General features: G+C 37.6%; 3 protein-coding genes across 3 annotated transcripts; 2 read left to right on the forward strand and 1 right to left on the reverse strand.

The window, feature by feature from the left end:
- The first annotated feature begins 6,242 nt into the window (after nucleotides 1-6,242).
- On the forward strand, nucleotides 6,243-8,393 carry LOC114319043 (NEP1-interacting protein-like 1). Its single transcript, XM_028266018.2, has 5 exons — nucleotides 6,243-6,801; nucleotides 7,231-7,409; nucleotides 7,547-7,630; nucleotides 7,735-7,902; nucleotides 8,027-8,393. Exons 1-5 carry the CDS (start codon nucleotides 6,633-6,635, stop codon nucleotides 8,147-8,149), a joined length of 723 nt encoding a protein of 240 aa, XP_028121819.1. The 5' UTR covers nucleotides 6,243-6,632; the 3' UTR covers nucleotides 8,150-8,393.
- An 18,803-nt stretch (nucleotides 8,394-27,196) lies between these two features.
- LOC114319044 (putative serine/threonine-protein kinase PBL11) lies at nucleotides 27,197-36,381 on the forward strand. The gene is made up of 7 exons (XM_028266019.2): nucleotides 27,197-27,737; nucleotides 28,999-29,202; nucleotides 29,561-29,629; nucleotides 29,943-30,011; nucleotides 31,287-31,349; nucleotides 34,603-34,925; nucleotides 35,678-36,381. The coding sequence occupies exons 1-7, from the start codon at nucleotides 27,488-27,490 to the stop codon at nucleotides 36,173-36,175; spliced, it is 1,476 nt and encodes a 491-aa protein (XP_028121820.2). The 5' UTR covers nucleotides 27,197-27,487; the 3' UTR covers nucleotides 36,176-36,381.
- Nucleotides 36,382-36,444: 63 nt separating this feature from the next.
- LOC114318996 (protein ALTERED PHOSPHATE STARVATION RESPONSE 1) lies at nucleotides 36,445-55,462 on the reverse strand. Its single transcript, XM_082918642.1, has 7 exons — nucleotides 55,180-55,462; nucleotides 52,317-52,634; nucleotides 50,295-50,512; nucleotides 49,847-50,064; nucleotides 49,635-49,761; nucleotides 38,516-38,562; nucleotides 36,445-37,825 (listed from the first exon to the last, which is right to left on the reverse strand). Exons 1-7 carry the CDS (start codon nucleotides 55,460-55,462, stop codon nucleotides 37,006-37,008), a joined length of 2,031 nt encoding a protein of 676 aa, XP_082774768.1. The 3' UTR covers nucleotides 36,445-37,005.
- Nucleotides 55,463-72,089: the final 16,627 nt, after the last annotated feature.

Below are 72,089 nucleotides of genomic sequence, written 5' to 3' on the forward strand. Positions count from 1 at the left end.
CAACCGATTAGCTCGGTCACAGGGGTAAACCCAATCACGATAGCTCGGATGGGTTTAAGGGGCAATTGAGAGGGGAGATTTGCACCTGACTGTACGGCCGAGCTGAGATAATGTCAGACGTGACGAACCGCGTAGCGCCGAGCTAATTTCTGTTGACATGGCCAGCGGCCTGCCTTGCACGGTCGGAAATATTAACCGGTCAGGCACCAACTGGCATAGCTGAACTGCGTCTTGAACGTGTTGGACAGAGCTTGGGTTAGCGGATGCTGACCGGGCTAAAAGGTAGCCCGAGCTAGTCCGTGGGCGCGATCAAGGCCAGTGCACCTTGGATCGGTCAGTCGATATAAAGTGGCTTCGTGTGGCCAAGATTGAAGGTAGACTGGTTGGAGGCCGGCATGCCTCGCAACCGGATGGTCATGATGAACCGACCAATGATAGTTCGGCTGAGGTGGGCAGGCTTTCGCCTGATTCCAAGTTATAGGTCGGCGACACATAGCTCGGTTATGAGCATGTAATAGCGACTCTCCACAAGTGACAGGCCGGTTCTGGTACTCCGGTTAAGTATGCCACCTGGGCCAATGGCGTGAAGGAGAGGACATCTGCTCTACGCACGCCTCAATACCGTTGGGCAGTCCTGTGTGTACTGGAGGGAGGACTAAGCCTTTATACGCGTAAGGTGGTGAGAGGCGAGCACTGCCACCTGTCCAGGGAAGGACAGCAGTGGTAGTGCGCGCACAATCTTGAGGCTACATGGCCAGCCTAGAAATATGCAGGAAGAGGGACGTCGGAGGTAAGCGAATTCATTCTATCAAAAACTTTCTCTCTGATAGCCTTTTTCTTGATCTAGTGGTCTGACTTGATCGTCGGAGGGTCTTTCCGGCACACCACTGCCGAGCAGCTCACCGTTTTTGTGTTGCAGAGATAGACGCCGTCACAAGAAGCTTGACGACTAAGGAGTACAGAGTACAGAGGATATTTCGCCCCCGTACAACATCAAATTTAATTTCCACCACACACCCTACTCGCTTCCAAAAAAAAAAAAAATTGAGCCAGTATTTTTTCTGAATATAAAAAGGCTTAAAATCATGAATGCTCGCAAGTTGGTCTATTTGTCCCTGGTTTTGTTTTATTATCTTGGAAAAATTATAAATTAATTGTAATTTTAAAAAATAATTAAATACACATAAAAAAATTATGACCTTAATAATTAAAGTTTGTTCAATCTATAAAAATATATATATATATATATATAATTTATCATTGATTTTTTTTTTCCCCCTCAAAATATACGCTGATTTGTTATTCCATATTATCTTTGTTCCCATCACCACTACAATTTATCAAGACATGGACTTTGACGATGAAGAAGTGGATATATGCATATAGGGGTGGGCAACGGTTTATCCGAACCGCTCAAACCGCCCAATCCACCCAACCCGCATATAAATGGGCGGTTTCGCAAACATAATGCGGGCGGATGCGGTTTGAAATATGACAATTTTGCGGGTTGCGGGCGGGTCGCAGTTTAAACCCGCAACCCGCAAAAACCGCCCGCACTTTAATTATTATTATTATTTTTTTTTTTATATACCAACTTTGTAACTTTTACAGGAGCACCATTATATTCTCTATGACACTAGGATCCTTATTTTTAAGTATTTCTCAACTTTCTTAATGCCGTAGAATTATCAAGCCCTAAACTTGGTTTCTTATATGATTTTCATTGGTGATTCATCCACTTTTTCCTAATAAAATTTTCCTTTTAATGGTCGATAGAACTTATAGTTTGATTATCGATTACTGAACTGGCAATTCTAATTGAGTACAACCTTTAATGCATTGATATACATTTTTTTCATGGCAAAAATGTTAGTGTAGGGTCTCTTTGTTTTGGGTACTTTCATTTAATACATTGACATTCAATTTTTATTTGTAAACTCATCAAAAAATTGTTATCACAAATATATAAAATGAATCTGATGTCTAAATTCGCTGGGAAAAAAAAACTCGAAAATTAATTTTTAAAGAAAAAAGTGTAAACCGCAAACCGCCCGCAACCGCCCGCACATTTGCAAACCCTATCCGCACAAACCGCAAACCGCACTGCGGGCGGTTGCGGGTTGACTTTTTCCCAAACCGCATAGATGCGGGCGGGTCAAAACCGAACCGCAAACCGCATAAAACCGATCCGCGAACACCCCTATATGCATATGCTAGCATCTGGTTTTATGTAATAATAATGTAACGCGTGGACAAAATGTGCAATAGTTTTTGATTTGTTCATTTTATTTTTTTTAATTATTTAATGTTATATTTAGCTCTGAATGGGAATTTTTTTAAAAAAATATTAACTTTTATTTTGTTCACATTTTCATTTTTTTTTTCCTTCAAAATTCTTACTCAAAACTATTATTTTTAGAAAAATTTTGCAGTTATTTTTTTTTTATTTTTTGAGGAAGTGGGTTATAATCGACTTCCCAAATTATAACTCACTTATTCTCTCACAAAAAAGCTGCTTATAAGTAACTTTTTACTAAAAAATTGATTATAACTATCTTCCCAAAATAGCCCGTTATTGAAATTGCTTGATAAAACTTCAAAAGATATTTACATAAAATGAATTACGTGTTTTATATAAAATACATATTTTTACACTATTAATACGTGAAGGCTATATTGACATAAACATGTTTCATATTTTAAGTTTACCAAAATACTCCTATAATAATTTTTTAAAACCAAAAAAATATAAAATTATATAATGGAGTAAATGGGGTTGAACTCATGATGTTGGGCTTGAAAAATAATCCTTACCACTTTAACAACCCATAACATATAGGGTGTGTTTGATTGGACGGACTGGAAAATGGGGGATTAGAATCCATCGGACTTGAATTCTGGAACTGTGAATCCTCCGGACTATTTGGTCGGATTGGATATGTATCCTGTGTTTGTTTTTTCATGGGATTAGATGTCTGGATAGGATTATTTTCAGTGAATTCAACGTTTGGTTGGACGGACTGGATAGGATAAATGAACAAAAGACTATTTTACCCTTTTTCAATTGTTTACTATGTAATAGCAATATTAAACATATCTTTAATATTTTAATTATTTTTAGTAAACATTAAACATACTAATGGTTAAATTTTGTTTAAAGATATTTAAACATACTAATATTGATAAAAAAATTTGACTGGTATAGATTATTTTTATTTAAACAAATAAAAATTTATTGTTGAAATTAAACATACTAATGGTTAAATGTTTAAATTTTTATTTAAACAATTAACATTGAAATTATTTTGACGTACAGATTATGTTTAAACAATTAACAATTAACAATTAAATAAATGTTGATGTATAGATTATGTTTAAACAATTAACAAATGTTGATGTAATTAACAATTAACAAATGTAGATGTAATCAAATGTTGACGTATTAAAACATAATTTAATAGATGTTAAATAAATATACACGTTGATGTACAGATGTTGAAATAATTTAATAAACATGTTAATGTACAAATGTTTAAATGTTTAAATAAAGCATAATTTAAATAAATAAAATTATTTATTGTTGAAATTAAACATTTCATTGTTTAAATAAAACATCTATTAAATTTAAACAATGAAATTAAATAAAACATAAACAAAATTTTAAAATAAAACATCAATAAAATATCTATAAAAAATTATTTTAAAAAATTAAATAAATAAAACATTAATAAAAAGTTAAATAAAATTATTTTATTTTTAAACTGAGACATTTAAATTTTATTGAATTTTATTAAATATAATACATAATTAAATAGTAAAGGGTCAAAATGGTCATTTTCGCATATAATCCAAACAGTGATTAGTCCCCCACTTTCTGTCCCACCCCCCAGGACAGGATAGTCCCCCATATGGGGGACATGGAGTCCGGCCGGACATGGAGTCCGCCGGACTAAAAAAAAATCAAACGACGGATAAGGTGCACTATTTGGATTACAATCCAAATAGTGGATAGTCCCCCCCTCCTAATCCCCCAATCAAACACAGTTAAAATTAAAATTTATATTTTATAGGTTTAATAGCACACCCATCAAAACACCCACTTAGTGTAATCTGTATATATATATATATATATATATATCCTTACCAATTCTAACAACAATCTTCTCAATACAAGCATTTTATAGGCTGATAAATATATAAATTATCCCAATGTAGACAAGACTAAATTTGTCAATTGGCTTGGATTAGTTAAAATTGTAATTAAAAATACATAACTAAATTAAAATGTTACCGTGAAATAAAGTAACATATTACTGTTTACGTCAGTTTTGATGATATTTTTTTATTTTTTAAGAATTTTGTAGTTAATATAGATTTTATTTGATAGATATTAGTGAGAAGATTATAAAAATATTAATTTTATTAAAAATTGACATTTAAATTAAAAGTTATATTATTTTAAAATATTAAATTACTAAACTAAGTATATTTTGGTACTAGTGGCATGTGCTAGACTTAAATTTTTATCATGAGAGAGCTTGGACCAAATCCCCTTTGAAAAAATAAAAATAAAAATTTTGTTGCATAATTTAACTTAGGGTGACATTAACAATTTTTGATGAATCGAAAAAAGTAAAGAAAAGAAGACCTGATATATTTATGTTTAAATTTAAATTAATGGGTGTGTTTGGTTTGTGTTTGTAGAGGTGATGTTTGGCAAGTGATTTTGTGGCTAAAATAGCCACAAAAGACAAAATGGGTTATTTTAGCCACAACAAACAAAACATCATATTCAACTCATAATCATTACACTCTTTTCTCACAAAAAAAATCAAAAAAGTCAAAAAGTCTTTCCGAAACTAAGCTTTTTAGCACAGGCTAAACTAGCAAAAAAAAATCAAAAAACCAAAAAGCCAACCCACTTCCCAAACAGAGGCAGAGTAGTTTTTGAGATAAAAAGTACGAAAACTTGCTTTGTTTCTCTTTTTTCAGAAATGATTTTGAAAAATTGTTTTGGGAAGAGAGTTTTAAAAAAAGTGATTGATTTGATGTGTATGCGAGAGAAAGTGATTTTGGAAAGTAGGTAATCAAACAAAATTTTGAGATATTTTTTGAAAAAATTTGTTTGGTTTGATTACTCTTAAAAATTTATTTGTAAAAAATTTTTCCCAAAAGTTTTTTTTGAAAAACAACCAAACAAGCCCTAAATTTTTTATTCAATTTCTTACTCAAATTTAGGTTTGGATCAGGGATGGTTCCACCTGAGGAGATCTATCGATTCGCTCCTCCGCAGTCCACAGTAAGGTGATCTTTGAACCATTCGATCCAAACGGACGAGTTTAAAAAAGGAAGATCGATTTAGATTGTACGGCCGAGATCAAACGTATCTAATAATTAATTCGAATTGAGCCCACCAAATGAAAAATATCTCTGCCACCAAAAAAAAAAAAAAAAAACAAAAAGTAAAATTACAAACAAACAAGATGAAATTTACTTAAATTATAAATTACTTATTATGATTTTAGAAATTATATTATATTTTTTATAAATTTTAATTTCATAACAAATAAATCTTTTTATTAATCAAGTTAATTAATAATATTTAATAATGTTAAAATTTTATTTTAATTAATAATTTAGATAATTTTATTATTATATAGATAAATAGTTAGAAATTTGATTTTTTAAATTAATTTTGTTAAATAAAAATTTTTGATAGAGAAATATTTATAATTTTTTAAATCACAAAAAATAATTAATATTTTAAACAAATTTTGGGAGATGTATTTTTAATTTACTAAAAAAAAAAAAGTACACAGAGAGTTCAATATCCATCACTTTCCACATCTCTTTCCCTTTCTCTTTCTCTCTCTTTCTCTCAAAATTTTCCACGTCGAGAAAACGAGTGATAGAAAATTAAACTTCGCCTGTGATCAATTTGTGGACGACTAGCCCCTAATTCCCGATTCTACACGCTCAGGCTCCGTTTGGAAGAAAAAAGTCAGGTTTTTTTTGGCTAAAATAGTCATAAAAAACAAAATAGATTATTTTAGGCACAAAAAACAAAACATCGAATCTAATCCATAATCATTACAATCATCTTTCACAAAAAAAATCAAAAAAACTAAAAAGTCAAAAAATTCTCCTCACACAAACTAAAATAATCCAAATTAAAATAATCAAAAAATAAAAAAGTGAAACCACTTCCCAAACGGAGGCTCAATTTGTCAATTAGAATCTTCGTTTTCTCTCTCGTGTCCTTCATTTTGATTAGCGCTTATACCCAATTTTGTTTTCCTCAATCACAGAGAGAGAGAGAGAGAAAAAACAAAGCACTGTTCATGAAAGAAAAAAAAAGCAGAGCTATAAATGCGAGTCGGTTTATGTGGTTTCTTTTCACCTTCTCTTAACGACTAAGCATACACACAACAAAGTCTCGCTAACCTCTTCTTCTACCTCTTCTTCCTTTTTTTCTTATATATATATATATATATATATAATCGTGTGTGTGTGTGTGTGTGTGTGTGGGGTATGTGAATATTCACATATACACGCATAAATCTTCCTTGGTTTGCTTGAACTAGGCTCATCTTTGAATCAAACCCACGACCCATTTGTTTGATTTGTAATCGATGGAGGTTTATGGATACCCATCTCATTCTCTGCCTTCCTTGTCCTCTGCATCTCCTTCATTTTCGTTTGGGAATTTGGTCGAAAAGGTTAGAGACTTCTTCGGATTTGCGGTTTCTGCAATTATTGGGAATATATTCTCTGCCATCTTCACCTTCTTCTTCGCATTAGGTGCGTTTATCTTCTTTCATTCCTTCAATTTGTTCATAAATTCTGTGTTTTTGTTTATCAAATTGCAGTCAATTATTACAATGTCTCTGTTCCTTGACCTGGGTTTGCAAAAAATTGGACTTACGTTGTGTTCTTTGGGTCAATCATTAGCCTTACCATAATGTTTGTGGAAGTTGGGGTTTTATAATCCAAGCTTTGTTGACATAGTTCAAATTCTCTTACAAAAATAAAAATTTGGGTTTTAAAGATGAACTGTCATTGTGGAAGAGATTTGCATATGAAAAAATGCTTCGGGGTTTATTGTCACTTTTTATTATTCAAGTTTATGTATAGAATTACAGGAACCCAAGAATTGTTCTTTCAATGTTTAAAACTTGAAATTTATAGTGTGTTGTCTACTGATGAATGAATTGCCTTTTTTATATACAGTGGGTACTTTATTAGGAGCCATGACTGGAGCTTTGATAGGCCAAGAGACCGAGAGCGGGTTCGTACGCGGCGCTGCTGTTGGAGCCATCTCTGGAGCTGTTTTCTCCATTGAGGTTTTTGAATCTTCACTTCTTCTCTGGCAATCAGATGAATCTGGAATTGGCTGTCTGCTTTATCTGGTAATCTTTCTATGTTCTTGCAATTTTTGCCCCTTTCATTATATTGTTCCAATTTAGATTATAAGTTTGTTCTGAATTCCACATATTCAATTGCACTTCTCAACTTTACACCACCTGGAAACTTTTGAATTGTCCAGATTGATGTACTTGCAAGCCTTCTAAGCGGTAGACTTGTCCGAGAGCGAATTGGCCCGGCCATGCTAAGTGCAGTGCAAAGCCAGGTAGGTACCTTGCAACACAATTACAAGATTGTCAAAGCTTGAGTAGCAATGAGGACTCTTTTAACTTTCATTTGCTGACGATTTTGATGTGTTTGTTTAATCAGATGGGTGCTGTTGAACCGAGCTTCGATGACATCCCCAATTTCTTTGATATTGGGGGGTCTAAGGGTTTGCCCGGAGATTCAGTTGAAAAGATCCCAAAGATCAAAATCACTAGCAATAACAATGTCGATACCTCTGGGGAGAAAGTTTCATGTTCAGTATGCCTTCAGGTACTAGGATGATTTATTTATTAATTTTTTTTCATCTAATTGATTCTTGTAGACGTGTACAAATTAGATTACTTGTGAAGAACTTAGTCTAATCAAACAACGTGCATGCATTTTATATGTTCAGGACTTTCAGGTTGGAGAGACTGTTAGAAGTTTGCCTCATTGTCATCACATGTTTCACCTACCTTGCATTGATAAATGGCTGGTGAGACATGGTTCTTGCCCATTATGCAGAAGAGATCTTTAGGTTATTATTTTAATGTAAATTATGGAACAAGAAGAGTTCTTTTATTATTCCTTGTTAGTCCTAGGATTACTCTGTTTTGTTCTTAAAAAAAAAAAAACACTTGGGTATACCTTTTTTTCCTGACAACCTTGTGTAATTAGTTTGAGTGCGTGACATAACATGAGCTGGGTCATTGTATTTTATCATCAGTCTGTATAAAACTTTCCAAGTTTTGGATGAATTTTATTGCCCCTCTTTAATTATTGTTCTGTGTATTGTTTTTGGTTGAATTATTGCTTTTCTTGGAACCGAAATTCTTCTTTGTTCCCTTTGATGTTAGAAAAGAAGCTTTGCTCATTGTCCTTTCTTTCGTTTCTGGAGTCTTTATACCAAATCTATGTTTTGAAACAGACTTCTCAGATTTTCTTGAAGTCGTTTTTTTCAAAACGTGACTTTAAGCCTGAAGTCATTGGGTTTGGGAAATCAGTTCAAAACAACTCATATTTGGAAAATTAGTTTTGAAAAGACATTGGTTTGTTAAATAACTCTCATTTCTGCTTTGGTACTGATTTAGATCCCATTCTAGTTTAATCATATTTCTTGTGCAGCATCAATTTACTTCATGGTGGAGTTTTGAGTAACCATTTAAAACAGCCAAACCAACTGTTTCCTCTGTTACTTGATTAAATTTTTTATAGCACCAAATGCATCCTGTGTAATTTAGGAAATTGTGGAGCCTAAACAGCATCTTCCTTACACTGTCTGCTTTCTGTTTGTCTGCCTTATTTGGGATTCTCCATTATGTCATCTTCCCCATATTTATGAAAATTATTTTAACCCTGGAACAGTACTAGTCATACTTCCAATAATGGAGACTTGTTATTTGAAAGCTTTTAAAATACAACTCTTGAATCTCAATATTAAATCTCAGAGTCCTTTTCCCATCTGCTAGTTAATCCACCTTTTTAGCTTTTGAATCTCATCTCTAATTACTGAAATCCCTCTCCATCAATCTTTTGGTTATTTTTTTCCTCCCCATCCCATTGTTCAAGGGTCTAAAGAAGCATAGACACTTGGGAGCCATGTTTGTGTCAGATATGTGTCAGATACCTACAGTTAAGTGGATATAACAAACTATTCACCACCAGCGCTAGAACTGTATATTTGTCTCATTCTTGTTAAAGAATTGACTCTCATTGCCCTAATACCTTTTGCACAATTGCAAACAATATTCCTAGTTTTAAATTTTGTTTATTTCGTCCTCTTTTTCACTTGGTGGTCTCTGTTGAATGGAATTCTATGTTTGAATTGTAGCAAAATCTTTAAACTATTTACAATCTACTATTTGAAACCCTAAACCTTAATAGAGCTGGCTTTAAACTATATTTACAATCTACTATTTAGGAAATTGTGAAACCCTAAACTATTTTCAATCTTTAAACTATATTACTGCAAAGCTTTCACCCATATGTTACACAAACAGAATTATGAATTTCTAGGACCACATTGTGGATAATAGAGCTGGTTTGGATGTCTGAATTAACTGAAAGCGCAAGGACTACAAATGTCAGGATGAGGACGACCCATGCTTGATTAGTTGTTTTCCAATGAGACCCACATAGTGTTGTTGGACAGACCATATTTATTAGGAGTAGGATCCTCTATCTCTTTTGTCTTTTTGTATTTTTCTATCACATGATCAGATCTTACTGATAAAAAAACACATTTAAAAATAGGAACAATTCAAAATAATTATATTTTGGTAGATGTGCAAGTAAGTCTCTGGCATTGATCGCAGTTGTTGTTTGTTCTGATTTACACTTTCATGAAAATGCAATTACTTATAATTATTCTCATGTAAACGTAATGTTTCAAAGAAAATTTGAGATAAAGTGATAGGGATGTGTGGAGTATTTATTTGTATTTGGATCTTGAATTTATTGAGGGATTCATTCTTCCCTCCCCTTCCCTTTCCTTCCATTTTTTTAAATTCAAGATCCAAATACAATATTAAAATAAATTTTTTAAAAATGATTTGAATTTGACACCATAGCCTCGGGAGGAAAGGGAAATAAATTCAGGAATTTGTTTAAATTTCTTTTATTGTGTTTATAAATTACAGGGAAAAGAAAACGCACAATATAAAGAATTTTGCTAGGGTGAATTACATTATCCATCGTTATAGTTTGGGACGAGTTTGAGTTTGGTGCCTACATTTTCAATTAGGTAAAATTAGATCTTACAATTTTTTTAATTAATTTTGTTTAGGTTTTACTTGTCAATCCTCGCTAGGGATTTGGATAAAAAGAACATACATTAACATCGTGCCTACTTTTTCTACTATGTGAAGCTTACATAGACCTCACATAAATATTACATGGTTACTCATGAACATCATGGGAAGCTCACGTGTATGTTGATTATATTAAAAATCTTTTACAAAAAGTTGATAGTTAGATATAATGAGTTGCAATTGAAATTATAAAGACTTAAAATATGATTTTTCATATATGTTAAATGTAAATTGCCAATTCCCAGAGTTTGGCATGAGGCTTGAGAGCATAAACCTTGGTTCTATATATTAAGAAAAAATGTAAATTACCCATTTTCATAATTGAAAAAATACACAATGTTTTTGTTTCTGCTTCCTTCTTTTTTTAATCTTTTTTATGGTGGTGCAACGTAGGATTTTTTTTTTGTTGGTGTGTGTGTGTGAAAAAATCATAGCAAAAGTTGTGTCTCTTACCTTTTGGTAAATAATTTCCCTACGTCTCACTGCCTTGTAATTTCCTCCGTTACCAATTGCATAACATGATGAAAATTTCAAAATACAATAATGTGAATAAAAATGCATGGGAGATGAAGGAATAAAAAGATATGAATAAAAGATCTCTTACTTGGTAGTAAGAGGATCATGTTAAAGGGGTACAAAACATCAATTTTTTCTTTATCTTTTATGAACAAATTTTTTGTTTGTCTCAAACACTCTTTTCACCCTATGATGTTTCAATTTTCAATTAAAAGTTAAATACTTTAACACATACATAAAAATGGAGACAGAGAATCTGTTTAACTAGACAACAATCATTTTCTTCTCTTATAATAATATTATGAAGATTATTCATTATGTTTGCTTCCAGTTTTTTGAAAATATTTTTCAGAAAATTTTACTTTTTTATTTTCCGTATTTTACTGTTTTTACTGAATTTTTTAAATATTTTAAGCAATTTTTAAAATTTTTAGACACACCTAACATAAATACACTTAAAAAGTATAATTTTCATGAAAAAAAAATATTTAAAAATTCACTAAATGTCAAAAATATTTTTGTGTATTTATTATTTTTTTTAAAAAAAATTCACAAATATTTTACTTTTTAGATACATCTAAGTAATGTGTATTTAAAAAAGTAAAAAAAAAATACTTAAAATTTTAAAAACATTCACTAAAAACAAAAAAATACGAAAAAGAAAAAAATTAATTTTAAAAAAAATTGAATTCAGAACACTGAAACCTAACACACTATTATTATTTTGATTATTGCTATTTAAGATTAAAAAAAAAATTAGATCCATTTTTAAGCCAAATGATGTGATAACCAATTAGGATATTGCAGGTAACTCCCTCTCGAAAAATATATTTTCTAATCATCAATCAATCATATTACTTCCACATCATTGAATTTAAAAAATTAATCTAAAAAGTGTACTTGTATATCATTTTCTTATTATTTTTTATCTCATATGTCACCATAACATTGATAACTGATATAAATGATAGAATTTATTAAACTAATACAATAATAACACAACAAATGATAAACAAAACATAATAATATTTTGAGAACATCACATTATGAAACCATTAAGGAAAAAAAAAAACTCTGTATTGTAAACGAAAATCCAACAAAACCATCAAACCCTATGTGGCTTTAGAGCCACCAAATTCAATTCAATAAATACAATACAATCGGGGGGGAGATAGAACTACCACATTGAATGGAAATTGCAATTTCGTGCTATATTTGGACCATGTGTATGAAAAGCACCCAAAATTGGGTGGCCACAACGCATCTACTGCTACTACTTTATTGATGAGATACATATCATACCATTTTAGTTTTTCTTTCAATGCTCTTCCTCAAAATAAATGCCATACATTGGACTGACCGTCCATTCAATGCCCAACATTTTGTGGTGACCTCTGCCAAGGGATTAGGACCTTTTATTTCTAGATTTTTATTTTTTTTATTTTAAAATATGAGTCAAATTATATATTTATTTTTTTATTTCATATACTTTTTATGCCAAATGTATAAAAAAAAAAATTAATTTCTTAATACGTGTATTAAGAAAAAACGTGAATAAAATTCTTAAATAATTTGTAAATATTGAATTATGTTTCGAGATTATCATATTTTGTCATTCACACAAATTATAACAATTGCAAGTGTTTTAAGACCCCAAAAAAAAAAAAAAAAAAAAAAAAGAAAAAGATGTAGGGACTGAATTCAAGTTGATGATTTCTATACAAAGAATTTTTCAATTTAACTAGTTAAACTAATCAAAATCTAAGTTGATGAACAATCAAATCCAATGGTTAAATTTTTTTTTTTTTTGGGCAAAAAAAATATTAATAAAATCAGCAAAGGTATAATAAGGTAGAATAAAACAATGAACCGAATTGCATCACAGCTATACAGATATATTCCAACTAAATTGGCACATGAACTTCAAATAAAATCATATGCAAACACCAAGCTAAACAGTTGAATCAAATTGATTCAAATGGTAAGCAATAATCAAGTGTGTGTGTTTTTTTCTTTTTTTTGACATGGCCCTTCAAAGTTTTCATTAAATTTTTAGTGTGGTTAAAAAATAAAAAATATAACCTATGAAATATCGAAATGCTATCAAAAGGGGCGATTACCAATCCGGGCTGGTTGAGGCCCAAAAGGCCTTGCATGTGGTAGGTTGGGCCAACCCTACAATTTCAGTCTCGGTGGCTGCAAACTCTTTTGGGCCTTCAAGAAATACAAATATTCGTTGTTGAATAATTTATTTGCACATTTAACTAGTGATCTTGTTGAAATAGATATATTCACCCGAATCAAACACAATTCTCTCGCATAGAATTAAACCACAAAACCTACTCCTATTGTGATCCGATTGTATACACTTAGAATTTTTAAGCCTCGTTTGGGAACATGTTAATTTAGTAACTTTTTAACTATTTAGTTAAAATATGAGCTAAAAAAAAATAGTATGTTTGGAATGACTTTTTGTGTTTTTACGAAAAGATGTGCAAAAAGTAGATAGAAAAAAGAATCTTTGACTTTTTGGTATGAATTGTTGATTTTTTGACTAATTTAATAACTTTTTAATTTTTTAACTAAAAATGAAAGTTCCTAAACGAGACCTTAGTTAACGTTTGAGTCATGTATTACATGACTCATTATCTTTGTTTATTTTAAAGGCTTCGTTTGGGAAGCCATGATTTGGGCTTTTTTGGTTATTTTAGCCACAAAAAAACAAAATAGGCTATTTTAGCCATAACAAACAAAACATCACATCTAACCCATAATCATTACATTCTTCTCTCACAAAAAAACTCAAAAAAGCCAAAATGCCAAAAAGCCCTTCCTAGACCAAGCTTTTAAGCCCAAACTAAAATAGCTAAAAAAGTCAAAAAGTCAAAAAACCAACTCACTTCAAAAATACTGCTAGAAAGGTCAAAGAACATTAATTTTTCTATGATGATTTTGTTGTACTTTTACCATAGCAAGACATGTGAACAAAATATTTATCCATCTTCAATTTAAAATTGAAATAAAATAACATTAAAATAAAGATAATTTTTTTTTTTTTGGGAAAAATTATAGTTAGTCCCTATACTTTGGCTTATGTCATTTTACTCCCTATAAGTTCAATTGGATCAATTTTGACCATGTACTTTTTGAATTTGTCTCAAATTGGTCTAATTGTTTTCAATTGTTAGCATTTTTTTTTATGATAAATGCGCACATAAGCGGCATGTGTCACATTTTTTGGAGCAAAATTATAAACTTGATCAATGTAGTGACTATTAACCAATTCTATCAAAAACTCTATCAACATCATCAATTGAACCAAATTAAAGCAAAATTTAAAATTAAGGGGCAAAATTGAGCCAATTGAAACTGTAAGGACTAAAATAACATGAAGTAACAAAATGTAGGGTCTACTAGTGTAATTTGTCCTTTTTTTTATATTTAAATTTCAACTTTAAATCTAGACCATTTAATTATTTGTAAAAAAAAAAAAAATTAATTAATTAGAAAGAGATCCATGATAGGATCGTAATTGCTTAATAGATTATAGCATGAATGTCTGAGAATCTTCCCATGTCATAACAATCCATAACTAATACATTCAAAATCAAGGTACAGATGTTAGTTGTCTTAATAGATAAATAATTATCATGTGATATGATTGAGACTAATTTACAATATACAATCAAAAACTAGCCAATGTAGAGCTTCACTGCTAATATGAAGAGTGGACTATTTCTTGTGACAAATGAAGAAATTAATCAATTATTTTAAGATTAATATTATTCTACAAGTAAAAAGGAGGGGAAACATTCAACTAGTGATCCTTAAACATGCAATATTTTAATTAATTGATTGTTGCACAACCGTTTTATATTTGTGCCCAGGAATTGCTCATGTATGGATAGGACATTGATATAATATGTGGAATTTTTGTTTCATATATATATATATATATTGATGATCGGATGTGTGGACTAGTTTACACAAATCTCAACCAATCTTGAAATTTATACAAAACACCCCATTCACGTGGATCAAGCAAATCTTAGGTAAAGTTCGTGAGCGTGCGTGGCCTCAAAAAATTGATAACACTTAATGAGAGTTGAACTTGAGACCTTGTAGGAGAGGGTTCGAGAAAGGAGTTGAAAAATTCGAAGATCTTCAAGATCCTTGAAGAACAACTTCGAATTCTCTAGAATATGATGAGAGGCTTAGATTCTTCAATAATCTCAACTTAGGAACACAAAAACAAAGGAGATGATGGAGATAAGAGATTGGGTGAAGAATAAGGCAAAATGGCTAGAGAGAGAATAATGGCAAGGCTCTCCCAGGGATCTCCCACTTTCACTCTCAAGGTTGATAATGGAGAAGGGAAATTAGTTCTTTCCCAAGAGTTAAAAATCTCCAAAATCCATCCCTTGTAAAGCTATGGGTGGGTGCTATTTATAGGCACCTCATGATGTAGGATGGAGCCCATGTGCAAGGCACATGGGGGATATTCTCTCTAACCACCTTGTCCGAGGAGGTGACCTCTCCGAGGAGGTGACTTCTCCGAGGATGAGAAAACCCCGAAGAGGAGATTACTCCCTCGGCGAACCCTTCTTCTTAGCCACACCTAACCAATGATCCCCAATCATCCCAAAGGGTCAGGGGTAGTCCCAGAGGACGTCCTGCCGCAAAATATTGCCGAGTCTCATGGACCCCCTGGGATCGTGCCACCTCGACCCGGGTATAGGCTAGTTTAACCGAAGAGTGAATTTGTCTCCACTCACCGTCCTCGGGATCGGGTCCTTTGTTCGAACTCCATTACGCCCATGGTTCTGGTGCGTAGATCCCGGAAAGCTCCGAGCCCGCAAGTATTCTGGGACTCATTAACGGAGCGACTTCTAGATTGCGTCTGAATCCGTTCGAAGCCAAGTATTTCGGAGCTCTAGGTTCGTGGATCCGAACCCTTTCGAGTCCGAGTGCCTCGGATCTCTAGGCTTGCCTAATACCCTTTCGAGTTCCGGGCCTGAGTAAGTCTCTAGGTTCGTGGACCCGAACCCTTTCGAGGCTTACAGCGATTCAATCCGTTTGATGGCGATAAATCTGGGCCCACCGATTCTTGGACTTGCGATAAATTCGGGCCCACTAATCTTGGGCTATTGGGCCTAAATAATTTAGTGGGCTCAAATTAGCCCCTCTTACATTTGCCCCTTGCGTGTATGAGAAATTTTAAATTTCTCAGACATGCATACTGTCATTTCTTCGACCCTGTTTCGCATCACGTTCCCCAAAAAAAAAAAAAAAAATGTTTTGTCACGACAGAGCCTATGGATAAAGTTGATGACGCACTTCAATTTACAGAAAAAATTGACAAGCAAATTTTTTTTTTTTTTTTTTTTTTTTTTTTAATCCAAGCAAATAATAACAAAGCAGCACCTTACCCACTCCACCGAAGTCAAAAGTGTGGTAAATTTTCTCCAAATAAATATCTAAACAATCTGGGTTTGGTGATTGTGCAGGTGTTAAGCCCTAGATGCACTGAATAATTGCTTATGCATTCTTGGGCCACGTCAACGCCTTCAACAAATGGCTGGTTTGTTTATTATAAATAATATACCAGTGCTCTGCTTTGTTTTCGGAGACCACCGCCGCCTCTTCTGTAAATCGAGAAAATTGAGACCACGACGAAACACATTTTTTTTTTTTTACAGTAGATCACAATCCAAGGACCCATTTCGGCACATGCTCTCTCTAAACTAAGATCACCCAGCTTTCTTCTTCTTCAAGCAGCTCTGCTTCTACAATATCGGAGGACTATCGCCATCTGCATACCGCCTGTTGTTGCAACTCTGGGTGCCGCCGCTGTCGGTATTTTACTTTGGTTTAACGACACAACATCTCAGAGATTCAGGCACACCCACTGAAGTCTACCGTCGCTTGCACACCGTATGCTGTCGTAGCTCCGTCGGAACACCAATCTTTCTAGTGTTTTCCAATACACCGTCGCCCAAAACATTTTCTGCAGATCTACCCATTCCATGCGAGAACCAGATGTGGATCTGTCTTGTGCGCGCGACCAGTCAACTCGTACGGCCTGTGTGCTTTTCATCCGTCACTTGCAGCCTCGCTACCGCTTCCAGTCGCTCCTGGCCAACGCCGACCACGCCGCCCACTCAACGCGGCGTTGGTTTGCCCAGCTGCTTCGCCAATTTGGAACCGCCGACTTCGACGTTTGCTCACTCCGGCGGCGCTTGTGTCGTTCTGCTCTTCCTCGGCTTGTCTTCATTCGATTGGCTTCATCTTCTTGATTGTCCAGATCTGTGAGCTCTTTATATATATATATATATGGGTTTTGATTTTCACTCAACTAATTCCATTCCCTTCACTGTTTCAGATTTATTGATCTTTGGATTTCAAGATCTAGTTGAATCTTTGCTCAAAACCTTCTTCCTCCGGCTTCGACGGTCCAATGCAAACCACACACGTTCGCCCTCTCAACGCAACGTGTGTGGTTGCTGACTCTTCTGTGGTACCAGCGTTGCTTCCGGCTTCAACTTATCTGACGCCGACCACGCACGTTCGCCCACTCAACGCAACGTGTGTGGTCTTGCCAAGCCTAGCCCGGTCTTGTTGATCTTGATCGACGCCGACTCCGCTACGTCTTCAACACTGCCTTCGTCCTCAACTGTCCAACACCGACCACGCACGTTCGTCCACTCAACGCAACGTGCGTGGTCTTGCCCAGCCTAGCTCAGTCCTGTTGATTACAATCTATAAAACCTTTCTGATTTCAACTTGTATTTCCAACATCGGCTTCGGACTTCACCCCTCTAACAGTCCCAAATTTGTGAGTATGAAATTCGGCTCCCTCTTCCTCTTGTTGAATATATAAATATATTTATCACTCCATGTTTGATAGTATTGAAAGGAGTAGAACAAACAAAAATTTGTTGTTGTTGTTGTTGTTGCTGTTGTTGATACTCGATGGAATGATTTCAGTAATGAAACTCGTAATGTTGAATATGAATTTTGTTATCGAATGATTGATTGTTGCAACCCCGAGAATATTAGATATCATGCTCGAACTCCTGATGTAGAATTCATCGTAGGACTTGTTGATATGATGAAATACCTAGTTGAATAATAAAGATAATATATTGTTGTTTAACTTGTGGATGCTTGAGAAATACATAGCTGATGCCAAAATTTTGTGTGACCGTTGTAGTTTTACGTCGGCTTGAGATGAACCAGCCCGGAGAGACAAAAACTTGATTGTTGCATTTTCATGAACTCGCTCAGAGTAATAAAATTGTTGTAGCTTAAATAGATAATTATTATTTGTTGATGTTGCCCCATTCTGATAATGCCTGAATCATGATCTGAAATTAATATTGTTTGTCTCAGTTGTCGGCTTTGCTATTTCAGGCAAATGAATTCTTGATTGAAATCCACGACCTCGGGGCCCTTGGAACCCGAACTAATGAGAGCAAGGGCTGTTCCTCGGAAGTCTGAACAGAAGCAAGACTGTCCCTCGGGAGTCCGAAGGTAGCACACACCCTACTTTGGCAAGAAAGATTCCTCTGGAAGATAACCGAGTCTACCAAGCTTGCACCAACAGAAATAAAGATTGTCTCCCAGAAGTCCGAGCAGAAGCAAGGCTGTCCCTCTGAAGTTCGAGCAGAAACAAGACTCTCCCTCAGAAGTCCGAGCAGAAACAAGGCTGTCCCTCGGAAGTCCGAGTGGATGTGCACTTCTACTTTGGCAGCTAATGGAAGCAAAGGCTATCTCTCGGGAGTTCGAGTAAGAGTCCACTCTACTTTGAAAAGAAAGATCCTCGGAGCTCGTATTGATGAAATCAAGGGCAGTTCTTCAGACCCGCACTAATGAGAGCAAGAGTTGTCCCTCGGAAGGCTCTCCCTTAGAAGTTCGAGCAGGAACAAGGCCGTCTCTCGGAGGTCCGAGTGGATGCGCACTTCTACTTCGGCAGCTAATAGAAGCGAAGGTTATCCCTCGAAGCTCGCACTGATGGAAGCAAGATCTGTTCCTCGAAAGTCCGAGGCGGAGAACACACTCTACTTCAACAAGAAAGAACTGACAGAAGTAAGGGCTATTCTTCGGAGGTCGAAATGGGAACACACACTCTACTTCAATAAGAAAGACCCTCGAAGCTTGCATTGATGGAAGTAAGGGCTATTCTTCGGAAGTCCGAGTGGGAGCACACACTCTACTTCAGCAAGAAAGACCCTCAAAGCTTGTATTGATGGAAGCCATGGCTGCTCTTCGGAGGTCCGAGTGGAAGTATACTTCTACTGTGTCAAGAAAACTCCCTTCAGGTTGGTAACTGAGTCTACCATTCCTTTTTCTTCTTTGAGGGGCAACAAAAATTGAAAACTGTTTCAAGCAACATAACACAATGAAAATATACAATGTAGAGAAAATAACTTTTAATGGAGATACATAATATAGAGGAAATAAATTTCTTCATAACATAAGAAAGATAAAACTTCATGCACAATGCAGTAAATGCAAACTGTAAATGTCATAGGTAGACTTCTTTCACGGAATGTTGAAATTTGCCCCTAGAGTTGCAAGATCATTTGGAAAGCTTTCACCAGCTGCTCGGGTTGTGGCCATCATGCACCATCATAGCTATGTCTTTGGATCTTTCTGTACAGACTGATATCCACATCCCCGCAAGACTTTTCATGGATCTGTTGTAGTCGGAAACTTGCTTGTTGTTGGCCAACACACCAGGCTAGGAATCCGGTACCTCCTCGGAAATAAAGTTCACCTTGAATAATTATGAATTGGGCAAGCTTGGCCATAGTCAATTTTCCAACTTTGCTTCTGAGTTGTTCGAGGACTTTTCCTCTCCAGTCCTTCGGAAGGCCTTTGTCTTCAGGTATTATCGAAGGCTCTATTCTCTTCTTGATAATAATTGTCGCCTCCTCCTCTGGGATATCAACTCCTGCCCTTAATGTAGCGAGGGCGTCTGAAAACTTGTTGTCGGAACAAGGCATATGCTCTATTTCGACCTTCTGAAATTTGTCAAGAAGCCTTCGGACTGTTGTTCGATATGTGGCCAAGGCAGGCTCCTTTAAGACGAACTGTCCTGAAATTTGCTTCACTATCAACTTTGAGTCCCCCCGAATCCGAATCTTCTTGATACTGTGCTTCTCAGTTGCTATCAAGCCTAACATAAGAGCCTCATACTCGGCTTCATTATTCGAACAATGGAAATCCAGTTTATAAGACAAATATAACTTTTCCCCATTTTTGCTTGTAAGGACTATCTCGGTTCCTCCTTTACCTCCGGCTGCTGCTCCGTCAAAGCTCAATGTCCAAAAGCTTTCCTCGAAAGCCATAGCTGCATGTACCTCTCCTCTTACTTCTTCATTCACTGGTTCATAGTCACCACTTGGAATTTGAGCAAGGAGGTCAGCTAAGGCTTGGCTTTTAATCGCCTTGGGGGCTACACATGTGATCTCGAATTTACCCAGTGCTAACAACCATCTTGCCACCTTCCCGGTTATAGCAGGCCTGCTGATGAGGTATCGGATTGGATCACTCCTAGTAACAATCTGAATCTGATGTGCTAAGAAGTAATGTCTGAGCTTTTGGGCGGTGAATACCAAAGCTAAACAGTGTCTCTCTATTGGAGTATATCGGACTTCTGCTCCTCGAATCTTCTGGCTGATGTAATACACCGGGCGTTCTGCTCCATCTACATCTTGGACCAATAATGCCCCTATGGACTTGGGGGTTGAAGTTAAGTACAACATTAGAGGCACCCCGGGCTGCGGGGCTATCATGGTCTGAGGCGAGGTCAAGGCCGCCTTGATTCTCTCAAAGGCCTTTTGGTGCTCCTGGTTCCACTCGAACTTGGCATCTCCTTTTAACAATGAGCCGAAAGGGGCAGAGATCTCTGCAAGTGATGGGATAAACCTCCGAATATAAGACATCTTCCTGAGGAACTTCTTTAACTCCTTCTGAGAATGCGAGAGAGGCATGGCTCTGATAGATTTGACCTTGTCTTCATCTGCCTCGATACCATGCCTATATACAAGAAACCCGAGGAACTTCCCGGCCGTCACCCCGAAAGCACATTTGAGAGGATTCATCCTCATTTTGAACTTCTGGCACCTCTTGAATACCTTCTCAAGGTCTCGGAGATGGTCTTCTTCTTTCTTGGATTTCACCACTAGATCATCAACATAATCTTCCATCTCATGATGGATCATGTCATGAAAGATTGCAGTCATAGCCCTTTGGTAAGTTGCACCGGCATTTTTGAGTCCGAAAGGCATGACTGTATAGAAGAAGTTTCCGAGAGGTGTTCTAAAAGCGGTCTTTTCTGCGTCCTCTTCAGCCATCTTAATCTGATTGTATCCACTGAATCCATCCATGAATGAGAACATCTGGTGTCCCGAGGTAGTATCCACGAGGGTGTCGATGTGAGGAAGAGGGAATTCATCCTTCGGGCAAGATTTGTTCAAATCTCGAAAGTCTACACATACTCTGATTTGGCCATTCTTCTTCTTTACTGGCACGATGTTTGCTAACCACGTGGGGTACTGTATTGGCCGGATGAAACCAGCCTGTTGAAGTTTTTCAATCTCCTCCTTAATCTTCTCTTCGAGATCTGGATGATATTTTCGAGCAGCTTGCTTAATTGGCTTGGAGTTTGGGAACACATCAAGATAGTGAGAGACTAGGTCAGGATCTAGTCCGGGCATTTCCTTATATGACCAAGCAAACACATCTGAGTATCGGCTTATCAACTTTAACAACTGTTCTCGCTTTTCTGGGCTAAGGCTCGAACTTACGAATACCGGCCTCGGTGCATCTTGTCCATCACTCAGATCTATTTCGATAAGTTGTTCAGGCTGAGGCTTCGGCCCATCTTGCATACATTCTGGAGCCACTTCAGGCTTTATTACTATATCATTGTCAGGAGGCTCTTCTTTTGACTCGGAGTCGGTGACTGAAGAAACCGACTCCCCGCACCTTCATAAATAATACACCATCTTGCCTCCTTCTCGAACTTTCATCACCTTCCGAGGAATAGGCGGACTTTCTGGTCTAGACATCGCCCGCTTACTTGATTCTGTCATCGGCTCCTTGTCATCTTTGATATCCTCCCAACGAGGAATTTTGACCCCTCGAGGCTTAGAGGTGGTGGGAACTTCTTCGACAGCCAGTTCGGTGAAGTAGATGGCATCAGAATAATGAGCTTCATGGATCTCGAACGGCCTTTCTGTAGCCTGAATTGTCACCGTCTTCTTTCCCCATTTAGCTTTAACACACTGATGATAACTTGATGGTACAGCCCCATATCTATGCATCCAGGTCCTCCCTAGAATGATGTGATAATTTGCCTCAGAATCGATAATATGGAACTTGGTGGCCGAGCGAATCTCTCCAACGGCTAAATCAACTGTTACGCATCCGATAGTAATTCTCCTTTCTCCACCGAAGCCAGTGATGACTATCGGCTGCTTCACAATGCGTTCTTCAGAGATTCCGGCTTTTTCTAGAGTAGCGCGAGTCATAATGTTGATAGAGGCTCCACTATCTAGAAAGGCCCTTTTGAACTCAACCCCGTTAATAAAAACAGTAACATAAAGCGGGCGATTGTGAGAAAAAGGATACTTTCGATCAGCCTCGGAGAAAGTAATGGCACTAGATTGCTCTTTTGCCTTCCTCGGGATAGACCCCTCAGTCGACATGCATTCCTCATGGTGTGCCTCGGCTATATTAATGATAGACTTGGTGATTTCCGTTCTTGCCTCCCTGGAAAGTCCAAGCTGGTCAAAGAACTGCTTGAACTTTACACAGTCTTGCAGGGTTTTGGCATAGTGATCCGGATCTTTTTCCACTCTTGGAGGCTCGTAGTTAACCATCTCATCGGTCTCCTCAAAATAAGATGCCACATAAACATGGTGTCCTCCTCTTCCATAGTATTCTTCTCCTCCTTCTGGATCAAAGGGATCATCGCCATGAGTCATAAATGTTCTGCCCTCTGGATCGAGAGCACTTCCATAGTAAACTTGCTCACCCTCTGGCTCGAGGATGTCGTCCAGATAACAGTCATCGTCATCGAGATTAGCGATAGCCTCGATCATTGGGCCTTCATAAGCTATCATAGCAACATTCTTGCCCTTGTCTCGGTGTTGAGGATACGGTTGTTCTCGGATGTCTTGAGTCCCTCGCTTTTTGAACCTCAATTCGTCTGCCTCGACTTTATCTCTGAAGATTTTCCTGAGAGTCCAACACTTCTCTGTCGGATGTTTCAATGTACGATGGTAGACACAAAATTCAGGGCTCTCACGGTCCTTTTTTGATGGCATTTCTTCAACATAAGGAAATTTTAGCTCTCCGTCAGCCACCCATTCCTTAACTAGAGCTTTCACTTCCTCGATTCCACATGGATAAGAAACATTCCCCTTTTCACCATTATATTGCTTTCTTTTCTGGCCCCTATGACCTCCTCCTTGTGAATTTCGGGTATCCGGGGCAGAGGCAGCAGCAACGATAGGTCCACGAGATGACTTGAAACTAGTCTTGTAACTGGCTTTAAATCCGGACTCCTGAGCCTGAGGAATGCTAATGTTCCGAGCTGCTTCTATTAATGCCGAGAAGGTGGGTAGCTTGTGGTTAACTAGAAACATTTTGTACCTGCTCAATGCCCCTTCTAGACAAATTTGAACCAGATAACTCTCCTCAACTGCTTCATGACAATCCACGGCCTTGTCCTGAAACCTTTTGACGTAGTCAAGGATGTCTTCACTTTCTTGTTGCTTCTCTTTACACAATGTAAGTGTGGTCACCTTCTCCGCCACTTGAAAGAACTTGGAGTGGAATTTGTTAACCATTTCCTCCCAACTTCGGACAGAGTTTGGGGCCAAATTAACATACCAACTATATGCTCGGTCGGTGAGGGACTTAGAGAATTCTCTCAGTCGGAGGACGTGGTTTGAACCATGAATACCTAGAGTCTCGATGAATCGCACAACATGTTCTCGAGCATTTCCTTGTTTGTCGTCGAACTTGATGAACTTCGGCACTGTATACCCCTCAGGGTATGGATAGCTCAGCATCTCAATGGGGTAAGGCGGCTTGACGTCTGGATCAGGCAAAGAGGGTAAGGTCCTCTTGCCCCGTTCGAGATCGAACATGGCCTGCACATCGGCGAGAGTGAGAAACTGTTGAGGGAGAGAGTTTGATGGTGGTATTCCCGGGACTTGGCTTATGTACCCGAAGATTGAGCTAGGGGCGTCTTGGCCATTCTGGTGCTGCGAATTCATCATTGGTGAGGACATTTGACGATACTGGCCATCAGCGCCTATAGACAAGCCAGTTGGTGATGGGATATTGAATTGAGGCCCATAGAGTCCACCGCACGGCGCCGCTATACCGGGTTGTGCTTGCAGATTTGTTGTCGGCACCAAAGGAGGCCCGCTTGGTGCTTGGGTAACATTCACTGGTGGCGTAACAAGATTAGGTACGGGCATAGCTCCCTTTTGCGCCATCATGCTCCTTATGTTTTCCTGGACACCAGCAGTCGTTGGAGCGCCATTCATTACACCAGAAACTCCCCTAGTCACCATTGGATCTTGGCTCGGCACGCCATGGAGCCCGGGCATGGGCAAACTGCTGCCGCCTACTGTGGTTTGAGCATGTGTTACTGTGGCCGTGTTGCCATGAGCCATAGGCTGATTGGGGCCTACTTCTCCTTGGATTTGATTTTGCGCTCCGGCGGGAATAACTCCACCACCAGTTTGATTTCCGTTTGGCGCCGGTGCAAAGTTAGAACTCATCACCAACATGGTGTGAGTGAGATTCTGAAGAGTGGTAAGAATCTCTTGCTGAGTATTTTGAAGTCCTTGAATGGCTTTAAGCAAAAGTGGTTGATCTGGAGCCATGGTTCTGTCATCACCACCATTAGAGGATCCTTGTTGGAGTTGTGTGGATTCCAGATCTCGTTGAGACCATTAAACAATCCGCCTCCCCAGTGGAGTCGCCAAAATGTAGGAGAGGGTTCGAGAAAGGAGTTGAAAAATTCGAAGATCTTCAAGATCCTTGAAGAACAACTTCGAATTCTCTAGAATATGATGAGAGACTTAGATTCTTCAATAATCTCAACTTAGGAACACAAAAACAAAGGAGATGATGGAGATAAGAGATTGGGTGAAGAAGAAGGCAAAATAGCTAGAGAGAGAATAATGGCAAGGCTCTCCCAGGGATCTCCCACTTTCACTCTCAAGGTTGATAATGGAGAAGGGAAATTAGTTCTTTCCCAAGAGTTAAAAATCTCCAAAATCCATCCCTTGTAAAGCTATGGGTGGGTGCTATTTATAGGCACCTCATGATGTAGGATGGAGCCCATGTGCAAGGCACATGGGGGATATTCTCTCTAACCACCTTGTCCGAGGAGGTGACCTCTCCGAGGAGGTGACTTCTCCGAGGATGAGAAAACCCCGAAGAGGAGATTACTCCCTCGGCGAACCCTTCTTCTTAGCCACACCTAACCAATGATCCCCAATCATCCCAAAGGGTCAGGGGTAGTCCCAGAGGACGTCCTGCCGCAAAATATTGCCGAGTCTCATGGACCCCCCGGGATCGTGCCACCTCGACCCGGGTATAGGCTAGTTTAACCGAAGAGTGAATTTGTCTCCACTCACCGTCCTCGGGATCGGGTCCTTTGTTCGAACTCCATTACGCCCATGGTTCTGGTGCGTAGATCCCGGAAAGCTCCGAGCCCGCAAGTATTCTGGGACTCATTAACGGAGCGACTTCTAGATTGCGTCTGAATCCGTTCGAAGCCAAGTATTTCGGAGCTCTAGGTTCGTGGATCCGAACCCTTTCGAGTCCGAGTGCCTCGGATCTCTAGGCTTGCCTAATACCCTTTCGAGTTCCGGGCCTGAGTAAGTCTCTAGGTTCGTGGACCCGAACCCTTTCGAGGCTTACAGTGATTCAATTCGTTTGATGGCGATAAATCTGGGCCCACCGATTCTTGGACTTGCGATAAATTCGGGCCCACTAATCTTGGGCTATTGGGCCTAAATAATTTAGTGGGCTCAAATTAGCCCCTCTTACAGACCTGAATAAAACACACCCCAAGTCCCAAGTTACACCCATTGTGCCAATCCTTTAAGTTTTTTGTTTGATATATTATTATTCACTACACATAGTTGGAGCTGAGATCATTAGCAAAGACTTTACCCTGAGGTGAAACATTCGGATCCACAGACACGTTAGGAGTTGTGGAACATTTAATTGTGGGAGAACAATGAATAAAATTTATGTGTTTGCCTTAAAAATTAAGATTAGGTTTGTGATTTAATTATAATCTGAAAGAGGTATATAAAGATATTTGTCCCTAATTATAAATACATTGAATTAGGATGACAAGTTATAAATGCAGAAATATCAAATTACTTTTACTCAAGAATTGTAATATTAGAAATAGTTATAAGCGAGATATAGAGAAAGTTGTCCTCCAATTATCACTATATAGAATTATGACTATGTCTATGAGAAAAAAAAAAGAATTACAATATAGAGATAATTGTCCTCTAATTATAAATACATAGATTTAGAATTACAAGTTACAACGGCAAAAATTTTAAAATATCCTTACTTCTGTATTTACATAGTTGAGTAGTTAGTATATTGTACTTATCATTAAGAGAGTTACCAATTAATTGTTATACATGATTTGAAAATTATTGCATATAATTTTAATTTTTACAATATTTTTTCATCCGTAAATATAAGTGAGTGGGTCTCATTGCCTAGTGCCTAATAGGAGAATAAGATAATAAATTGAAGAAAAATACTACAAATAAATTTTACTTAGAAAATTATCTAGAAATATCAAAATATGATTGAGATTCAATTAACACATGGTCTCACAATATACACTCACACTTCAATTCTTGGCACAAATTTGAGAAAATTCCGTAGTCCTAGTCTTAGGCCTATTTTGGGAACCTTCAATTTTAGTAAAAAATTAATAAAATAACTACAAAAAAAATCAACTATTATCTCTATTTTTTTATGTCTTTTTTTTAAGAAGTTAAAAAATCACTAAAAAATCAATTATCAAAACAATCCTTAATCTAAATTGAATTACGTATAGAGCATTGCTCTTGCTATTTACTGTATATGTCATTTTTAAATGGAGCATGTTGCACATCACTTCTTGAGTATGGAGAGCAAAGTTTAAATGAAGAGACATTGATGCATATTCACCACCAAGACGTTTTTTTTTCCCCTCTCCCAAACAGTTTGTTTTAATTTATACGCAGAAACAACAACCCCATCATATTCCTTGGCCATATATGCCGCCCTAAAATTGTGAGACCAAGTCACAATATTCATTACATATCTAATACTCTCTCAATTGACTGCCGGCAACTTATCAGTCTTTTTGTGACTAATTCTCTCTCTCTTTCTCTGTCTCTTGATGGTAGTCAAGTCAAGCAACTTCATGCAAAGAAGAGAGAGGAAGAATTCAAACATGCCTTTGCTTGGTTGATTCTAAGTGATGAAATGCAATGAGAATGGCTAATACACACTACTCAGCAGCAGCAGCAGCAGCAGCAGCAGTAGCACCTTCACCGGCGTCGACACGTAGGCCAATAATACCACTTGAGCCACTACAGATTCGAAATTCAGTTCTAACCCATAACCATCTATGGTGGGGATTTGCTGTTGCCTTCGTTACTCTGTGTGTTGGTGCCCTTTTCTACTTTTGTCTCAAGAGCAACCTCATTTCCAGTTGCAAACAACGTTGGAAGCGACAAGGTAGTGTTGGTATTGTGCATTTTCAATTATTCACCCCAATTTAAAGAGGATTTTTATTTATTTATTTATTTATTTTTGTTACACACTTATAACCATTATCTTTTGTATTTGCTATAACATAGTTAATTTGAGCAGACATGGGCACAATCCTAATTTTGAAATAAAGCACTCAAGTTTTGTGTTATATGTGTGTGTGATTATGTAAATTTAATTAAAAGTACTCTCTCTCTCTCTCTCTCTTTCTCTCTCTTCATAAATCTTTTTAAAGAATTCCAAACTTATTGTAAAATTCTTTTTTAACCTTTTTTTTGGGTGAAATAAAACCCAACTCCAATCCATTTTTTCTAAATTATTAAATATAATAAAAAAAATATGATTATTGGGAATTTAGGAATGATTTAGAGGGTTTTTGGGATGATTTAAATAAGTATAATTTTAAAATTTTTACGAAAAAATATATAAAAAAGTAGAAAAGTAATGTGATTCAAAAAAGATAAAAAGATTTTTTTTTTTAAAAAAGTGTACTTTTATAAGAGATGCCAAATAGTGCCTTAGTTCATCTTCAATTTAGTGAAAATATTATCTCTTCTTTGATTCGATAGAGATTCTTAGAGGTAGTTTGGGATGATCTAAATATGTGCACTTTTTGACTTTTTATGAAATATGGATTAGGTTTAGGTTGGGTTTGAAGTAATGTGCTAGAGAGGTGATGTGACTTAAATAGAATAGTGACTTTTTGACTTTTTTCAAACATCCCAAACCAATTGAAGTACACTTTTAGTCAATTTTATTATACAAGTTTGAATTTGATGAAATAATTTTGATAAAGAATTGGTGTTATTAGGGCATCTCCAATCTTTTATTAAATTTGAGTAAAAATTTGGTAAAAAATTTGATCTAACATGATGTACTTCAATAATAAATTTAAAATTTTCATCAGATCTTTTTATAACTCCGGTTGTCTGGGCTTACGTGCGGAAGAATGTCCAAACGGTCATTTGGCAAGAGTGAAAATTGACGTTAAGATAAAAGAAAGTCCGGTTATTTAGGAGAATGTCCAAACATCTGACCTAACAGCCACTTACAAAATTTGATGAAAGAATAAAATATTTGATGAAAATTTAACTCTCCTTTCATTTGATATCGATTTAGTAAAATGGTTGGAGTACCGTTTTAATTAATTTTTGATCAAATTTAAATTTGATAAAGGATTGAAAATGGCTTTATTCCTTATATATTAGATTCAAAATAAAATGAACAGGAAAATTGGATGCGAAGAAAATGATGTTGAGGAGGTTCCAGTTGGAAGAGCTGGAGAAGGCGACCAACAATTTCAGCCAAGAATGTCTGGTGGGTTCTGGTGCATTCGGAAATGTCTACAGAGGCATGTTCGGTGTGGAGGGAACACTCGCAATCAAGAAAGCCCATGCCGATCCCTACATTAGCAAGGACGAATTCAGAAATGGTAATTATATACAACTGCTACAAAGAGTTCAATACTCCCTCCGTCCCAAAATAATAGTCCCTTTTGGGGAATCTAACTTTTTTTGGTAGTACAATTATTGCATTTGAAAAAAGTTGATTTTCCAAAATTATCCTTTTGATAGTACATTTTTTGAGAATATCAATGCATAATTGTACTTTTTATGTTGTTTATTAATTTAAAAGAAGGGTAAAATAGGAAATTTATATTATTTTTGTACCTGATTTTTGAAGAGGGACTAATATTTTGGGAGAATGAAAAATGGAATAAGGGACTAATATTTTGAAAGGGATGGAGTATTTAAGATTTGACTGATTTTGATGTAGTTTTCTTGAAACAGAGGTTAGATTACTCTCAAAAGTCAAGCACAGAAACCTGGTTGGTTTGGTGGGGTTCTGTGAAGAACCCGGTATGCAGATTCTTCTTCCCGCTTTTGAATTTTTTTATCTATTATAAAAAGACGTATAAAAAATTAGGGGATAATATAACCCAATAAGTTAATAATGTGGTTTATTTAGCTCTAGCGGTATATAAGACTTGTGTTGGGTACAGTTTATTTTTTTAATTTTTTATTTATTACAAAAAAAAAATGTAAAAATAAAGAAATGATGTGGTCAAAGTAAGCCAATAAATTACTTATTTTTGTATATTCAAAACAATTGATCACTAACACAACAATTTTGTTTTCTTAATCGGTTTGGTTGGGTTTTATCTTTGAACAGGGCCGAAAGGAGAGAAAATATTAATCTATGAATACGTACCGAACGGTTCTCTACTTGAGTACATTACTGGTAAAGTATTTTGTTTTTTTGTTTTTTGTTTTTAAATAATCGAGTGTTAGGGCCAACTTGTAATTAATGTTAACTTAGGTTTTGTTTGGCATGTGTTAAAATAGTACATGTTGTTTTAACATGTTATCATCACAATTATCTTATTTGAGTCGCATCACTTCTCTATTATATCATTTCAAATTTAACCCATATTTCACGTTTGTTTATAATAAAAAAAGTTACTAATCTAGTACTTTTCAAACAACCCCTTAGTTTGTTTGAACGAAAAATATTGTAAGGGTGAATTAAAGTAAATCTTTTTAAACTATGGTTTATTAATATTTTGTGTTTGTGAACTTCAAAACTTAGGGATTTAACCGGAATCAAAGCCGCAAGTGTGATGTGTTAAATGGGGCCTCGCAAGTGGGTTATGGGATTGATCTCCTGAGATTAATCGGGGTGCGTTTGAGCTAGTTCGGATACCCCAATTATCACAAAAAAAAAAAAAAAAAGGTGTGATATATGCTGATTTTGTATAAATTGTTCGCACAATCTTAATGTAAGGGCTAAGCTATAATAAAGTAATACTTTGATGGAATGGGTAAGCAGTAATCAAGTAATACTTTAATTGTTGAGTTTTGAAATTAAGAGAATAGCAAATAACTTGTATAGATGGTTTTCCAATACTAAGAGAATACCGGATTAGGAGTACAAATGAATCATAATTTAATGAGGTTTATTGTAGTTTATCCATATTCCACAAATAATTTTTAATGTGATGTGATTTTTTATCTATACTATTATTAAGTGAATGCCTAAATTGTTTTAGTAAAGTCTTCTTCTCCTCATGCCACGTAATAACTTTATATATGTTAAAATAAAAATATTATTATGCACATCATAAACAAGTTTTGAACTCAAGATCTTTGGTGTCTTTAAGAGTATACTTATCATTTAAGTAACATACATATTATGATGTTAAATTTTTTATTAATTATTTTTATTATTAATTATGTGAATTACACATGTATTACATGTGTCATCCGCTAGGATTAGCGATGCTATTAGTGGTGGTGATAGGTTGGTAGATTGGAAATACATTGTGCGGTTGGTAAAATTGTGATGGAGAAAAAAAAAATTCAAAAGTACAAAAGTTTTGCAGCTTGAACTTATGTTTCATTATTTTTGTTTTCTGTTAAATCAAATGTCAAAAATAAAAAATAAATTAAACAGTGCCCTAGTTAACATTTCTTAATCCATTATAGCTTGTCAATTCTTTTGATTATGGCTGCACAGGAAGGGGAGGGAGGACCTTAAGCTGGAGTGAAAGAGTAAACATTGCCATTGGAGCAGCAAAAGGTAGTTCACATTCACATACTTATTGTTAGTTGTAACTGGTGTTATGCAGGAACAAGAAATAGAAGGTGGTAAACAACATTAAATATGTTAAAGATTAATAACTAAATATTATGATATTAATTTACATAGATATTTAAATAATAGATTTGATTAATTTCATCTAAAAATGAAGGGTAAGAGTGAAATTCTACAAATATAAGATAAAAAATAAAAAATAAATGAAGTTTAAATTTGAAGATAAACTATAACATTATAGAAAGTGAAAATTAGATAAATCATAGAAAAAGAATAAATTTAATTGGAAATCAAAAGTGAGAGTAGATTTTGTAAATATACGATAAAGATTAAAAAAAAATCAAGTGTAAATTTGAAGATAAAATATAAGAATACAGAAAGAGAAACTTAGATAAATCCTAGAAAAATAAGGTAGAGAGAAATTTAGTAAATATCAAATGAAGATTAGAAAAGAAAAAAAAAATGAAATCTAAAAATTCAAATATAAGATAAGATAAACTTGAAAAACAAAATCTAATATAACTCTAATAATATAAAAACTAGAGAGAGTAGTTGTTTAAAAATTAGATAAGAGAAAATGCCACCTATAATTTTTTAAAATTTGTAAAAAAAAAAAAAAAAAAAAAGAAGAACTGTGTTAAGTTAAAAAAAATAAGAGTTAAATGTCATCTATAATTTTTAAAATTTTAAATTTTGTGTAATTAAAAAATAAGCATTTATGTTATCTTATTATATAAATTTTAACTCTATTTTGTGTCTACTACCAATAATTTTTAACATTTTTTGTATTCTAAAGCTATTTAATTACAAAACAAATTCGAGGATCACCTTTTATTTTTTTAAATTTGTTTTGTGTCTATAACGTATAAATTTCAACAACTTTTGTATTTTGAAACTACTAAATTAAAAAAAAAAATAGAATCATAACATCTTAGATAATTTTATTTTTACTTTATGTTATATGTAAATCTAAGGTAAACGCAGCGGATGAAAATTTAATTCTAGTCATACCTTTTCAGCGGAGTCTGAAGTGAAGGTCTTGTAGGTAAATCACGTACTTCTAGGGAGTGAACAACCAGCCCAGCAGTGGACTGATATTACAAAATGAATATCATCCATACAAATCACAGTGCCAAATTGCTTGATCGTTGTTTTTGAGAGAGAGATAATATATAGGAAAAACATAAAACATAGATGTATAGGATAATATCTCATATATCCATATCAGTTGATATGATAGACATGGATATCCTGAGTGGTTATCTAAATAAGTTTTGAATTCAAATTCAAACTTACATGGATAAGGTTCAAAAGGTTCAGGTTCAAAAAGTTCAAAGGGTCATGCCACATGGACGCTCAATTTCTAACAGATAATATAATCATTTATTTTAAATAATAAAGTCTTAGCCATAAAACGCACAAGACATGAATATTTCTCTAACAATGACACATGAATATAAAATTCAACAATCATAGAAAAAAATTTCTTACCTATGATTTTTTGTCTAAATACATAAAAACATATTTATTTAAATTAAAATTTAAAATTTTTATTATTAATATGTAATGTGTTTATAATTTCAACACAAATATAGTTGAATAATAATTTTATTTATAAGAAATTAACTAAACTTTTATTGAAATATTCACATATTGAATTCAGTCTGTTTAAAAATCACATGACATTCAATAATGTAATTTAAATTAACTATTAAATAATAATTAAATAAAAAAGCATGCATATTGAGTTTTGTTTTTCCAATGGATCCAAATGACCTTGTCTACAATTGGTTTTATTATATATATATATATATATAAAGAGTATTATGAGTTAAAAACAAAGTAAGTTATTTGTATATTTATTAAGGATTTTGAGATCCAATCTTGTGCTTCAAATGTTCCTTTTTGCAAAGGACTTTTTACTACAAAAACGAAACTTGTCAGTTAAAAACTTAATCCTACTTAATTAGTGTACTCACTGCATATATGCAAAGAAACAAATTTAAACTAATGAAGATCTCAAATAAAAAATAAAAATATAAGCAAAAATATTTTAGTGCTACTACATAATTAAATTTAGTTACATTTGGATTTAAATTGAGTGCCCCCTTATATATTACAACAAAATCGAACACATAAATTAATATAATTGAAAAACAAAATATAATAAAAAATAAATAAGATTGAATAAAAATTTCTTTCAAACTCGTGAGTGTGTTCCAAATACTCATCTCGATTAGTACAATTTTTCTTTAAAAAAAATGGGTGAACTCCTACTGCATCGCAAAACATCACTCTTTGTATTGGTCTTTCAGCCTTTTGTTACCATTGTTACTTTTTTTCCTATACGTTGTAGTTGTTAAATTTAAAAAAAAAAATGAATAATAAATTTTGTAGGTATAAGCACATCTACTACATTATTATAATTTCAACAACTAACTTAGAATATAAAGAAAAAAAATTAAATATACCAAATAAACTAAAACAAAACAAAAAATCTGCAAAAGAAAAAATAGAGCAAAAAAACATAATATGAGATTTCAAATATATGTTTCTTTTCACATAAGAAAAATCTTGCATAATTGGTTAAATCACCTGTGTAATTTCTTTGCAGGGTTTTTCTGTTTTCTAATATTTTTACCTAATTTCATATTGTCATAGAAGTAAGGTTTTGAGATTAATAGTTTATTTTTATTTTTATTTTTATTTTTTGAAATGTCTTTGAGTAGGATATAAATTTGATAAAGGAATTTGAATTAGAGTCAAACTCACCTTTTATCTGTAAATATTTTGAAAAAATCCTATCCATATGATATTATATATATTCATACCCTAAGTAATTAAAAAGTGAAATAAAACATATAAAAAAGAGAAAAATAGGAAAATAGAATGAGAAAAGAATAGATGTGCCACTTAGGAAAGAGTTTAATAAGATGCTAGAATTGAGAATTTAGAATTTTTTACATTTAATTATATATATAGTATAAATATGCATAACACGTCAACAAACATTGTTAAATTCACGAGAAATTTTTGTATGTCAATAGGGTATCACGTGACAGTACCTTTCACTAATCACAAATATACATGTCCACTATTATTTTCCAAACATTCAACATAAATGTAGTGGAGCCTAGTGTCAAAATCAATTACAATAGTAGAAGATATCACATAACATGTACCCTATCCGCATACAAAAATTTCTCCAAATTCACTATTCCAAACTTCAATTTCCCAGGCATAGCTTATTTACATGAAGGCATGAAGCCGAGCATAATTCACCGGGACATAAAACCAAGCAACATCCTAGTAGGAGAGGGATTCGAGGCCAAAGTTTCAGATTTCGGGTTAGTGAAATCAGGTCCAATCGGAGATCAATCGCATGTCAGTAGTCAGATCAAAGGGACACCGGGGTACCTTGACCCTGCCTACTGTTCAAGTTTCCATTTGTCTCCGTTCAGCGATGTTTATAGCTTTGGAGTTATACTTCTGCAACTTGTTACTGCTCGGCCTGCTGTTGAAATAAACAGAAGTCGATCTAATTATCATATTATTGAATGGGTAAGTATAATTAGAGCATGCATAATTGAACAATCTTATAATGACACTGGTTTCATTTTTTTATTTTTTATTTTTTATTATTTATATGCATGGAAGTGTGTGGAATCAAGAGTTGCCGAAAAAACGAACACGAAGGCACAAAAATTAGAGAGCTTTTTTGTCTCTGAAGTATTATTAATTTTTTTTTTTTTTAAATGTACAGAAGTGAACACAACCAAAAGTGCAAAACCCTTAGTCTACTAAGCAAAAACCACAAAATGTAATTCATTGCTAATCAAATAAAAATTAAGAAATCAAAAAAAATTATCAACATGACAAATTTAAATTAATTCAAGTTTGGATACTAGAAATTTAAAAAGCATGTCTAACAAATGGCAACTAAATTGAAATTTCCCAGACAACTTAATTGCAAAACAATAAATTAAATTTGTAAAATGATAAAATTCGAAGGCCTAAATATTGAAATATGTCTAAAAAGTGTCTTACCGCATGACAAGGTGTTGAGTTTTGACTATTGAGCCGTTTCTAATTGAATATGAACCTTTTAGAACTATTCTGCCAACATTTCAGTATTCACTTATTTATTATTTTGTCATCTTGTGATTCAAATGGATTAAATAGGTCTAAACCACTTGGTCTACATTGCATTTCCATGTCATTCAGCTTTTTAAGATAATATTTAATTTATAGCAAATGCAATTCACATATGATAAAACAATGGAAAAGGAATAATTGTTCTTGTTAAAATGCAGGCAAGGCCAAGCTTGGAGCAGGGCAATGTTGAGAACATCATAGATGCAAATCTACTGTCAGAGAATTGCAACATGAGAATGATGGTGAAGATGGGACAACTTGGTCTAAGATGTGTTGTCAAAGTTCCCAAAGACAGGCCTACAATGACTCAAGTATGGCAAGAGCTAGAGGCAGCCCTCCATTCATCGGACAACTTCATTCCCAAGCACCCTTCAAAGGGTCCCACCTTTCCCTCGAGATCAATCGGCCACGGCACGTCTCGTCGATCTATGGATATCAATGACTATTCTCAAAGCTTTGTGAGCATAGATGGTGTGGGACTTCAAAGATTTCATGTGGACATGGATAGCATATCCTTGCATAGCGCAAGCTTGAGATGTTTCGAAACAAGTAGCATAAGCATCGACATCGATAACAACATCTTGAGGGGAATTTGCGAGGAAACAACAAGTGATGATTATTATGAGGATATGGATATCAGCTTGCCAAGGGATTGAATTGATTTTGTTTTGTTTGTGTTTATGGTTTCTATAAAGATAGATTGATGATAAATGTGAATTAGCTTATGTATTTCTGAGTGAGAGGGTTGGACCTATAGAACTTGGACAACTTGTGCTTCAATTGAGGAGCTTTTGATTGTCTACTCTTTTTTTGTTTTTTTCCTCTGGTTTGTTTGGTTAATAAGAAAAATCATTAGCAGCCACAAGTGAAGCACTGACATCCAAATTTGTACACTGAACCTTCCAAAACACATTTGATATACTAAATATGCATCAATTCTTGTAGACTTTGCAACAAAAAATACAAAAATTGAAATTTACGTATCCCGAAACTGAAATGTATCCTGTAAATTTAAACTTAGTTTGGTTTGAACGATTTTAGAATAAATCTGATTCACACACTTTATTTTCAGGCTAATTTTTGTGTACTTTTTCTTAAGCCCGTCCAGTTGCCCTAGCCTACATATGGATTTTTTTTAAATTTGCTACAATTGAACAAGAGAGAGCCATATATAAATACATGTCCAAGTGAGCTCCTTTAAAATCTATACGGCCATGTTTGTTTAGGTGGACATGAGCTTGGGATTGGACTAATAGTCCAATAAAATTATTAATCCGATGTTTGGTTAAACAATTGAAGTACGGACTAATTATTTTAAACTTGACTATTAGTTAAGATATGATACATAATCCAACGAATTCGTAATCCTAAAACTATTAGTCATGGGAATGCTAATCCAGTCCGCCCAAACAAACATAGCCTACATGTCCAAGTTTCTGAAACCTGGATGCCTAAACCCCTTCCAAACTTCTACTTCTATCTCTTATTATTGACTTGAAAGTTCACCGTTCTCATCCCCTACCTTACTATCTTTACTTTTCACCACAAGTTCAGCATACATCTTCAAAGAAGCCTTGGAAAACTCCATCAACGACTTGAAAACTGAAGAAAATCCTTCCTGAAATCTGCGTAAAGTCAACTGTTGTGTCTCTTGCATGCTCTCACAATGCTTCGCCTTCTCTGCATCGAGCTTCTTCCTCAACACATCCAACTGATCTTTCCTCACCACCAAGCACTCATCCCGATGTTTCACATCCACCTCTGTATTTTTTCCAGAGACCTTAGACTCAAGAATTTTTCCCTCCGCCCTATGGAATGCTAGAACCTTCTTGTCGAGTTCTTTTCTGAGTCCAGCAACCTTCCTCTTCTGGTGCTGCTCCTCTCCTTGTTGGGTACACAATTCCTGGATACACTTCCCAAAGTTTGTCATCGCATGCATTACTGACATGTCGGGTAACTTTTCTAACGAAGTTAACCAACCATGACAAATCACAAATAATGGTGGACCGTTGTTTTGAGATGGCAAAACCGAAGAAGACTTACTACTCCTAGAGTAAAAATCAAATTCCCGAGCATTGAATTTGGATAGCCATCCATCAAGAGCTTTAACATATGCCTTTTGAGCAGAAATGTATTGAGCAAAGCATGAGCGCCAATTTTGAAGTTCTGATTCAAGTTGAACAGTGGCTAGACGGTGAGAATTGTTGGAGAATTTCCCATATGCAGAATAGGTGAAAGATTTTACTTCCAACATGGCTTGTGAGAGGGTAATTTTTGGTGAAAATTGGGCCGAGCTATGAGATGGACTTCATGGCCCAAAGTACGACGGACTGGGTAAAATGGGCCGAGAAGTTACTCCGGCCCAAGAGAAATAAAGTTATTTCGTCACAGGAATTGTGAAGCTACTTCGATTTGGACGACTTGGAGTTAGTCCGGTCTCCAAGTTAGTCCGGTCTCCAAGTTAATCCGGTCATGACGTATTCTGGATAGATCGGTCAAGGCCTTGCTGCTCGGTAGCTTGGTCCCAACATATCATGATTCATGCAAAGGAGAACCGAAATGAGAAGTAAAAGGAAGGACCGAACTAAGGATAGTTCGGCCTACTTTGTGGCTCTGCATGGCTAGTTTTACTTCGGTCAATTGGTAGTTCGACCGCGGTAAAAACCATCCCACTTGGTTTAAGCAGTGGGGGGGTGTAAAAGGATAAGCATTATCCTTTAGAAGTATGAATCCTAGGAGGACTCTGCATGGAGGAATAAAAGTCCTACTAGGATTATGCCACACGAAACCTATAAAAGCTCACAAGCATCACCTTGGAGGAGGTAACATAACACAACATACAATTTTGCTTTCTGAATACATTGGGCTTTGTCTATTTGTCAAGTTTGCTGACTTAGGCATCGGAGAGGTTTCCGGCACACACCCGCCGGCTAGCTCACGTTTGTGTTTTCAAGTGACAAAGCGACGTTGTACGGAGGAGCGTGGACTTAGTCAACAGGATTATACGAGGAAAATTATTTCTTCCCTGTACAATTGGCGCCGTCTGTGGGAAGTACAGACAGAACAAAACCTCTTGATTAAAGCTTCTCCCCTTTACGATCAATGGCACACATTGAAGAATTGCCGCAATCCGCCGTCGACGGGCTGACTCCAGAAGGGGGCGCAAGGCGTGAAGGATTACCCTCTGTCCCTCCCATGGCGGACTTGGAGCCCCAACGACATAACACTAGGAGGGATACAAGGGGGAGGCGAACTAACAACCCCCGTCACTCTCGTTCGCAAAGTCCTGACAGACAAAGGCGGAGGATTGACCCTCAAGCTCTGGAAGATCGCGTGAAAGAGCAAGATGAATTGATAAGAAAGATGGCGGCGGACATGGAGGCCCTAAAACGCCAGATGAAGAAAAAAGAAGTGGCGACAGGAGAGGGGCGCAAAAACAAGACGCCCCCTCGCCACTCAGAAAATCGTAGTCGGAATACTACACCCTCACAAGGAGAGAGTAGAAGCCTCAGGACAGGCGATACTCAATCATGGTCTTCCAGAACTCGTCACTCCAAGTCTGAGAGGACGAGGTCTGAAAGATCATACACTGAAGGAAGCACATACTGGCCCTCTCATTCGCATCAAACTAGATCTAGACAGACGGAATTACCCAGATCATCCGACTCACGAACCGTGCTCGAAGAAAAAGCACGATGCAAGGAAGATACCAGGGCGCGGGATCCGCACAGAGTTTCTGCCTTACAGCGGTTGGCTCCTCGGACGCATGGAAGCGTCGAGGTTAGAATGCCAATACCGCGCCCAGCCTACGAACCAACGGACAAAGCATTAGCAAGACTACAGACTTCGCCGTTTGTTCCAGCAAACGAAAACGCGCCCCTACCGTCAGGCTTCCTTCAGCCGAAATTCACTACATATGAAGGGAAGACGGATCCCTACTCACACTTAAGCCATTTTCGCCAAGTCATGGCTGTATACAGGCGAAACGAGGCCTTAATGTGCATACTCTTCCCATCAAGTCTTGGCGACCTCGGCTTAACTTGGTTCGAGAAACTTCCTGAGGGCAGCATAGCCTCTTGGGCGCAATTGGCAGAAGCGTTCGTAACAAGGTTCCGAACGAACACTAAAACCCCGGTAGAGATCGACCAGCTACTCTCCATCGACATGGGCGAAAAAGAGACCCTAAGATCCTACAACAGTCGCTACTGGGAGACATTCAATTAGATAGGGGACTGCCCCACCAATCTCGCCATTGCACAATATAAAAGAGGCCTTCCAGTTGGGAACAGACTGAGGGACTCGATCACCATGACACCACCCCTCACAATGGAAGCCCTGATGGAAAGAGTGCATCAGCACATCAGGGTAGAAGAGGATGGCGCACGAGCAAAAGAAAAATCTAGTGCGACCGCAGTACCAGAAAAAAAGACCTCAGCAAAGGTCAATACAGTAGATCGTCAGAGCAAAAACGGCCGTGGCAGACGAGATAACGGAGAAGACCCGGATAAAAGATGGTTGAGAATCCGCACTGCCATAACCACGGTGTTCAAGAAACCGATATATCGGATTCTTAGCGAAATAAGAGATGAGCCTTTCGTCAAATGGCCAGCCAAGCTAGGAGAAGCCCAGAAAGACTATGACGAAAGATCGCGGTGCACTTTCCACAAAGAAAAGGGACACCGCACGGAGAATTGCACACCATTGAGACAACACCTGGAAGAGTTAGTGGCAGCGGGCCACTTGGACAAATACATTGAAGGAGGGACGCAACCAGCCCCCCAGGATCACAATAACCCCAACGGAATGCCAATCGATGCCCCACCTCAAGGCATTATCAATGTAATACATGGAGTCTTTGAACCTGAGCGTGTATGCGAGCTCAGGGGATCAATCAAGAAGGCTGAACACTTTAGAGAGGTGTTAAGTGCCCAACCTGCCATCAAGAAGGGAAAGACAGAGGCAACAAACGTCATGTCTTTTTCAGATAAGGACCTGGATCGAATATACTGTCCTCACAATGATGCTCTGGTCGTCACTCTCTGAGTCAAGAATTTTGACGTCAAGCGGATTCTGATTGACCAGGGTAGTTCATGTGAGATCATGTACTACGAAACATTCAAACAACTGAAGCTACAAGACAAAGACTTGGCGCCCGCCGTATCTCCCTTAATTGGATTCAACTCCATGCCAGAATGGCCCGTTGGCAAGATAATTCTTCCGGTCAGAGCAGGAAGCGTAACAAAACAAGTGGAGTTCTGGGTATTGAAGGTCCCCTCCACTTACAACATCATCTTGGGCAGAACGTGGCTGCACGCCATGCGTTTGGTGGCGTCATCTTACCACCAGGTAATGCGGTTCCCCAACGACACCGGTATAATTGAAGAAGTCTATGGAGATCAGATCATGTCAAAACAATGTTTTGCCACGGTAAATGGCAGCCGCGCTGCCAAAGGATACGTTCATTCGGTAGAAGAACCTGAAAACAATGAACTATTCGTGGACGTCGGCAAAGAGGCTGATCAAAAAGCGGTGGAGGACTTGGTGGAGGTAAAAATAGATGAGAAGAACCCGGATAAGTTCTTCTTGCTTGGCTCATCGTTGTCCAGCGCTGAGAGATTAGAGGTCTTGGAATTCTTGAACTCTAACATCGAAGTGTTTGCTTGGACGCCCTACGACATGCCAGGCATTGATCCAAACTTCATCAATCACCAACTCAATGTCCACCCATCCGCCCGACCGGTCATTCAGCGCACACGCAGATCGACACTCCAACACGCCGAAATAGTGGCGGAAGAAGTAGGCAACCTACTGGAAGCAGGAGTAATTAAAGAAGTGCACTACCCAAGATGGATCTCCAACACAGTCGTAGTGCCAAAGAAAAATGGCAAATGGCGAGTCTGCGTCGACTACAAAACAGTCAACAAGGCGTGCCCAAAAGACAGCTTTCCTCTACCGCGGATAGATCAACTAGTGGATCTAACGGCGGGGCACAACCGACTTAGCTTTCTGGATGCATATAGAGGCTATCACCAAATCGCCATGCATGAACCAGACCAGGAGGTCACATCTTTTACAACTCCAGGAGGATTATACTGTTACAAGGTCATGCCCTTTGGCCTGAAGAACGCAGGGGCAACATTCCAACGGATGGTCACCAAGATGTTTGAACCATTGTTAGGCAGAACAATGGAAGCTTACATCGACGACATGGTGGTCAAAAGCAAGGATGAGAATGACCATCTTAAGGACTTAGGCGAGATGTTCCAGATCCTGAAGAAACACAAGTTGCGCCTCAATGCGTCCAAGTGTGCATTCGAAGTAGGATCTGGCAAATTCCTGGGCTTCCTCGTAACCAACCGAGGTATAGAGGCAGACCCCTCTCAAATCAAGGGAATCCAAGATCTGGAGAGACCAAACTCAGTAAAAGAAGTGCAGCATCTCACCGACATGGCAGCTGCACTCAACAAGTTCATAAGCAGGTCGTCAGACAGACTACGACCATTTTTTCATGCCTTAAAAACCAAGTTTGAGTGAGATGAAGAATGCGACCAAGCTCTGAAAAGCTTGAAGGAGTATATGTCTTCCCCACCACTGCTCGTTACCCCAGTACCTGGTAAAGAACTCTTCTTGTATCTGGCAGTCTCTCAGCACGCAGTTAGCGCAGTGTTGGTTCGTGCACGAGGAATTCAACACTTGCCCATCTATTATGTCAGCAAGACATTGCTGGGAGCTGAAACAAGGTATTTGCCACTGGAAAAACTGGCATTAGCCTTAATGATGGCCTCCAGAAAATTGGCACACTACTTTCACGCCCACACCATAGTCGTCCTCACAGCTTTCCCACTAAAAGCTTTGTTTGAGAGGGTAAACTTTTCTGGGCAAATTTTGAAGTGGGCAGTAGAGTTGGGACAATTCGACATCAAGTTCCAACCCAGGACCGCAATAAAAGCCCAATCTTTGGCAGACTTTGACGCAGAGTTTACTCCTGGAAGTCATCATATCTGCCCAGTCGACCTAACTGACACAACCGAACTAGGGACGGAAGTTGACGCCGAAATAACGCAACCCCTAGTAGAAGGTACTCAGTCAAACTCCAAGGCAGACCAGACTAAGGACAACAAGGAAGAAACGAACCAAGGCTCACCAACAGTACAATCAGATGGCGAGGGGCAAACAGCAAGCATAGACCTTGAAGAAAACACCATTCTTGAGCCCACGACATCATCTGACCCCTCCACGTGCTGGAAGTTGTTCGTTGGAGAGATGTGGAAGCTCTTTGTGGACGGAGCATCCAACCGGCATGGAGCAGGGCTTGGCATAGTCCTCATCTCCCCAGACGGCCTGGTTGTTGAGCAAGTAATAAACCTTGGCTTCCCAGCATCAAACAACGAAGCAGAGTATGAAGCGCTTATCGCAGGACTCAAATCAGCATACTACATAAAGGCCACCGAACTAATGGTTTACAGCGACTCACAGCTGGTGGTAAATCAAATTTCTGGCGACTATGAAGCAAAGGATGATAGGATGGCCAAGTATCAAGAGTTGGTCAGAACAGAAATCAAGAAATTTGAAGTAGTAAGGATAGAGCAAATCGGCAGGGAGGAAAACAGCAGAGCAGACGAACTAGCAGGTTTCGCCTCCATGGCAGATACCTCCATACCCCATCCACTATTGATCGACTACCTACCTAGACCAAGCATAGAAGACCCCGAAGCAGAAGAGGTATGTTGCACAGAACTAGGCCCCTCTTGGATGGATCCCATCATCATGTTCTTAAAAGACAGCATCCTACCAGAAGAGAAAAAAGAAGCCAACAGAATAAGAGCAAAATCGCAGCGATTTTGGCTATCTCCATCTTTGGCATTATACAAGAAGTCATTCTCAGGACCTTACCTAAAGTGTGTTCATCCCAGCAAAGTGGAAGCATTCTTGTTCGAAATACACGAGGGGGTGTGCGAAAGCCATCAAGGGGGAAGGTCGCTAGCTTACAGGGCCATTTCGCAAGGTTATTGGTGGCCATATATGCAGGCAGACTCAGAGAAATATGTAAAGAAGTGTGAAAAATGCTAGAAATTTGCATATCAAATACATCAACCAGCTAGAGAACTCTTACCATTGACCAGCCCATGGCCTTTCGCAATGTGGGGCTTGGACATAGTAGGACCACTTCCAACAGAACCCGGCGGCAGAAAATTCTTTCTCGCGGCAACAGACTACTTCACAAAGTGGGAGGAAGCAGAAGCATTGGCATCAATTAAGGAAAAAGATGTGAAGAAGTTCGTCTGGCAAAACATCATCACTCGATTTGGCATACCAAAGGCCCTAATCTCAGACAATGGTGCTCAGTTCGACGGCAGAATCTTCAGAGGCTTTTGTGAAGAGTACAAGATAGAGTTATACAATTCTACACCGGCATATCCTCAAGCAAATGGCCAAGCAGAAGCATCAAATAAAGTCGTCTTGAATGGACTTAAGAAAAGATTAGAGAAGGCAAAAGGCAAATGGGCGGACGAACTTCCTCATGTTTTATGGGCTTACCGCACCACACCTCGACGATCAACAGGAGAGACACCATTCTCCTTAGCCTATGGAATGGAAGCAGTAATCCCACTGGAAGTTGGCCTCCCCACAATTCGAAGCGAAAATTTTGATCCAGACTTAAATGCAGAAGCCATAACATTGGAACTTGACCTTGCAGAAGAAAGAAGAGAAAGAGCACTGGTTCACATTGCCTCATACCAACGAGAGTTAATTCGAAAATACAACAAAAAAGTACACCCAAGACAATTCAAGATCGGCGATTGGGTACTGCGCAAAGTCATGGGAAACACCTTAGTACCAGGAGATGGCAAGTTAGGGCCGAACTGGGAAAGTCCTTACAAAGTGGTTGGGTTAGCAGGCAAAGGGGCATACCACCTAGAAGACAAGGACGGCAAAGCAATCCCTAGACCATGGAACACTGCCAATCTTAAGTTGTTTTATTTTTAGCTTTTTCTTTTTCAAACATGTAATTTCTTCTTTTTTCTCAATAAGACAACAAATTCTTTTTCAGCATGAGTTGATCTTTGTAAAAGTCAGTCTTAGTAAAGATAGGAATATTGCAAACCGTTTGTTCTAAGTTAGCTGGAAAAAACTAACTTAGAGGTTGGCTGGAATAAACCAACACCCTTCCTAAGCCCAGGATAAGGATCCAGGCTGCAGGACATTTGGTCGGAATAACCAAACAATGTTCTTAGTTAGCTGGAAAAAACTAACTTAGAGGTTGGCTGGAATAAACCAACACCCTTCCTAAACCCAGGATAAGGATCCAGGCTGCAGGACGTTTGGTCGGAATAACCAAACAATGTTCTAAGTTAGCTGGAAAAAACTAACTTAGAGGTTGGCTGGAATAAACCAACTCTTAGTACTCTTCAGCCGAAGTATGAGTATGGCTGAAGAGTGGTTGGCTGAAATAAACCAACTCTTAGTACTCTTCAGCCGAAGTATGAGTATGACTGAAGAGTGGTTGGCTGAAATAAACCAACTCTTTGTACTCTTCAGCCGAAGTAAGGGTATGGCTAAAGAGTGGTTGGCTGGAATAAACCAACTCTTTGTACTCTTCAGCCGAAGTAAGGGTATGGCTGAAGAGTGGTTGGCTGGAATAAACCAACTCTTTGTACTCTTCAGCCGAAGTAAAGATATGGCTGAAGAGTGGTTGGTTGGAATAAACCAACTCTTTGTACTCTTCAGCTGAAGTATGGGCACGGCTGAAGAGTGGCTGGCTGGATTAAACCAACTCTTTGTACTCTTCAGCCGAAGTATGGGCATGGCTGAAGAATGGTTGGCTGGATTAAACCAACTCTGAGTACTCCACAGCTGAAGTAATTATTTCGGCTAGGGAGTGGTTGGCTGATAAGCATAGTTAGTTTAACCATTTACAACCGAAACGGCAGTTGGAACAATAGAAGACATTACAAGTGCAGGCACACATCAAAAACCGGAGTAAGAGTTCAAACAAAATTTTCATTCATTAAAAAGCAAGTACAGAGGGGCATAGCCCGGTTACCCCAAAAAAAAAAAAAAAAGAGTGCAAAATCAAGAGAAAAGATCTTCAATTTCGGCGTCGAAGGCAGCATCGGCATCAACATGAAGACCGGTTTCGGGCGGGAGCTCGTTTTCAATCGCATGAGTGGTTTCGGTCGGAACCACAGTTTCAACTGGTTGTTCAATAGTTAGATCTTCCACCATGGGCTTCGACCGAACTGCCTGATCTACATTGACAACCGGAGTATCCTTAGAGGCAGAGTCTTCATCAGAGTCTGAGCCTTCAAGGAACTGCTGTTGCATGGCATTTGCATACTCCACAAGGGAGTTCGGTATGAAGTAGGCTGGAGGGTTGAAAACCTCGGTCTGTGGATCATGACCGAGCTTCTCAACGGCTCCCCTCCAGCTGCACCTAAAGAACAGATCCTTGGCGGCCTCACACTGCTTGGCATATACATCTTCTGCCTTCTTGAAGCCTTTCTTTTCAGCCTCTTTTGCGCTCTCCTTCGCTTAGGATATTTCGGCATCTTTCTTCCTCTCAAGCTTTACCAGCTCACGCAGGTACTTGTCCTTCAGAGCAATGGCAGCCTTCTGCTTTTCGACTTCGGCCGAACTAACCAGTCCGATCAGTCTGCCGATCTCACCTTGTAGCTCGGCCATTTGCTTTCTGGCCTCCTCTAGCTCGGTTGCTTTTGCTTCAGCCTCTGCCGCGGCCTGCCTTGTTATTTTCTTAAGCTCCAGTACTTTCCTATGAGTGATTTGGTTTTTCTGAATGGCCTGACAAAGCAAAGATTTCCCTTTAGCCGAAGCAAAAGTTGAAAAAAGAAAAGTAGACAGAGAGGCGACCGAAGTCACTTACCAGAATCATGGATTTAGTCGTAGACCAGATGGCCTTCAGTTCGGTGTTTAACTGTTTTTGGTGGTGCTCCATGTCTTTGGGGAGACACACACTCTTGGCCAGATTGAAGGCCAACTGGTGGTCTTTCTCAGCAACAACCGAGTCTGTATCTTGGATGTCTCGGTCGTTGAAAGTAAGTTTTGGGGGCCAGCTACCGGTAGTTCGGTCAGAAGGCTCCAGTTGGGGGCTCGGTGGCAAGCTCGGTGGAAGAACTGGTTCTTCATCAACCAAAACTTGTTCGGTTTCAGCAGTCCGGGCACGCTTGGTACGGCGGGAAGAGGACAGTTGTTGAGAAGGGAGGGCCACAACAGCAGGCTGCGATTGGCTGGGTGGCGTCACTTCGGGTCTGGTTGTCTCGGTTAAAAGCGCCCTGACTCTGTTCTTTTTTGCCATCTCTTCTTCAGCTGTAAGTGGCACTAGTCTAATCTCGGGCAAGGATGGATCCGGTTCTGGGGCGTCTTCAAGAAGGAAGTCAGTTACTCTGGCTTTCCGGCGACCACTGTATCGGTAGGTCGGCTCGAATTTCAGCAATTTAGCCCAACTACGTTCAGGATATCGTAGTGCGGCTCGCAAAGTTGCAAGATTTGGATAGCTGTATAAGGAATGAAGGTGAGTAGAATCTGCGAAAAAAGACAACTGTTAGTTCGGTTGATAGACTAACAAAACCGAAATAAAAAAATGCAAAGAAGAAGACCGAAGTTAAATTACCGGGCTCTCATTTTTTCCAATTTATAGGTCGGCCAGGAATTTGGGCTTGAAAATCCTCAAAGTTCCCAGAGACCCAGAAAAAGTCGTCGTCATTTAGGTCTTTGTCCGGTGTATACTTTATTATCTTTTCTCGACGGCGACGTATTCTAAGGTAATAAACCCACCCATCTTCTTTTGAGCCGATAGAATATTGATGGAAGATTTCGGCCAGGCCTAGGTTTAGTCCGGCTTGGCAGTTCAGTTCGGCTATTCCCATAATTATGCGATATGAGTTGGTGGATAGTTGGGTTGGGCATAATCTAGTCTGCCGAAGAAACTCGCAAATCAATGGTTGAACTGGAAACCGTAGTCCGGTTTCTATAATGGATAAAAGGGTGAAAGGGACGAAGCCTTCATTGTCCTAGGGAATAACGTCTTTTTCGGCCAGGACCAGATGGACGTCGTCAGGTATTTGGTAGTCTTTCCTGAATTCGGCTAAGCCGCCCGGAGTATTTACTAAGTATCTATACTTCCCCATCTATCGTATAATTTACGAATAAGTTATATCGGTGAAAAAAGTGTGCTCAGTAGCTCGGTTGAGCGCACGCAGGAGTGCCTGGGCAACCTAAGTCTGCAAAGTAGAAAACACAGGGGTTAAGCACAGATCATTGGACCGTGCTACAAATTAAAAGCGAGGTAAAAGAGTCCTACTTCGGCTTTATGGATAGGTTCTATCTCGGTTCAACCAAAGTGCTTGGTGGCTCGGTTTTTAGCAAGGTTCTTATTAGCAGGCATCTCGGCATACTGGCTTTAGAAACAATTTTGTTAGACCGGTTCATCGTCTAGGGGCAGTTTTCTGAGTTCGGTCTAAAAAAAACTAAGAAAGCTGGTTCAGCCCCAATGGCTTAAACCGGTTGAACTATGAGTTTTGTTACTTCGATTAAGCCTCTAGGGGCATCTTTCTGAGTTTGGTTTAGAAACTAGGAAAGCTGGCTTAGCCCCAAAGGCTTAGCTCGGTTGAAGACCGAGGTTCCTTATTTATTAAAGTCAAACTTCGTTCGGTGGCCTTATCACGGCTAGAGTTATTCAGGAGTTGATAATCTACTGAAACTACTGATTTCTGGAGTTCTAGTTCAGTTATTATCTAAAGTGATCTACCTATATAGGACAAACAGTATCCTAGTTCGGTTGCTACTTGATTTGGGATTCAAGACTAATTTTCTACAGAATTGGTCTTATGCGCATAAGTTTTGCTAATGTTTTTTCAAGGAAGTATTGAGGTGAAGCAGAAATGAAAAAATATATTTTGCAAAAATACAGTAAACAAAATGCATAGAACAAATGCACAAAACAAACAGAACAGGGAAGATGGATCAGTTTACCAGATTAAAGAAGGGAGAGCTGGAGACGAAAACAGTGGCAGCAAATGAAGAACACAAGCTTGGTAGTTGGAAAAGTAGAGGCACGAAGAGAGAAGATGAATAGAATAGGTGATTGATCCAAGAATGAAAGGGCTGTTTTGTGAAAAGAGAGAGAGGGAAAAAAAAAAAGCAGGAACTGTTCAAAATTTTCGTGGTACGAGGGCGGCGTGACAGCTGCTCACAGCCTATCAGAGCCTGCCACGTGTCATTGGTAAGTGAAGCGTTACAGTCAGTGATTGAAGAGACGTTTTGACCGGACAAGCGAAACCCGGAGTAAAGCAAGTTCGGCTAGAGAAGCTAAAGGAGGTTTTTTAGTTCGGCTGGAAAGGCTTAAAAACATTAGCTCGGCTGGTCACTAGGTAATCCCAATCATACTATGCAGATGGAATTAAGGGGCAATTGAGAGGGTAATTTTTGGTGAAAATTGGACCGAGCTATGAGATGGACTTCATGGCCCAAAGTACGACGGACTGGGTAAAATGGGCCGAGAAGTTACTCCGGCTCAAGAGAAATAAAGTTATTTCGTCACAGGAATTGTGAAGCTACTTCGGTTTGGACGACTTGGAGTTAGTCCGGTCTCCAAGTTAATCCGGTCATGACGTATTCTGGATAGATCGGTCAAGGCCTTGCTGCTCGGTAGCTTGGTCCCAACATATCATGATTCATGCAAAGGAGAACCGAAATGAGAAGTAAAAGGAAGGACCGAACTAAGGATAGTTCGGCCTACTTTGTGGCTCAGCATGGCCAGTTTTACTTCGGTCAATTGGTAGTTCGGCCGCGGTAAAAACCATCACACTTGGTTTAAGCAGTGGGGGGTATAAAAGGATAAGTATTATCCTTTAGAAGTATGAATCCTAGGAGGACTCTGCATGGAGGAATAAAAGTCCTACTAGGATTATGCCACACGAAACCTATAAAAGCTCACAACTATCACCTTGGAGGAGGTAACATAACACAACACAACATACAATTTTGCTTTCTGAATACATTGGGCTTTGTCTATTTGTCAAGTTTGCTGACTTAGGCATCGGAGAGGCTTCCGGCACACACCCGCCGGCTAGCTCACGTTTGTGTTTTCAGGTGACAAAGCGACGTCGTACGCAGGAGCGTGGACTTAGTCAACGGGATTATACGAGGAAAATTATTTCTTCCCCGCACAGCTTGTTTTTGAGTTTCGTGCAATTCCAATGTTGTCTTCGAAGTTCTCATTAGACTGCACAATGGGAAAATGGGGGGGTTTAGAGACTAACAAAAACAGAAAACAAAAAAACGAAAACACAATCAAACAGATATCTTACCCGTGTAGCAATTCAACAAGCTGTGGATGCAGCTCTTCATCTTTCGCCTTTTGAATTCTTTGGGAGATTGATTCAATGGTGCGAATTGCAACCAAGATTCTGCAATGTAGATCTCTTACTTCAGCTCTGGTTTTGTCCATTGAGCCCTTTCCCCTAGTATCCTGGTTTCTTAATTGTATACATATCTGTTCATAAATTTTCCTCATATGGTCTCCAGCCTGAGTGTAATGTTGATAAACATTTTTAAAAAAAATTAAATTAAATTAAAAAAAGAAAAAGAAAAAAGAGGTACAAGCCTATTATAAAAATCCAATCCCACAAAATTTATCACCATTTATTCCTATCAAATATTTCTGTTTTTCCTTTAAATAACTCCTATATGTCTCATGAATTTCATTTTGCACCCGAAACTACTATTGTTGTTGACATATATATATATATATATTACCTTCACTTCCTCATAAAGCTTCTTCTCCCAAGCATATAATCTTCCCAGAGTCAATGAATGGCTTCCGGAGACCATTCCTCCATATTCATCAAAAATATCATTCTTGAATTCTGTCTGCATTGAGGAACTGGATGCAAGGAAGCTCTTAAAGGAGGAAGGACCGGATGAAGAAGACGATCCGCACCATCTGATTGGTTGGACAATCTTATTTGGGCCATCTGTATTCAGATGAATTCGATAATTTGATAAATAAACAGTTATATATGATGACTATAGATCAATTTACCATGGAAATATACTAGTGTGTGAAAAGAAATGTCAAGTGTATGAAATTTTGGTTGATGGATATAATAACTCAAGAGGAACTTCTTTTTAAGAGAAATATTTTTCATTTCTCATTTTTGTTTTCTTGAAAGTTGAAAGCAAACGAAAATTGAGGGAAAAAAACTTGTTTGGTAATCTGTTTTTTATAACTGTTTTCGGAATAATTTTTTGAAAACACCAATAATCACTTCTAACTTTTAAGTTGTTTTCTAAAGTTTTGAAAAAGGTTCTAATTTACATTGTTTTTTCTTTTTATAAACCCACAAAAATATATATATATATATATATATAATAATGTATAATATAGTGGGGGCCAAGAGGTATCTTATTGGATGATTTTCAAACATCCATTTTATCTACTTCTGCCGAAATTATCTAGTAGGTTACGAAGATCACGGTGTGTTTGGTTTGATTTTGAGGGATAAATTTTTTATAAGAATTTTAGGAAAAGAGTTTAGTAAAATTATTGATTTGTTTGGTTGTATATTTTAAAAATAGTTTTGGAGTGTAGGCGTTTGGAATGATTTGATATTTTGTTATAATTGAGTAGATGTGTGTAAGAGAAAAAGTGATTGAAAATAAGAGAAGAGAGAGAAAAAGTGATTGATTGATGTGTGGAAGATAGAAAGGGATTTTGGAAAATTTTCTTCAAAATCACTAAACCAAATAAAATTTTAAATTTTTTTTTCCAAAATTTGTTTCAAAAACACAAACTAAATAAGGCCCAGGTGTTTATGTGTTTGATTAATAAAATGTCATATTTTATCTACTATTTGTTTTGTTGTAAGGGTCATATATTTATTTAGTCCTTACTATTGGTTAGGCACACCACCAACATAAAATTTCTGAAAAATAAGATAATTTCTCCTAAATTTGACTTGTTTGAGAACTAAAAAAAAGTAAAAAAATCAAAGACATTAAAAAAAATCAAAAAATTCAAAGAAATATATTAAAAAGTTGGGTAATTTACACTTACACTTCCATGAGGTTTGGATTTAATACATATCACTCCTTGACGTTTGAAAAATTACACTAATCCCTCCATGTCATTGTAATTATTTAGACGGAATAAAGACATTGAACTCATGTGCTTTCTGTTTTCTTATTTTGCTTTACTACCTCTGTTTTTTTTTCCTTTTCTATACTTTGTTTATTTATTTTTTAATGTAATTTCTTCTTTTTTTTATTAGGAGTTGTTGTTTGCTTTATTTATTTATTTTTTAATGTAATTTCTTTTATTTTTCTATTAGAAGTTGTTATCTTTTATATAGTAGGAGATTTGTGAAATGACCCAATTAATCACACGGGTGAAAATGTAACTTTCAGAACGCTGAAAGGTGGGATGTGATTAAATCAAATTAAGAGGTGTCGGTGTAATTTATCCAAAAAAGTTAAAAGATTTTTTTTCTCCAGTTTTTATATATATTTTTTTATATAAAAAGTTAAAAAAATATTAAAATAAATATATTTCCAACCCAACTAGTAAATTTTTGATATTTTATATGATTTAATTTTGTACATGTAAAAAAAATAAAAAAATAAAAAAAAAATAAAAAAAAAAATAAATTAACCTAGTAACTAGAGTCAAATTCTCCATAAATGCAATATAAGAAAGGATTGCAGGAAGCAAAAACCAAGCACATGCAGGGTTTAGTATGAACCCAAAAGATGAAATTAAAAATAGAATAATTTACTAACCCTGAATTTGCTCAGAACCAGAGGATTGAAGAAGAGAAGCCGTGTTGATCTCAAGCATTCTAGAAACCTCCACACCACTCTCACAAGCCGTAACAAAATGTTCCACCACATCCTTCAATGCTTCCATCAATTCTCTCCCATTTCCACAACTATCATTCACCCCCAATCCCCTGTTCTCCCCCTGGTTCACATTAGCATCACCATCCTTACCCTGTGCTTCCTTCACAGCCCTCTGATCATCATCAAACGGATTGAAAAAGTCCCACCCAGAACAATTCTTTGATGATGGAATTGAAACCTCTGTTTTTCTTTCTTCATCTTTGTAAGATAAAATTGATAGAGAGAGAACAAGTGAATAAATGAAATGTGTATTTCATGGATTGATTTACAAAGGGAGCCTAGCTCTCTTCTTATAGAGAGAGAGCCACCGAAAGCAAAAAGCTAAAGCAAGCTAATTATGAAAGCTAATTCTACACTAATTATTAAAGCTAAAGCTAAACATAATAATATACATAATATTATACTAACATAATATATTATATATTCTAACATCCCCCTCAAACTCAAGGAGGATAGGTAAAACCAACTTGAGTTTGGAAAGGAACAAAACATGAAGATAAACTAATACATAAAATAAAAGAGGATAGTAGACACTGTATGGTCGTGTCGGACTGTTGGTGAAGACACTGTATGGTCATGTCAGACCGTTGTAGCAGGACAGTTTACGAGGTCATGCCGGACCGATGTAGAAGCTAACCGGAATCAATGTCGGGACAGTTTACGGGGTCATGCCGGACGGTTGTAGAAGCTGACCGGAATCAATGTCGGGACAGTTTACGGGGTCATGTCGGACCGTTGTAGAAGCTGTGGTGGTGCACCGAGGAGGCGACTTAGGGAGTGCGCCATGGGGTGGCTTGGGTGGTTCCCATGGTATATAACCATGCTCACCATGATATATGTATAACCCCCCCTCAAACTCAAATAGGTGTGAAGATAGAAACCTATTTGAGGTTGAAACAAAGAGATTAATAAAGGGGAGCAAAATAGCTCAACACAGAGTGAAGATGTGAAAAAAAAAAAAAAAAAATGGTAGAAAGGTGTTTTTTTGTTTTGTTTTTTTTTTTTTGTGTGGTGTAGAACTGTGAGCGGGGTGGATCTGTGATAGGAATAAAACAAGGGTGTTGTGCAAGCTGGATGGCAAGAATGGTACAAGGTTGTTGGAGCAGAAAAATCAAGGAGCTGGTATTGAATTTGTGTTTTTTTTTTTTTTTTTTTGTGATTGTTTTGGTTTTTGTGTAGAATGAAATAAAATAAAGATATGAAAAATCAGAGGTGGTTTCTGAGACCTGGTGTGGAAGGATAATATATAAACATATATATATATATATATATATAATAAAGAAAGTAAAAATCAGAGGAGGCTGGGTGTGTTGGGAGAATGGAATAAAAAAAAAAAAGAAGATAAGAGTGGTTTTATGTTTAAATAAAAGAAGAGTGAGTGGACAATATTAAAATTAAAAAAAAAAAAGGAAAAGAGGGGGTTTAAAGGGAGAGAGAAAATCTGTTTCTATGGGTGGAGGCATACACTTGTGGGTCCACGGTTTTGGTCAAAAACACCAGCCTATAGTTTGGGTTTTCTTTTTGCACACTACCAGCAATGGGTTTTGCATAGTGGTTTGATTGGAGATGGGGCCCGCCACTACACATGTTGGGCATCTAATATTGTTGTTAAAGCCATGTTTGAGGAGCTGCTTTTGGGTAGTGGGATATTTTTTTTTTTTTTTTTTTTTGTTCAGTCTGTGGCAAGCAATGGTGTCAATGGTCAAAACCCAGAATGTGTGTGCACGGTGTTGTGTGTAGGTAGTATCCATGCATGCTGGGTCTGTGTATGATCAGAGAGAGAGAGAGGTGGGAGAGAACATCCTAGGAATTTAGAGAGAGAAGAGAGAGCTCTGTTTTGTTGTCCATCTTCATGTAGGAATTTAGAGAGAGAAGAGAGAGCTCTGTTTTGTTGTCCATCTTCATGTGTGTTTGGTCCGTGTGTCCCCCGTGTGGTGTGTGTGTATCTGTATATGTAGCCGAGAGAGAGAGTGGATGTTCTGTGTGTGGAGAGAGAGATCAGTGCCTGTGTGTGAGTGTTTCTTGAGTGTACCAGTGTGCATGGTGAGTGTATGGTGTGTGTGTGCGCCGTGTGAATGGTGTGTAGCTTTATGTGTGGTGTGTGTGTATTGAAAACTCCAGCGGACAGTGAAGGCAATGTTGCCGGCCGGAGTAGCTGGTGATAGAGTAGCCGGAGGTGGAGTGGCCGGTGGTGGAGCTGAAACCGGCGGAGCGGACACCACAGGAGGTGTGACCGAAGATTGACCTCCAACGCCGGCGACGACAATGCAGATAAAGCTACAACATAGACGGACCTGCGATCCATATCCACGGCCTCACTGGTGTGAAGGTGTTGATTATTCCCTTAGAGAGACAAGAGTTCAGTTCAATTATGGAATTTATGACAGCAGAGTGAAGGTATGTGTAGAGGTCCGGCGGGCGGCCAAGGCGAGGCTGCCGCCCGCCGATGAAGCAAAATGACTAGATTGTTAACCTAGCTCTGATACCATGTAAGATAAAATTGATAGAGAGAGAGAACAAGTGAATAAATGAAATGTGTATTTCATGGATTGATTTACAAAGGGAGCCTAGCTCTCTTCTTATAGAGAGAGAGCCACCGAAAGCATAAAACTAAAGCACGCTAATTATGAAAGCTAATTCTACACTAATTATGAAAGCTAAAGCTATACTAATTATTAAAGCTAAAGCTAAACATAATAATATACATAATATTATACTAACATAATATATTATATATTCTAACAATCTTGTTGATCTTCTTTTTCCCTTGGCGAGTCTGAAGATTGAGAGAATGACATCAAGAACGGCGATGGCTGCGAGGAATGCCGATCGATGAACAATCGAATCGCCGTTGCCATGGAGTGAAGCGATTTATTGTATTTACAGTGAGCGATTGAGAGCTCGTGACGACTCTGTACTGCCGATTTTATGAGGCGCTTTCTCGCTCTAGAGATAGACACCACGTTATGCTCTATTTCTCTGGTGTTGGAAGCAGAACAACCGATATTGGACGCAGAACAACCCATCTGGGTCTCTCTGAGTAATCTCTAAATGGTTCTTCTTGAAATTAAAGGTTTGGGTTTCGCAAAGTTTTAGGGGACAGAGAGAGAGAGGAGTTCGGGTGGTCCTCTGTTTGATGACACCAAGTCGATGAACCTGAAGACTTGTATGTTTTGGTTGTCTGACTCTGAAACAGAGAGAGAGAGAGAGAGAAACAGAGCACCCGTTTCATCGCCCGCCAAATCCAGGGATGATTTGCAATAGCAAATTTGTAGGCCTGATTTTTAGATTTAATCATGTATTAATACGATAATTAATTGATAATTAGATAATAAAATTTTAGGCATAGTTTGACATTTTCAAAAAAAAATCAAAAAGTTAAAAAGTCACTATCCTATTTAAGTCACATCATCCTATTTAAGTCACATCACCTCTCTACCACATCACTTCAAACCCAATTCATATTTCATAAAAAGTCAAAAAGTACACTTATTTAGGACATCTCAAACAACCCCTTAATTGATAAAATGACTGTGACTAATTAATTTATCAAAAGACAAAATAAGTTAAAAACTTAATATTTATAAAATATTACATTCAAATCATAATTATTTTATTTTTTCTCACAAAATCATAAAAAAGTTAAAAATTCATCTCAAACGAAATTTTTTTAGTCAAGTTAAGATAATTAAAAGGTCAAAAAATTAAGCTTTTTTTTTTTTTTAAATGAAGACTAAGAGGTTGTTTGGGGTGTCCTAAATTATAAGTGTACTTTTTGTCTTTTTAGACTAAAAAGTTGAGAAAAAAAATATGAATGTTTGAGTTAACTTTTTAACTTTTTATGAAAAAATGTGTATTAAAAATTGTACAAATAAGTGTATAAGGGAATAAAGTAATAGTGTAGGCCGTACAGTTGGAAGCAGCGCTGCAGAGGTGTGTAGGGGATTGATTCTCTACTTTTCAGACACAAATTAGTCGGTTTTGTTCGGCCCATGGGGGCCCACCACGGGTCCCTTTTTACTAATCGGAACCGTTCAATATGTAAAACTCGTCGAGTACTATATACTTATAAAAAATCACATTGATTGGATATCGATAGCTATCTGATCGTGTTAGTTTTTTTTGTTAACTGTTAATTATAACACTATCTATTTTTATACAAAACTGATTTGATCATATATTTAGCGATATCCGATAAACGTGATTTTTTATAGGCATATAGTACTAGACGATTTCTACATATTGACGGTTCAGATTACCAAAACGGGACCTATGGTGAGCCCCCACGAGCCCAGCTCTACCATCCAATTTAATGAATATTTTACTCTATTTTTTTTCCCCGGTCATTGACGGGCCCAACACGTCGTACCTTGTTAATTGTATTTTTTTTTATTTGTATTATTATGTGGATAATATTTTTTTAATATTTTTTTTTTAGTAAATAGCATTAACTTTTTGACTTTTTGAGTAACTTTTTGACTTTTTGACTTTTATAGTGTATGCCAAACCAAGCCTAAGTAGTTGTTTGGGATGTGTTATATAAGTACACTTTTTAATTTTTTGGTTAAAAAAGTAGAGAAAAAAGATATATATTTGTGATAATTTTTTTACTTTTTACGAAAAGATGTGTAATAAAATATTATAGTAAATCAAAATGACAATTTTATCCTTTTGAATTTTAACTTTTTGACCTTTTGGATAGTTGAATTTAAAGGGCAAAATAATAATTTTACCTTAGTGGCTTCCTCTACAAGTTACTCTTGAATAGTATAGACTTTTTAACATTTTTAATAACTTTTTGACTTTTTTAATTTATCCCAAACAAGGCCTAAATAAGAGAGAGAGAGTCAACTTAAATGTTTTAATAAAGTGCCACGTGATTGAATTTAAAAAGTGAATTTAATTTTTGAATTTGAATAATAATACTCTTTCCAATATATAACAGAGATTTTAGGCAAATCTATATAAAAGAAATGCTGGATTTTGATAATATGAAAATGTTATCTTTATTTTATTTTATTTTTAAAAAGTTATTGTTGGTTGTATAATTTGTAAAAGTCAATCACAATTTAACACGTAGCACGAAGAGAGCAATTTGGGAAGTTAACACAAATTGTCAATCAAAGTCGGACACGTGGAAATTCATATTGATAATAATGGATCTACATAGCACTGGAACAATCGAAAGATACAAGATGATGTGGCCTAACAGTTACTCATAAAATTTAAATTCAAAATCATGACGGAAGCCTAACTGCAAGAATAGCATAGTGGGACTAATTGTGAGAGAGCATGTTTAGTAATCATGGGAGGACATTTCGATGGGTGGAAGCCCACTTTGACAGTTACCACTGGAAAGTATAAATAGTAAGGAATGCCCCAAAATGAAGCCCCTTAGACTCAGATCAAAAAACCAATTTATTTACTTCATTTTCCTTCTAGTTTTACAGTTCTTTACATTTTTGCACTTCAATTCATGTATTGCACTTCATTTCCTAATGTTGTGTTTGGTTGGAGGATTTGAAGAGTGATTTGGAAACGGAAATGAAAAAGGTAGGTGAAATGTGAATAAAACATACATATATTTCACCTAGTTTCACACACCTTTTTCCTTTTCATTTCCAAATTCCTCTCCAAATCCCCCAACCAAACACAGTGCAAAAGTAGTTTCAAATAGTTTGTTGTTGTGAACCTTTATAAGGCTGGGTCAGATCATTGTAAGTTCTCATTTACTTAATGAAATTCAGATTCTAAAATTGTTCTTCACTCATTATTATTTACTAATTTCTCCTAAACAAGCCACCAGTGAAAGTCTTCTTCATTGAAGCTGCAAGAACTACAACACAATCGCTTGATAATTGGTTGGCAATTATAAATTCTGCAAGGACTAATTGATCCTTACCGGCACGCTTAAATTTACATTATTAACCTTCGAAAGCCAAAAAAATCAACATATATTTTTGGCACATCCAATGGGACCCCAAAATGGCTAGACGTAGGAGACAAGGAGAAAATGAACGCCTGGAAGAAGGTGTGGAGGGAGAGGTAGAAGTACCTGATCCAAAGGATAATATGATAATACATCCTATGGAAGCACCTATCTCATCAGAACCTATGGTTGAACAGACCAACACCTCGGAGCATGCACCACATGTTCAAAATATTGGACGAGGCCATGAAATTGGACCATCCACTGTTCCGTCTACCCAGCCAATGAATCCGTGGGGAGGCTTAGTAGATGCCATGGGACAACAATTAATATATACAATGGAAAGATAAGCAACATCATTCATGGATCGAATGAATTCCCATTAACCAACTATCACAAGGCATATGAAGGAAAATTCAAATGTTCTTCAACAAAGATTGGCTAGAGATAAACAGCCTATGCAGATTAATAGACATACTAATGTTCAGACTAGTAATCAAAATTATAAAAGACCATCACCTATACCTCAGTCATGGTATGAGCCTCCTTTGAGGCCTTTGGTGAATCAAAATATCTCATTACCTAACAGCAAAGCCATACACATTGGTGGATCTAGGTCAACACAAGAAAATGCATAAGATTGTTTCCAAATCCCATGTTCGAAACCATGCCTGGCACAAAGGGGTTCATTAACCCTTTATTCGAATTCACACCCAGGGAGTTGGAAGGGTTTCTTACAATTGGGAGAGAAACAACACATGTTTCTCCTATCGCAGCACCTTTTATAGGTCCTTTCACAAGACAGGCCCAGAGGGGTCAACCATACCTCTAACAGCAACCAGTACCACAAGGACAGCCAGTCCTAAATATACCTCCCTATGGACCAAGAGGACCTCAAACACATGGGATTCCACCAAACCCTGTGTTTGTTCCTCCAATAGTAGTCCAACAAGCACAAAATATGGTTCCTAGGGACCAAATTGCTAATATTGTCAGGGAAATGTGTGGACCTCTGGCTCGGGGGGTTCAGACTCCTGTGTATAGAAAGCCATACCCAGAATGGGTGGATAGGGTGCATGAATACCCAAAGGGGTTTAGAATACCAGATTTTGCTCTCCTTTATGGAAATGGAAACCAGTCAACAATAGAATACATTGCCAGGTTCGCAGGCCAATGTGGTGAATTTACCAATAATGATTATATGAAGTTGAGAGTTTTTCCAAATTCTTTAGTTGAGGCAGCCTTTGTATGGTATATAAACCTTACACCTGGCTCTATCTAAACTTGGCAACAAATGAATGAAGCATTTCATGCCCAATTATTACAAACATAGCCTAAAGTTTTCATGGCAAAGTTGAGCCAAAGGACTGATGAGAAGGTTGCTCAATTTATTGCCAGATTCAAAAGGGCACAAAACAAGTGTAGGTTATTCTACTAGAGCCTGAATTTGTGAGATTGACTCAAAATGGTTTAGAGTTTAGGTTTCAAAAGAAGTTAGATTCAACTGAGTTTCGAGATTTAGTGGAATTAACCTATAAGGTGTCTAGATATGAATCTTTACTTGAGGAAGAACATGATCGAAATAATGCATCATATGGTCCCATGTGTTGTTTGAATGAAGGCTTCAATGGTGCATTCCAGATTCGGTGGCAGATCTTTTTAACTGGTGGATGGGTGTTAAATTTAAGAGGCCTATTAGGAAATTCTGGAGAGCTATTCCACTTGTAGTTTTATGGTCTCTCTGGAAGCATAGAAATGAGTGTGTCTTCACCAAAGAACATAATCGAAATAATGCATCATATGGTCCCATGTGTTGTTTGAATGAAGGCTTCAATGGTGCATTCCAGATTCGGTGGCAGATCTTTTTAACTGGTGGATGGGTGTTAAATTTAAGAGGCCTATTAGGAAATTCTGGAGAGCTATTCCACTTGTAGTTTTATGGTCTCTCTGGAAGCATAGAAATGAGTGTGTCTTCACCAATGCTAATCTGAACCCAGATAAACTGTGGGATCTCATCAAGTTTAGATTAGCCTTCTGGCTCAAAAACTCCCTCCCTGACTTTCCATTTTCTTTGGTGGATGTTGTTTTCAATTGGAGGCAAATTGTTTGTTGCTATTGATTGATTTAATGCATGCCTTCAGGTGCTATTTCTGTTGCTTCCTATCTACCATTCTGATCTGTGTGAGTTTTGCTGCGGGAGGTTGTTTCAGTTTTTTGCTGCTGTGCTGATGTAGGCTACTACTGCCAGGGGACCAATAGTGTATAATTTGTTTTCATGAAGATTCAATCATGGATAGTATATGTGCTTTGGTCCTGCTATGCTCTGGTTGATGTTGAGCTTGGTTTTTTGTCTGGGTGGCAGATTGTCTGTGGTGGTTGAGGGTCTGTTATGCTAGTCTGCTGGCCTGCTGGCTGTTTGGGATTGGGTTGTAGTGCAGGTCTAGTGGCTGTCCGGGCTGAAGGCAAGATGGTATGCTAGTTGTATGGGCTGCAATGCTGGTTTCTGGTGTATGGGCTGAAGGCAAGATGGTCTGCTAGTTGATTAGGTGTCCTTGTGGTGAAGTTGTTTCATTGTGTGTGCTGTTTTTTGTTGTCTTCTTTCTGGTTTTTGTGTTTTTTTTCTTCTCCTTCTTTTGTTCTCTTTTTGTTGGTTTCTCACCAACTGGCGCTTGGTGCTTTGTGCTTGTTCCAAGCTCCTCTTTATTGATGTAATCTATCTTTTTTGGTTGCTTTCATCAATAAAGTTTTTCTTTGCCGATAAAAAATATATATATAAGCCTTATTATAGGGATCCTAATTATTAAAATTGATGCAGCAGAAATCGTAGAGAAAGAGCCTATGACCTGTGAGGCGTTAATTCAGAAAGACACTACAATAGACCAACAGTTTAAAAAGAAAGACCTTCATAAGAAGTATTTTTTTGATTTAACAAAAGCAGATGGCATTTTTGATCATTTGCTTGCAGCAAATTTCCTAAAGTTACCAAAGGGAGTTAAGATCCCTACCCCAAAAGAACTAAAAGGGAAAATGTACTGTAAATAGCAATATTTCTGGTCTCATTCAACTAAAAACTGTATTATTTTTCGGAACAGAATCCAAGAACAGATTTGAAAGGGGAGTTTAAAGTTTTCAGCCAAAACAAAGAAAGCTATAGAGATTGACACTAACCCATTCCCATAAACTATAGAGGTTATAGCCAATGTTGGCGTACCAGATTTCCAAAACCTATCCTTGACGAAATTGGAGGAGGTTAATGTGTAGATGCATGTTGCCAGCTAGATTGTTTTCAAAAAGGATACCAAAAGTTCACCAACAAATGGACAGAGCTTTGTGGACCAAAAGGATGACTCTAGTGAGGAGGCACTAGATGATAAGTCTCTTGAGGCAGCTATCATGCAAAGGATGTGTCCCAGATGCAGGTTAAGTTACAAATGGCTGAAAGGGCTCCTAATTGATGGGAGACAGTATTACAAGGATGTACAGAGACGCCCTAAGCCAAACAATACCTACAACAAGAGGCCATATCCAACTGGTCCTAGACAACAGCCATTCTTGGCAGGACCACCAGCCAGTAGAATGAAATCCAAGGGTAAGAGACCTCTGTATGAGTTCAGACCACCCCATTACTATAGGATGAAAGGCAATTATCCTGAGAGAAGGCTTGAATTAGGCTCAAGTCAGGGAATCAGAGCCAGTAATTGGCCTCTAAAGTCAAATTCGAACAAGATGCAAGGCAATTACCTTGAAAGAATGTTGAATTAGGCTCGAGACAGGGTGCCAAAGCTAGTGATTGGCCTCAGTAATTAGTTTTAAAGGTGGCTTGGGAAAGCAAGTTCGATAACTGAACTAGTGAGTTCATGGGTACTTGGGGTGCCAAACTAGTTTGTCATGTAGAACAAGCCTAAGGAAATACCTGCACAAAGAAATGTCTTTGGGGACAAGGACAGAATGATTAAACCTCACTTGGTGGCTCCAAATAATTGGGTATTACTCAAGCACCCAAAAACAAAGGAATTAGATATGGTTCCAGTAATCTCTAGGTCTCAAAGGAGGAAGATCCAGCGAAGGTACACCCAATACCAAAAGGATTTGAAGGAAAATGGAGAGAGTTCTTCATTGGCCCAGTCAAAAGGCCAAACAGAGGAAAAATAAAGTCCAAAATTGGTTCCTCAGAATAAAAGAAATGTCAACAGAGAGTAATTGGCTAGGGCTCACATTGAATTGAAAGCCAAGGAAAGATCCATCTTAGCAGGTCTTGAACAGGCCTTGATGGAAAGCTACAATGAGACAGAAGGAGAAATTGAACTAGGCCAAAGGAAAGAAATGGCTGAAGATGAGATGTTTGAAGCCTTCATGGCTGAACAAACCTTTTTGGTCGAAAAGCCAATAGGAGTAGACCACAAACGACTTGATTTGAAGGAAGTCACCAGTAATGAGGTACCAGAGTGCAGCATGGACAGCCAGCAATTCAATTTGGCTCATTTCCTCCAGTGTCAGTAAACATGGTATATATATTGCCACAGGAGTTCCAAACTGAAGATGGAAACCAAGAAAGTTAGGAAGATGACACTATTCCTGTTTCTAGTGAAGATTCACAAGTTAGCATGATTCAAGATGAGTCTGAAGTGGCCACACCAATGGAAATTGAAAATGAAAGTGAGGAGGTGAGTGTTAATCTCTCGTATCCGTTCGAGTATCCTACAATATCTATGATGCAGCACGTTAAGCCCTTGTATATCAAGGCTTATTTCGATGGGATACAATTGAACAGGGTGTTAGTGGATAATGGGGCAGCAGTGAACCTACTTCCAAAGTCCTTTTTGAAGAAATTGGGAAAAAAAATCCTAAATTAATCCCAACCAGCACAACTATTGTTGGTTTCACTAGGGATAAGCAGATGGCTCAGCTCATCTTGCCCATCAATTTGAGTGTGGGAACCAGAGATTGCATGACAACATTCTTTGTTATAGATAGTAATGCCAAATATAATGCTTTACTTGGCAGGAATTGGATTCACACCAACAAATGTGTGCTTTCCTCTCTACATCAGAAAATAATGATGGCCCTATGCAATGGAGAGACAGAGGAGATCAACGCAGACCCTCAACCCTTTATCGCTTATGCTGACTTTGCAAAGGCTAAGTTATATACTGAAGGAGTGACACTACTCAGTATATTGAGGAAACCTGATGGAACAGCTGAAGTGACGACTAATGAGGAAGTAGCACATCTGAAGCACTTAGTTCAGAAGAATGCTGATGAAGAGTTCGTCACCAAGGATGACAATGATGCCTGGTTGTAGGCAAGAAGTTAAGACCCAAGAAGCCAGACCCTTGGCTTTAGTCAAGTTTTTAGTATTGGACATAAAATCAATAGTCCAGAAGGTTCAGAAATAAGAGAAGGAAGCCATGGTGGTTGGCTGTAATTAAGAGCAACAAAAGGTCAGGCCTTTGACCCTTGATAAGTACTGTGCATTAGACATCGAAACAAAAGTCCAGGAAATATAGGAAAAATAAGCCTTATGGACAGATTTTGTCTATAAGTAAGAAGGCAAAGATGTTGAACTAGAGAAGATGAGAGCAAAACAAAGCAAAAAAGTTACTTCGAAGGCAAAAGAATTTGAACGAGAAGCATTAGTAAGTGCTCAAGTACAAGACCCTTTGGAAAAAGTCAATTCAGGGAAAGGTTCTGCACAGCAACCCACTTATATCAGTGCTTGGTTAAATTCTATTGACAAGAACCAATTGTTGGTAATCCTAAAGAAATATAAGGATTATTTTGCATGGTCTTATAATGAACTGTCAGGATTGGATAGGTCATTAGTAGAACATAGACTCCCTATGAAGCCTAACTTCAAACCACACAAGCAGAAACCAAGACGGATGAGCCCTGAAGTGGTTTAGAAAGTAAATGACGAAATTCTCAGGCTCCTTAAAGTAGGCTTCATTAGAACAGCCAAGTATGTTGAATGGTTGTTTAACATTGTGCCTGTGGTTAAAAAGAATGGCAAGATGAGGGTATACAACGATTTTAGAAATTTGAACTTGGCAACTCCAAAAGATGAATACCCCATGCCTATAGTAGACATATTGGTAGACAGTTTAGCAGGATAGAGGATTGTGTCTATGATGGATGGGCATTCTGGTTACAACCAGATCTGTATTGCAGAAGAGGATATCTACAAGACAGCATTCAGGTATCCTGGGAATATTGGCACCTTCGAATGGGTAAAAATACCATTTGGTCTAAAGAATGCTAGGGCAATATATTAGAGGGCAATGAATACTATCTTTCATGATTTTATTAGAGGATACCTAGAGTGTTACATTGATGATATTGCTGTAAAGTCCTAGTCTATGGAGGAACACTTGGTTCACTTGGTTGCAGCTTTCAAAAGAATGAGAAAGTTCAAGTTAAAGCTTAATCCTCTCAAATGTGCTTTTGGTGTTTCAGCTGGAAACTTCTTGGGATAAGTTGTGCACAAGAAGGGAATACAGATTGATCAGAATAAAGCTGAAGCCATCATTGAGGCCAAACCTCTATCAAGTAAGAAAGAAGTATAAAAGTTCCTTAGTCAGGTTAATTTTTTTCGAAGATTTACTTCTAACACTGTAAGGAAAACTAAAGTATTTTCTTCTTTGTTAAAGTTGAAAGATGAAGTGGAGTTTGCGTTGAGAACAGAGCATCAAACTATTTTCAAAGGAATTAAAGCCTACTTGGCTAAGCATCCAGTGTTAATGCCGCCAAGGAGCGACAAACCCTTGAAGTTGTACATTGCTGCAACAGAAGATTCATTGGGAGTTTTCTTAGCCCAGGACAATGAAAAATATAAGGAGCAAGCAGTTTAGTACCTTAGTAGATTTTTAAATTCTTGTGAATGTAAATACTCAGCTGTAGAAGAGTTGTGTCTTGCATTGTATTTTACAACAATGAAATTAAGATATTATCTTTTGCTTACTGTTGTCTTGGTAATTGCAACCACAGACTTGTTTAAGTACATGTTATCTAGGCCTATGTTGAGAGGAAGAATTGGCAAATAGATATTAGCTTTATTAGAATTTCATGTAGAATATATCCCCCAAAAGACAGTAAAAGGATAAGTTTTGGCTAACTTCTTGGCAGATCATCAATGTCAAACAGAAAGCCAGGAGATAATGGATCTTGGTATGGTCAATGTTGAGCCATGGCAGATGTGGTTCGACAGATCAAAGGGCAATGGTCTTATTGGAATTGGTGTTGTAATTAAATCACCACAGGAGGTAGAAATCACACATGGTTTCAGGGTTGATGAAATTACTTGTTCCAATAATCAAGCTGAATATGAAGCTTTAATAATTGGACTGGAAATGCTTATTGGATTACAAGCGCATGCAGTTGACATATTTGGAGATTCTCAATTGGTAGTCAACCAAGTGAAAAGAATTTTCAAATGTCAAAGTACAAGTATGTTACCATATTATGTTGTTGCATTACATTTGCTTTCTCAGTTTCAGATAGCAAATGTGAATTATATCCCAAGGTTCATAAATAACAAAGCCAATGATATAGCTCAAAAGGTTTCGAATTTCAGAAGAAGTGATGACACTCAATTGAACATAAGTCAAGCAACATATTAAAAATTAATACGACCTTTAGCTAAAAGGAATGTTGTGTGGGAAGTCAATCATAATGACTTACAATATCAAGATTGGAGGCATCCAAACATATAGTACTTAACTGGCCCATCTTCGAAGGCCAGTAGAAAGATTAAATTACAGTTTATGGAATACATAGTGCATGATAATGCTCTTTACAAAAGGGGAGTATATGGGTTGTTATTGGAATGTCTAGGGCCGAATGAGGCATTAACAGTTATGGCTGAAGTCCATGAAGGCATTTGTGGTGCCCATCAGTCCGGTGTGAAGATGAGATGGTTGCTTCGAAAGCATTCTTACTATTGGCCAACCATCCTTAAAATTTGTATAGAGTATGCTAGAGGTTGCCAGACATGCCAAAAGCATGGCATGATAAGACATGTACCAATAACTGATTTGCATGCAGTTGTGAAGCCTTGGACATTTAGAGGTTGGGCTATGGATATGATAGGGAAAATATATTCACCCTCTTCGAAGCATCATTATTTCATCCTAGTGGCCACATATTACTTCACTAAGTGGGTCGAAACTAAACCATATAAGGCTGCAAATCAAACTAAAGTTATTGGATTTATTAAAGATCTGATTCATAGATTTAGCATTCCACAGACCATAACTATAAATAATGAGACTGTATTTGATGGAAAGATGGTAAAATCTTTCATAGCAGAATTTAGAATTAGTCTTATTAATTCTACTCCTTATTATGTACAAGCAAATGGTCAGGTAGAATCATCAACAAGTCCTTAAAAAATGAAATACAAAGAGTTGTGTAAGACAATCATAGGGATTGCCATAACTTGTTGTTGGATATATTATAGGCTTATAGAACTTCTCCAAGATCAAGTACTGGAGTCACTCCTTATGCCTTAGTATATGGGCATGATACAGTATTGCTTGTGGAGATTAACATTAGATCCTTTAGGGTGAAATGTCAGGACCAATTAACCTCTGAGCAATATCGTCAAAGCATGTTTTTGGAATTAAAAAATATAGATGAAGCTAGAATTCTGGCATTAAATAATATTCTGTTCCAAAAGACAAAGGCAACCAAAAGTTATAATAAGAAGGTTAAACATATTAGCTTTGATAAAGGTGATTTGGTGTGGAAAATAATATTCCCAATAGGAATTAAAAACCATAAATTTGGTAAGTGGTCTCCTAATTAGGAAGGACCATATCAAGTCCACAGAGTTTTGCCTGGAAGAGCATACCATCTGAGAATTCTAAATAGTTATGTACATCCCAAGAAAATCAATGGCAGGTATTTGAAGCCTTATTATCTAACTATGTAGGAAACACAAGAAGTGTTAGAAATGCTAAACAAAAGAAGTACCAAAACACTCAAATAATGAATAAGGATTTCATTTCATAAAGAGTTAAGCACATGCAGCCATAGATTGGCCCAAAAATCAGTACAATACTTCAGTTGTTCCCTTATAATTGATTCTCTACTCCTAAGGGATAGGAACAATTGAATGGTTGTAACCATGTCTTGCCTACGGTCAGCTAGCCCTTGATTGGTAATCTGCAACTTTGTAGTAGTTCAATCCCAGGCTAGGTTAACTGCTGCTAACTCCTCTTCTAATTAGGCCTTTTTCTCCAAGAGCTGAATGCGAAACTGAGAAGCAGAGGAATGTTGTCCCTTTAATTCAGATACCTCGGTATGTGTATGGGAAACAAATTTCTTATCTTTCAATAACTTCTCTTCTGCAACTTTAGCATTATGGCAAATGTTGACATAGAAATCTATGGTAGCTACTGCTTGGGATAAGTGGCTTGAAATGGCCATATTGGATTGCTCAATGACTTTGCAGCATTGGAGGAAACCATTCTTAAGTATGGGTCTTTGTAAGACTTCGAATGGGATCCTTGAAAATGATGTCAGCAATTCCAAACAGGTGCCTAAGTCCAATGGAGGCAAAGAAACTATACTGATGGTTAAAGAGCTCTCAAAAATTTCCAAGATAGAGTCAGCAAGGACCAATGGCTCAACTTCACTACTGGCTGCTGGAGTGGTTGAACGTGTGTCAAAAAAGCTTGCCAACCAGACTTCAAAAATGTCCATCTCTTCTACTAACATAGATGGCGCAAAAAAGTCTGGAAGAGATGGTTGCATAAGGATAGGAGAAGGGGTTAAAGTGTCCCTGGCAGTGTCTATAGTCCCAGCCACCAGCAGATCAAGGGAAGAAGGACTGGAGCTGGATGGTGGTGGTGGACAAGAAATTGGTAAGCTACCAGTATCTTCTTTGGGAGCACCAACTATCACTAATGAGGTGACAACTAGGGCCTTCGCAGGTGATGAAGGAATTGCCAAGACTGTAGGGAGAGTAAATTGGGCTGAGGTAAAGGTTAGATGAGGTAGATATGGAGTTAAGCCCAATCATAAAGAAATAGGGATGCCTTGCCTCAAAAAATGTATGGAAAGTGTAGAGCTGGAAAATAGAAGTATTGACTAGATGGGCTCTACACTTAAGGGCAATTCGGTGTTGATCTTCTTCCTCTTTTTCAAGGCTGCCTCAAATGGCCTTTCAATTTCAGACAAGGCAGAATAAGCCATTGTCAAAGGAGGAGGAGTTTGAGTAACTATTGCTGCAAGATAGAAAATAAGAAACAATGGTAAGTTTTATTGCTAAAAACTTCGAAAAGGAAATTACTAAAGAAACCAAAGGAAATTACTAACCTCGGAAGTGGTGGTGGTAATGGTTGGAGAACTGCGAAGAGTATAATGTTCGGCAATTTGTTGCCTCCTTGCAGCTTCCCTTTGAAGTGTATCAGCAGCATCAGCTTCATTTCTTAATATCTGTTGCTGCTTCCTTTTCCCAGATCTCTGGAAAACCACCAATTCCTTGGATTGCTCCCTTTCTACTGCCTTGACAGCTGCCTGATGAGTAGGGTCATTAATGAAATCAGAGGGGGAAAATGTTATTTTTTTTCTCCTCTTAAGTGGTGTTTCTTCAGGTACCTCCTCTTCTTTAGGATCAAGCACAAGTTTCCTTTTCTTCTGTTGTTGTTATTAATGTTCTTTTTCTTTGAGAATGCTTAGGGCTTGAGCCCTTTAATGATAGTCTACTTGTGAAGCCCCTGCATCAAAAAGAAACTATAAGTAGATGAGCAAGGCATTATAAAGAGAAGAGAAAGGAAAGATAAAAATGCATGCCTCTCTTTGAAGCAGCCCTGGTGACTCTAGGAGGAGGAAGGAAGGTAGTAGGAGCAGTCTTTGTGGCAACAAGAGTAGGAGCTAGGATAGCAGGAGTAGTAGAAGGAGTGATGAGCCCAGTCCCCTTAGGCTTGGCTTGAAAAGGCAAGTCCAGTTCCACTAATAGATCTTGAGGGCGAATGGCCAAGTGCACCTCTATATTTGTTGTCCACCAGTTCTGGTACCTCTTTAATGCAGTGCCTTGTGGGATAAAGGAAGTGAATTGAAATTCAATCAAGTCTTGAATAAATTTGGAGGTTGCCTCCTCCAGTCTGGTTCTTTGCACTCTCAGCTCTCTAGTGGCAAGGTTGGGATTTGTTTGGCTGCAGAGAGAGATAGGGATCCCCTGAGTAAGCCCAAATTACCTAGCAAATTGAGCAGGACAATAGGCTTCTACTATGCATTTGTAAGCTCGAGAGTGTAAAGTGCCAATAAAGAGCTCCCTTAGAGTTAAGATAGAAGCCTACATGTCCTTTTGCTGAGGTTGGGAACAGTTTCTATCAACCAAGAAAGTCTTCAACCAGGTTGGGCCAATATTGGCTTTGAAGGGACAAAACAAGGTTTGAGAAGGAGGGGAAGTTGAGAGTTAGTAGAAGAAAGTAAAGTAATAAGCAAAAGTGGAAGGGTAAAGTGAAACTCTGGCATATTTTACTCCATGAGAAATAGGGTTCGATACCAAAAATCTCAGGCACCTAGAGTGTAAAGCAGTGAAATAAGCAAAAAGTCAAACTTGTAATATCCAGAGTGGCCCTCCTTGGTTAGCATCCAAAGGTTTTTCACAAAATTATGAGCATGCTCTATACACATGGCCTAAAACGTATGGAGCTAAGATTATTTTCTTCCCCAAAACAAGGGCTTTAGAAAGGGAAGCAAACTCAGGCATAATCCTCTGAGAAGACATGTAGAACAAAAACTTGCAAAGCCAATATAGACGAAAAGAGAAAAATTCTCTGTCTGACACAGGGCCCTTTTTTGGGTTTTCAAAATGTGCAAAATCACTAAAGGAGGAATTCAAAGAAGGTATGGAAAAAGGCACATTAAGGTCAAGCTAATTAGGACCAAAAGGGGTGCCAATGGGAGATAACCCTAAGAGATGGCATATATGAAGAATGGTAGGAGCCATCATGCCACATCGGAATTAGAAAAAATTGAGAGATGGATTCCAAAAATAGAGTGCAGCAGGTATTAGGAAAGGGTCTTCAGGGATAGAAAACCTAGCTAGTCGAAGCGCATCAAGGAGGCAGAGTTCCTAAAGGTCCAGCATCCTAGCGGGGATGACTCAATCATACTATTCTTCACATTCAAGTCTCATTGTGGGCCAGCAGCGGTGGGGTCAGTTCAACCTCCAGCTCCCCCAGTCAAGGCGACCCTCGTAAAGTAGGTAGTGGTTTTCCAGACTAGGGTATAAGGCAGGAAGCTAAGCAGGGGCCTCCCTAAAAATGGGTCCAAGCACATACTCTCCTTGAGCATGGTGACAAGGAATGAAGATATGTCTATCAACAGCACATCGTTTACCAGCTTTATATTTCTCACATTCTTCATTGACGAGTCTTCTCAAAGTCACAGAGGAACTTGCACGCTCAACAACTGGCACTTTTAGAGACAAAGAAGCCATTATCAAGGAGTTGAAAAATGAAGGTAAATGAGGAGTGAAAAGTTGCAGGCAAGAGCAATATGGGTGAGAAGGAAAATTTTGGGCAAGTGAATAGGCAAAGCGCGAAGGAAGAGGGTTTTAACCTTTCTGTCCAAAAGATTACCAATTTAACCCAACGGGTCAGTTATACCCAAAATAAACCATTTGATGGTTTTGACTTATGTGGAATTAAAACGCTAATTTCAGAACATAAGGGGTTTTAAAACCACATTATAGAGAATCTCTTTCAGGAGTAAGTTGTGAGAGGGAAGTATATTTTAAATACTTAGCTTGGCTTTGAAAACCTGTAGTTGGCTTTGAAGCCTGTTTTCTCCCAAGATCTTTGAAGTTTATGCCTCAAAAGGGAAAATAGATAAGGCTTATTCTGTTCAAAGGTTCTATAAGCATTCTCCTAGATCATCTTTATACGGTAATGTTCTTTGAAAGAATCTTTAAAATGCCTATCTTGTTTAAAGTTGTGGATTCTGAAAATAAGTACTACAAAGCCAATACTTGGCTAAATAGTGAAGGAACCCAAAAGGACTCACTCTTTAAGAGTAAGCAGTATAATTCCTAAGGGAAATTTTCATACTTTGAAGTACGTAGACTGTATTTCGAAGCAAAAATGGTTAATTCGAAGCTGTTGGTTATATAGATTATGTTAACTATGTAATTGGAATGTAAAACTTAGGACAAAGATTGTCTTCCTCAAGATAAAATTCCACACTTTGAAAATACTTAAGTTAGACTTCAAAGCAAAATTGGTTGATTCAAAGTTTTTGCGAACATAGTGAGGAGCAAGGTCACATCAATCATACAATCAAGCATGCAATTGGAACATAAGACCAGATCATGCCAAATAGAGAAAGAAAACCCTAGTTCTATTGAGATGTAAGTAATTACATGAGAAAATGCTACTTGGCTATGAATTCGATTTCATAATAATATCGAATAGAAAGAGTAACAAGCTCATTAAATTTGACTCAGCAATGTTCAATGAACTTATGTTCTTTCTTTATTTTATTTTCTTTCTTATCAAAGTTAGGTTGTTGCAGCTAGTATGCTCTTATTTGGTGAAAAAACTGTTCAGCTTTCACCTTGAATTCTGTCTCTTTCAAGCCTTGTTCCATTTCGTCCATATTCAAATCATCCCAATACGCTGAATCCTTATTCTTGAAGTCATCATATTGTTCAATAAGGTTCTCTGCTTCGTACTGTGTCTGAATTCGATTGGCTGTGATTTCATCCAAAGAATCAC

The sequence above is a fragment of the Camellia sinensis genome, chromosome 1 (genome assembly GCF_055761805.1).
Source record: "Camellia sinensis isolate YWXY chromosome 1, ASM5576180v1, whole genome shotgun sequence".
Taxonomy (NCBI): Eukaryota; Viridiplantae; Streptophyta; class Magnoliopsida; order Ericales; family Theaceae; genus Camellia; species Camellia sinensis.

What these genes read in the sequence shown, in the direction of transcription:
- LOC114319043 (XM_028266018.2), top strand. Translation starts at nt 6,633, where the DNA reads ATGGAGGTTTATGGATACCCATCTCATTCTCTGCCTTCCTTGTCCTCT. An exon ending in TAAGTGCAGTGCAAAGCCAG is followed by an intron (nt 7,631 to 7,734) that starts GTAGGTACCTTG and finishes TTGTTTAATCAG; the next exon opens with ATGGGTGCTGTTGAACCGAG. An exon ending in CATGTTCAGTATGCCTTCAG is followed by an intron (nt 7,903 to 8,026) that starts GTACTAGGATGA and finishes TTATATGTTCAG; the next exon opens with GACTTTCAGGTTGGAGAGAC.
- LOC114318996 (XM_082918642.1), bottom strand. Translation starts at nt 55,462, where the DNA reads ATGGGTTGTTCTGCGTCCAATATCGGTTGTTCTGCTTCCAACACCAGA. An exon ending in TGGTTCTGAGCAAATTCAGG is followed by an intron (nt 50,513 to 52,316) that starts GTTAGTAAATTA and finishes ATCTGAATACAG; the next exon opens with ATGGCCCAAATAAGATTGTC. An exon ending in TCCTGCGTACGACGTCGCTT is followed by an intron (nt 38,563 to 49,634) that starts TGTCACCTGAAA and finishes TACTTCCCACAG; the next exon opens with ACGGCGCCAATTGTACAGGG.
- LOC114319044 (XM_028266019.2), top strand. Translation starts at nt 27,488, where the DNA reads ATGAGAATGGCTAATACACACTACTCAGCAGCAGCAGCAGCAGCAGCA. An exon ending in CAAGGACGAATTCAGAAATG is followed by an intron (nt 29,203 to 29,560) that starts GTAATTATATAC and finishes TTCTTGAAACAG; the next exon opens with AGGTTAGATTACTCTCAAAA. An exon ending in TCTACTTGAGTACATTACTG is followed by an intron (nt 30,012 to 31,286) that starts GTAAAGTATTTT and finishes ATGGCTGCACAG; the next exon opens with GAAGGGGAGGGAGGACCTTA.